Raw genomic sequence first — 62011 nt, 5'->3', positions numbered from 1 at the left:
CTCTTGAGAGTCCCTTGGACTGCAAGGAGTTCCAACCAGTACATTCTGAAGGAAATCAGTCCTGAATATTCATTGGAAGGACGGATACTGAAGCTGAAACTCAGTACTTTGGCCACCTGATCTGAAGAACTGATTCATTTGAAAAGACCCTGATGCTGGGAAAGATTAAAGGCAGGAGAAGGGATCACTGACTCAAGGGACATGAGTTTAAGTAAACTCTGGGAGTTGGTGATGGACAGGGATACCTGGCATGCTGCAGTCCATGGGATTGCAAAGAGTTGGACATGACTGAGCAACTGAACTGAACTGACTTGGAGATTATGCAAATATCCCGTTTCTAACTAAGTTTTACTTGGGCTGTTTTTTCAACTCACACTTGCATTGTCTTCATAAGACTGATAACTTCTGATGGTAAGCATGAGCTCTGCAGGGCAACTCAACTGAGAAAGTACACTATGTGTTCTTTCCTTTTGTCCACTGCCCACAAGTACAAAGAAGCCAAGCTGTCCTCACCTGGTGCTGCGTGGGTGTCTGCCCCTCACCAAAGGCTGGAGTATCACTGAGGATACTCCAAAGCTCTAGAAAGACAGGCAGCTGGAAACAGAATATATAAAATATGATAAGGACCCGGAAGTAGCTTTAAATATAAAGACGGCCTGAAGAAGTTAGTCTTCTGTATCTCAGATAAGTGAAAGCTGGGAGGAGGAGAGGATGTATACTAGGGTACATGTGAGCTTTTTTGTTTCCTTAAAACGTAGATAAACTGAGGCATAGGGTGGAGAAAGGAGAGCTTGCACCTTGAAGGAGCTCATATGAAAAATCAAAGTAAGGAAGCTGGACTCTGTACCCTGAAATCTGTCACTCAAGAGGCCATAGGTTTGAAATACACATGTTTGAAGGCTACGTTTACATTTTTTTTTACTTGAAGGATAATTACTTTACAATATTGTGGTTGAGTTTCCCCGGTGGCTCAGCAGTAAAGAATCCGCCTGCGATGCAGAAGATGCAGGAGGCCCAGGGTTTGATCCCTGGGTGGGGACGATCCCCTGGAGAAGGGCATGGTCATCCATTCTACTATCCTTGCCTGGAGAATCCCATAGACAGAGGAGCCTAGCAGGCTACAGTGCATAGGGTCACAAAGAGTCAAACACTACAGAAGCGACTGAACATGCATGTACGCATTGTGTTGGTTTCTGCCATATATCAGCATGAATCAGCCATCCGTATACATATGCCCCCTCCCTCTTAAACCTCCCTCCCACCTCCCTTCGCATCCCACCTCTCTAGGTTGGATGGGCCCCAGTTGGAAAGGCTAACATCCCACAATCCTGGTAACCACACTGTCCAGCAGCTAGTGGGGCATGGTACACATATGTGTGTCTTGGATGGCCTCAGGGTCCAAGCCAGACCAGCAGTGCTCAGTTTTCCATATGAAGAAAATTGAGACCTTGTCAGCCTTCCAGATTTGGGAATCCACCTTTCATCCTTCTTGAGCCCTGTAGGGGAGATATCCAGGCCACCAACACATGCTTCCTGGGTCTCCACCCTGTTTGTCCAGCCATAATGTATTCTCCCGCTACCCATGAGTCTCTGTCACACGGCCCACACCTTAGGGCTATTTTTAATTTTTATAGAGCAGAATTAAATTAAGGTTTCTCCTAGCAAGAAAATAATTCAATTCCAGGGTGATATTCAGTCCTGAATTCTGGTTCTTGTTATTAGCTACTGACTGATCCTGAACTTTTAGGTAACAGCTTGCAAGGACCACCAAGAGCTAGTGGCACATCTCAGTTCTGCTCTGATCTCTGTAATTATGTCGGGTCCTGGTCCCCGGCCTTTAGGACTGTTGGTGACCATGGAAACCATGAATTCCATGGTTTGTTTTTGTTCTACCTTGTGGGGTAGACGCCATTGAGATGATTCTTACAAAGTGCTTAAAAAGTGGGGTGGAGGGAGAGAGGATACATACTAGGGACTCACTAAGTTCTATATGTCTTTAGAAGTCATCTTTGAGAGTTCATCCTTAAGTTTATTTCTTCTGCCTTCCCAACCATTCTGTATGCTATTTATCATACTGACATCATTTCCTTTCTGTTTACCCCAGTTAGAAGGACTTTATTTTCTGCAACTGAGCCCTGACAGATGCAGGTCAAAGAGAGAAATGACCAGTAAGTTAAGGAAAGGGATCTAATTATACAAAAAGATATTCTTGAAATGAGTAACACATACAAACTATGTTAATCAATGTGAAAACACTGATAAAACTTATAGCTTTTCAGAATATGTAAGGCGTTCAAATTCACAAAAAATAAAACAAAGAGACAAATAACAATGGAAAAACTGAAAATGTGATCTAGGAATTACCTAGGAATTATCTAGGAACTACCTAGGAATTATCTAGGACATGTACTAGATCCAGGTGATTTTATGAGAAAATGGTTTCTAAAATTGCAGGATATTTTATTTAACATTAAGTGATGTATTTTTTCATTAAAAGTAGCTCCTGATTTCTCCTACTGGCCCAGAAATGTAACATCCATCCTTCACCACTTTATGGGTAGAACAAGGAGGGTAGAACAAGAAGGTAGAATAGCTCAGCTTTGAGTTTCAGGACAGGTTTTACCTTACTGGAAAGACAGAGTCTGAATGCACGATTTTCAAGAATCAGCTATTTGAGAAAGAAGATACCTTCATTTTGCTTTATATTCAAGAAAACTTTATGAATCAATGAGCATAGATGAAACCATGGAGGACACAAAGTTTATGATCTCATATGGTCAAATGACTTTCAATAAGAATGCTAAGACAACTGAATGGGGGAAAGGACAGTCTTCTCAACAAATGGTGCTGGGAGAACTGGATATCCACGTGCAAAAGAATTGAAGTTTGACTCTTACTTAACACCATGTAGAAAAATTAACTAAAAGGGTATCAAAGATTTAAATGTAAGCTCAAAAGCTGCAAAACTCTTAAGAGAAAATTTAGGGGCAATTCTTCATGACATCGGATTTGGCAATGATTTCTTAGAAATGACACCAAAGACACAGAAAAATAAAGAAAAAATAGACAAAGTGAACTCCCTGGAAATTAAAAAAAAATTTTGTGCATCAAAGGGCACTATAAACAATAAAAAGACAACTCACAGAATGGGATAAAACATTTTCAAATCACAAATCTAATAAAGGATTCACATCCAGAAAATATAAAGAACTCCTATTCCTCAACAACAAACCTGATTCAAAAATGAGTAAAGGACTTAAGTAGACATTTCTCCATAGGAGATAAATCAGTGGCCACTAAGCACATGAAAAGATAGTTAACATCACTAGTGCATCAGAGAACTGCACATCAAAACTAGAATGAGATACCACCTCACACCATTTAGGATGGCTACTATCAAATAATCTGAAAGTAAGTGTTGGTGAAGATGTGGAGAAGCTGGAATCCTAGGGCACTGCTGGTGGGGACATAAAATGGTGCAGCCTTTTATAGAAAATAGTACAGGGTGCCTCAAAAAATTAAAAATAGAATTAACATTTGGTCCCACAATTCCACTTCTGGGTATATGCCCCAAAGAATTGAAAGCAAAACCTTGAAGAGATATTTGTATACTCATTATTCACAATAGGCAAAAGGTGGAAGCAATCCAGACAGTAAATGAATGGATGTCAACAGATAAATGGATGGACAACATACTACACAGATATATATTCTATCATATGATAGAACATCATTCAGCCTTAAAAAGGAAGGGAACTCAGACACATGCTACAGCACGAATGAATGTTGAAGAAATTATGCTAAGTGAAATAAACCAATCATGAAAGGATAAACACTGTATGAATCCACTCATATGAGGCACATAAAATAGTCAAATTCATTTAGACAGAAAGTAGAAAAGTGATTGCTGGGGGCTGCGGGTAGAGGAGAACGGGGAACAGAGGTTCCATTTTGCAAAGTGAAAAATGTTCTGGAGCTGGGTGATGATAATGGTTGCACAACAGTGTAAATGTACTCAATGCCACAGAGCTGTACACTGAAAACATGGCTAAGATGGCAAATTTTATGATACATTATTTTACTACAGTTTGAATTTTTTAAAATTTAAGATAACAAAAAAGCACATCAAGGTCAAGATAAAATAGGAAGCTCTCTCTAAAAAAGTAAGATCTATATTAATTCATAGATGTATAAGGAGAAAATGACAAAGTTTTAATATTGAAGAAATATTCCTTAAAGAAACTGGAATCAATGGAGAGATACCTATATATCTAGTTGAGACAGTTTAATATTTTAAAAATATCAATGATCTTCAAATGAATTTATAGGTCTAAAGCAATTCGAATAAAAATTTTTTCATTTTTAATGCAGGTTAAAAAGAATGTCTAAACTTCAGTTGGAAGAATCAGTGTAACTGAATAGGCCAGGAATTCTTGGGAAAGGAAAAGTTAATGGTGTATGGAGGGGAAAAGAGCATGTCCTATTTAATTTTTCCCGTAAAACTACTGTAAGTAAAACACTATGGTTCTGTCACAAGAATATGGCTCTGTCACAGTTCAGTGAAACAGAATTGGAAGTCCCGGAAAAAATTCAACTGTGAGTGAAGATTTAATATATGATAATTGGGATTTAAGTGAGGAAAGTACAGAGACTAGGACAGTTGACTATTCAGAAAAAAGAAACCCAGACAATTCAATTAGTTAAACATGAAATACAAAACTATAAAAGAATGAGAAAATAATATAAAATATTTATACAATACTAGGGAAAGGCCTTGCTAAGATTAAAAGCAAAGAAAAAATATTAATAAAAAACAAAAAATGCATATTTATTAAGAGATAAAAATCTGAAATTTTTGAATGCACAAGCACAAACATAAAACTATTAAATGCTAACAGACAAGATAAAAGTCAAGCAAAACACTAGGAAATAATATTTATAACAGGTGACAAAAGTCCAATATTCATAATTTATAAAGAGCCATTATAAATCAATATAAAAAGTATCATTCCACTGAAAAATGAGGAAAGATCCTGAACAAATAATTCACAAAATAAGAAATAAATATATGATTAAAACAATGTTCTATCTCATTAACAATTGAAGAATGGAAATTGAAACTAGGTACATTTTAATACACAAAAACTATCAAAGACTTAAAAATGTTTATGCAGTTTAAACCTGAAATTCTGCTAGGAATTTACCTTATGGAAATGCCCACATATTTGCTGTATTATTTCTAATAGTAATAGTCTGGAAATCATATAAGTCTAACAAGAGAGAATTAGATTTTTTTAAATGATAACATTTTATACAGTGGAAACTACCACTAAAATGTAGGCAGCACACTGTTAAAAATATTGTAAAAATGCTAACTGACATAGAAAGATGTACACAATCATAGCAGTCAGCATTCCTAGAGGAGCTTGATGGTACAATCAACCTGGGATAAACCTACAGGGAAGCAATAGAAGAGCTACTTACAAAGATGGGGGCAGGGTGTAGGGAAAAACATTGTTTCTTGTGGTTGCTAAGCCATGTCCGACTCTTTGCATCCCCATGGACTGTAACCTGCCAGGCTCTTCTGTCCATGGAATTTCCCAGCAAGAATACTAACTGCCATTTCCTTTTTCAGGGGATCTTCCTGACCCAGGAATCAAATCCACGTCTCCTGCATTGGCAGGTGGGTTCTTTACCACCGACTCACCAAGGAAGCCCAGGGAGAAACATTCAGTTCAGTTCAGTCGCTCAGTTGTGTCCAACTCTTTGAGACCCCATGAATCGCAGCACGCCAGGCCTCCCTGTCCATCACCAACTCCCAGAGTTTACTCAAACTCATGTCCATCGTGTCGGTGATGCCATCCAGCCATCTCATCCTCTGTCGTCCCCTTCTCTTCCTGCCCCCAATCCCTCCTGGCATCAGGGTCTTTTCCAATGAGTCAACACTTCGCATCAGGTGGCCAAAGTATTGTAGTTTCAGCTTCAGCATCAGTCCTTCCAGTGAACACCCAGGACTGATCTCCTTTAGGATGGACTGGTTGGATCTCCTTGCGGTCCAAGGGACTCTCAAGAGTCTTCACCAACACCACAGTTCAAAAGCATCAATTTTTCGGTGCTCAGCTTTCTTCACAGTCCAACTCTTACATCCATACATGACCACTGGAAAAACCATAGCCTTGACTAGACAGACCTTTGTTGGCAAAGTAATGTCTCTGCTTTTTAATATGCTGTCTAAGTTGGTCATAACTTTCCTTCCAAGGAGTAAGCGTCTTTTAATTTCATGGTTGCAATCACCATCTGCAGTGATTTTGGAGCCCAAAAAATAAAGTCTGACACTGCTTCCACTGTTTCCCCATCTATTTCCCATGAAGTGATGGGACCAGATGCCATGATCTTAGTTTTCTGAATGTTGAGCTTTAAGCCAACTTTTTCACTCTCCTCTTTCACTTTCATCAAGAGGCTCTTTAGTTCCCTTTCACTTTCTTCCGTAAGGGTGGTGTCATCTGCATATCTGAGGTTATTGCTATTTCTCCTGGCAATCTTGATTCCAGCTTGTGCTTCTTTCAGCCCAGCGTTTCTCATGGTGTACTCTGCATACAAGTTAAATAAGCAGAGTGACAATATACAGCCTTGATGTATTCCTTTTCCTATTTGGAACCAGTCTGTTGGTCTATGTCCAGTTCTAACTGTTGCTTCCTGATCTGCATATAGGTTTCTCAAGAGGCAGGTCAGGTGGCCTGGTATTCCCATCTCTGTCAGAATTTTCCACAGTTTCTTGTGATCCACACTGTCAAAGGCTTTGGCATAGTCAATAAAGCAGAAATAGATGTTTTTCTGGAACTCTCTTGCTTTTTCGATGATCCAGCGGATGTTGGCAACTTGATCTCTTGTTCCTCTGCCTTTTCTAAAACCAGCTTGAACATCTGGAAGTTCACGGTTCACGTATTGCTGAAGCCTGGCTTGGAGAATTTGGAGCATTACTTCACCAGCCCGTGTGAGATGAGTACAATTGTGTAGTAGTTTGAGCATTCTTTAGGATTGCCTTTCTTTGGCATTGGAATGAAAACGGACCTTTTCCAGTCCTGTGGCCACTGCTGAGTTTTCCAAATTTGCTGGCATATTGAGTGCAGCACTTTCATAGCATCATCTTTCAGGATTTGAAATAGCTCAACTGGAATTCCATCACCTCCACTAGCTTTGTTCGTAGTGATGATTTCTAAGGCCCACCTAACTTCACATTCCAGGATGGAGAAACATTACAGGTAGTGAAATAACCCAGAACTAAAGTCACAGCAAAATGTCTCTAAACTTCCAGGCATGCAGTACAGGCAGGGTAGAGACTAGAGTGAGATAAGGGAGGCACCTAGACTGAAAAACTTAAGGATCCATTCACTCAGGATTGTGCAAGTGAGAGTGAGTGCCTTTATATTTTTGCATCACAGGCACCTCCCTCGTCCCATCCTAGCCTTGGCCTTGGGGGAAGAAGCTACTAAAGGAACTTGGAAAGGGAGTCCTACAGAGAAAGCTGTCTGGAGATAGCAGTGATCTTCAATAGGGTACCAGAGGCAGCCCAAGGTGACCCCACAGAAAGACTATCTGAGATAAATGCTCTTAATTCTCTTCCCATCCTCTTATCTCCCACAAGGCTTCCTCTCACCAGACCTCTCTGGAAGCCAGAGGGCAAGGCTACTCCACAGTCAGCCTGTGGGCCAAACAGCAGGGCAGATAAAGGAAGTGTGAATTCGAAGGGCACAGATCAGACAGGCAGGTCCCAACCTTTAAAGAATGATATAGCCTGAGGATACGACATAAACTGATTAAAATCAACCAGATCCAAGATGGCAGACGAGTTGACTTCCTTCCAATGGACCTTGACCCTCAGTGTGTGTATGTGTGTTTGTGCTCCGTTGTGTCTGACTGCTTGCGGCCCCATGGACTATAGCCTGTCAGCCTCCTCTGTCCATGGAATTCTCCAGACAAAAATACTGGAGTGAATTGCCGTTTCCTTCTCCATGGGCTCTTCCTGACCCAGGGATCGACCTGAGTCCCCCTGTGTCTCAGAGGCTGAATGAAGCCTATTTCTTGCAAACAAGAAAACGGGAATGTGCAAAAGATTTGTACGTGGAGAGCACCACAGGGTCCTGCTCAGTTTCAGCCTTGTGACTATTATTGCAGGTTAAGAGTTCTGTTAGGGCTTCCCTGGTGACTTGGTGGTAAAGAATCCGCCTGTAATTCAGGAGTCGTGGGTTCAGCCCCTGGGTGGGGAAGATCCCCTGGAGAAGGAAATGGCAACCCACTCTAGTATTCTTGCCTGGAGAATCCCATGGACAGCGAGCATGGCAGGCTACAGTCCTTGGGGTCACAAAGACTTGGACATGACTGAAGTGACTTAGTGTCCACAGCCTCTGAGGTCTTCCCTAAATTCCAACAGACAGATACATACAGTTGCTAAACAGGGAAAGGAGGGCATGTAGAACAAAGGATAAAGCAAAGGATAAAGCAGTATCCTGGCTCCTCTGGAAGGAATACACATAACAATACCTTTGAGTTATTCTGCAGGAATTAAGGCCCCCACATTAATTAACAGGTTGTCATTGTTTAGTCACTAAGTTGTGTCTGACTCTTTTGTGACCTCATGGACTGTAGCCCCCCAGGCTCCTCTGTCCATGGGATTCTCCAGGCAAGAATACTGGAGTGGGTTGCCATTCCTTTCTCCAGGGGATCTTCCTGACCCAGGGATCGAACCCATGTCTCTTGTGTCTCCTGCATTGACAGGCGGATACTTTACCACTGAGCTACCAGTGAAGGATGGTAACTTCAGGTTGAGCACAAGATTCCTTGTTACCTCACCACAAACCAATCAGAGAAGATCTGCACAAAGAGGAAGACAAGAAAGACTCTGATCTCCTCCTCAAATGGTTTTCCCTTGAAAAACTTTTGTGATCAAGCATCTTAGGAGTTGGCTTTTGGACATGAGTTCTCCTCTCTAGGTTGCTGCCTTCTGAAAAAAGCAACTTTTCCTTTCCAACTAACATATCTCCTGAGTACTGGCTTTTTAGCAGAGAGCAACTGAACCTGAGTGTGGTAACAAAATAAGGCAGAAAAATATATGACTGAAATAAACAAAGTAGTGTCAACTACAAATTGGCACCTGCCAAAGGCATTTGCCGTCTGCTCCTGTGGAGAGTGCAGAGGGAGGCACTCTGTGCTCCAGGTAAGCTGGTGGGACAGGTCTTTAGATAGAGATTTTCAGGAACTGATTTCATGATCCCAATCCTTGCATCTCCTCATACCTAGAAAAACAGTAAATCCCTTCATGGTGACGTTAGCTCCTCATGACTAACAGAAAACCTTTTATAAAGTCAGTGCTTGATTGTGTTAAACTCTACCTTCACCAAAATCTTATATATGGACCTTCCCCCACTATCTCTTTGGAACAGTCTCTCAGAGTTATCTGAGGCGCTGTCTCCTGTGCTTCAGCCTTCATTTTGCCCCAAATAAAACTTAATTTCTACTCTCACGTTATGCATTTCTTTAATCAACAGTACAGACATGGAAGGGGACTTGGGAAAGTCAGTTCCCTGCAGGGCATCACAGCTGACTTCTAAGGGTCTTGTTTCAGCCTCATGACATTCTGCTCTCTGTTCTTTCCTTTGGAGGCCATGTGCTGACCTCCTAGTCACAATTCCTCATTCCCCAAGGGCTTTGAAACCCAGCTGCTGTCTTCTCTACTCAGGTCTTAACTTCCTTTAAGTCAATTTAGCATCGGAAGTCCGAGTGATCCAACAAGATGATTTCTCAATTCCTTGACTATTTTATCTTCTAAGAGCTTTCAGTCCATTTTGTTTTTGCTGCCTTCTCCCCAGGACACACTGCTTCACTGCTTTTTCTTTTTTCTTCTCCTTTTTAAAGAGTTTATTTATTTGTTTTTGACTGCACTCAGTCTTCATTACTGTGTGCAGGCTTTCTCTAGTTACGTGATCAGGGGCTACTCTCTCTCGAGTCGTGGTATGTGAACTTCTCATTGAAATGGCTCCTCTCATGGCAGTGCACAGGCTCCAGGTATGTGGGCTTCAGCAGTTGCAGCTCCCAGGCTCTAGAACGCAGGCTCAGTAGTTGTGGCTCACCAGCTTTGTTGCCCTGTGGCGTGTGGAATTCTCCTGCACCAGGGATCAAAGCCGTGTCCTCTGCGTTGGCAGGCAAACCCCCAACCACTGACCACCAGGGAACTCTGCTCCACTTCTGCTATCAGAGATCTCACATCCCTTTTCAGCCCCAAGCTTCCAGCTCTCTCATTCATTGACTTCCTCCGCTTAAAACTATTTCTCAACCACATGAAACCCATCAGTCCCATATAATGATTTTACAGGAAAGCAAACAACAGCCAAAAAAGCTATGAGACAAAGACCACCTGAATTCCTCTGCTTGCATGTCAACATAATGGGAAAGGTGTTTCTCCCTAAATCAAAGGCTCATCCCTCTTTCTAGACTTCAGTCTTCTTCCTCTTACCCGCACCCAGCCCATCAGTTGTTCCTTTCCCATTTCTTTAATACCTCCCCTTCAACTTGATTCTTCCTCCCAGCACCTAAACATGCTTATGTTTCTTCCATCCTTAAAAGATCTCTCTGTAATAGATGCTGTTATGCATAACCCAGATTCCCCTCCTGGACTGAGACATTCATTCTTCCAGCTGCCAGGTGTATTGGCTACTGATAGCTCAAAGCTCAAACCCCCTCTGAGAACTGCCACAGGATACAGTCTTGCCCAAGGTGACACCCATTCTCCAGGGCAGGCTACATCCTATGGCTGATTGGTGCTGGGGTATTTTAAGGGCACTTGGGATTTGTTTTAAGCAGGTATACTCAGACAAGGCTTTCCAGGTGGCTCAGATGGTAAAGAATATGACTGCAATTCGGGAGACCTGGGCTCAATCCCTGGGTCGGGAAGATCCTCTGGAGAAGGGAATGGCAACCCACTCCAGTACTCTTGCCTAGAGAATCCCATGGACAGAGGAGCCTGGCAGGCTACAGTCCATGGGGCTGCAAAGAGTCAGACACAACTGAGCAACTACACTACTATTACCACTTAGACACGCAGACCCAGAGATGATTGTCATGAAGCAAGAGGTCTGTGCTCATCAATCCTTAGAAACAGGAGGTATGGCACGCCCTGTACGGACACACCAGGAAGCGCGAGCATTGGTCAGGAGGCAGAGGGAGTGAAGGGAAAATAGAGGAACGTGTGAAAACCATTAATATAATTTCCATGAGGAAGGCTGTGTAAGCAGGTTTAGGACTGGCCAGTCAGAGTAATTTCATGGGTGCTAGAGTATGTGGCTCTGGTGCCTGACACTTGGATGATTGGGGCAGGTGGATAGTGATCCAGGTGAAAGATCCTGATAAAGGAGATGGCTGGTGGGGGGTGGGGTGGGGGCTGGGAGTGAATGGACTCTGATTTCCTATTCTAATTTGCATAGGAAAGTCATGCTTGCAGAGGAGTCATTTTCTGTCTCTAGAATTAGCTAGTCCTGATAGGGGCAGACTCTCCAGAATCAGCAAGGCTCCAGATGTCAAAACATCAGAAAATACAGAAGATAAAATGGCATTAATACATGGGGTAAAGGGCCAAGCCCCTTAACGTGATTCTGGGAGAATTCAGAAAGGCCATCCTAGCTCTGCATTGCCCAGAGGGCTCTGCCAAGCCTGGATCCTTGCATCACAGTCCAACCTCTCCCTCTGCTCCTTCACATGGTGTCCCCCTACCCTCAGGAGTGCTCCCCAAGACACTTCCTGCCTGCAAACCTCCGTCTCAGAATCTGTTTCCCAGGGTCCTGACCCAAGACACTCTGCTAGCCCCACTAACCATCACCCATCACTCTCCTTGCCTTCATAGCCAGACTTCCTAAAAGAGTAACCTCTCCTCACTCTCTCCACTGCTGCAAAAAGACTTGCACACCTTTGTCTCCACTGTTCTCTAACTTCAGGGTGACTCACAATCATGTGAATGTCTTTGTTAAACCACAGATGGAGGGCCTCCAGCTCTGAGCTCCTGATTCTGTAGATCTGAGGCAAGGCCCAACAACCCGCTTTCCAAACTTGCCCACACATTAAAGAACCCTTGTTTTCACAGTCTCCAGTTCTGTTCGGATGAGACTTCCTTTTAGGAGCCTCATCTCCCCTTGTACTTTTTTTTTTTTCTTTTGGCTGTTATTTATTTTTTCTTTTGGCTATGCCATGCAGTTTGCAGGATCTTAGTTCTCTGATCAGGGATTGAACCCATACCCCCTGAAGTGGAAGCATGGAGTTTTGACCACTGGACCACCAGGGAAGTCCCCCCTTATGCGTTTCTGAATCTGCCATCCAGTGGCTCTGTGGTTTCTCATGGAAACAGGCTCTCCTCTCACCTGCAGGCCTTTGCACGTATTTCGTTTGTGCCTGGACACCCCGCACATCTTTCCCTTGCTTAAGCAGTGACCTTTTAACCTGCTGTGTCTTCTCAATTCATTTCTTCAAGAAGTCTTGATCTTCTCCCTGCCTCCCTTCACAGGCAGCTCCAATATGAGAATGGGGAAGTGAACAATGGGGGAGACGGCTCTCTAATCATAGAAACCCCTCCTCTTGGCTGCAGCAAAATAGCAAAGGAGGAGGCCCTGATGGGGTCGACTGGGCACCCTGGCGGCTCATGTGGACAGAGGTGAAGAGGATGTGTCTACAGAAGGAGTGGCTCTTCCTGGGGCTCTGAACCCACGAGAGCGGCCACCCCCCGGGGCCGGCAGTCTCATCCTGCTCCCCCCAGCCCAGGAAGCAGCCCCCCCCACCTCTCTGTCCCTCCCCCACGTCACAGCAGGGGTCAGATGATCCCCACACGCTGCACCAGCTCTCCCAGGGGAGTCACCTCCCCACTCCTGGTGAGGTCACATGATCGCTTTGGTATGCGTGACAAGCTCCCCCAGAGTGATGCTTTGAGGGGTGACCTTGTCATCCGGGACACAGTCAGCTCCTTTGGAATTTGCCGATGTACAGCTGGGCTGCTTCCTGGGCCTGAAGGGGTCGGGGGATGGGAAAGGCAGGGGCAGGGGCACCCCGGCTTTTTCTCCGGAGCCATTTGGCCCCGATTTCCAAGCCCAGGTTACGTAACACCTGAGGAGAACCACGCTCTGCTCTCACCCACGCCTTTCCCTTTCTGTGGAGCCTTTCACAAGTGCAGCTGCTTCTCCGAGAAGGTCTATTTTGGGAGCTGTTTCCATTTGACCTATATTAAGCACAGTCACAAGGCAGAGGCGCGTCGTGAGTGCAGGGTGGCCTGCTTGCTGTTTGTATTTTTTTAGTGTCACGGGTGAGGGGAGCAGACACACCAGTGCCTTCGGCCTGGGAGCTGAACTCAAGTGGCCCATGGGCCTCCCCGGGGCAGCAAGCTGCAGAAAGCTCCAGACTCGAGTGTTCACCTGTGACTAGCACCGCCCCACTTCACAGTTCTGATTTGCCTCCCTCTGGAGACCCTGCTAACAGAGTTCCTGAGACACCACAGCTCTAGTCATGGAGGAACTTAAGTTCCCTGCAGACCTCGAATCTTCCAGGCCAGGCCAGGCTGAGTCCCTGGCCTGGGCCTGTGAAATGCAGTTAGTAGAGTTTTAACTGGCCGTCAATCGCCTCCATAGGGAATTCTGTTTCCTGAGACATTAGTTAAATCACATGACCAGCAGGGGGAGAGGAAGGGCTGCTGGGAGCCACTGGCCCAGGGTGTTGTTCAGTCGCTCAGTTGGATCTGGCTTGTGACCTCATGGATTGTAGCCCCCAAGGCTCCTTGTCCATGGGACTTCCCAGGCAAGAATACTGGCATGGGTTGCCATCTCCTCCAGGGAATCTTTCCAACCTAGTGATCAAACCTAAGTACCCTGCTTTGGCAGGTGGGTTCTTTACCACTGAACCACCTGGGAAGCTCCCCCACTGGCCCAGGTACTGTGCATAAACAAATACTATCCGGACTTCTTACCACTTAGAGGGCCTGTGGAGAAAATGACAATAGGAGTGATTCACCCATTAAGCACCCCATTTGACCCTCTTAAGTGGGAGTATCTCTAGGATCCGGCTTCCCAGGTGGCTCGGTGGTAAAGGAATCTGTCTGCCAATGCAGGAGACATGGGTTCAATCCCTGGTCCGGGAATATCCACTGGAGGTGGAAATGGCAACCCACTGCAGTATTCTTGCCTGGAGAATCCCGTGGACAGAGGAGCCTGGTGGGCTACCGTCTATGGGGTCACAAAGAGTCAGACATGACTGGATATGCACTCACGCACACACACACACCCCAAGACACTGGGTTTGTCCTGCATATCTGACTCCCATCAGAGCTGGCTGGAAGCATCTGGGAGGGGTCTTCCCTGGGAGCACTGATGCTGTTGTGTTGGTGAGGAGAGGGAAGGGTGGATAGAGCTGAGCGTGAGCAAAGAGCGGAAGTGAGAGGAGATTTAAAAAACTTGAATTTGGCCTTGAGGAGTGGTTGGAGGAGAGGATGGGTAATGCATTCTAGGCAGGGACACAGCCCTAAGAAAGAACAGAGCAGAGTAAGGCAAAGTACAGCTGCCACGCAGTACTACGGTGAGGACTGGGTTAGGAAAAAAAGACGGAGCCAGCTTACGGTGGTCCTTCCAGCATGGTGGCCCCCTTCCCTTCCTTGTTTCCTGTCCTTCCCACTCTTCACTGTCATGAGTCCTGGCTGCCCATCACCCTGTGGGGACTCTGGGGGTGAGGGTGTGGAAGCTGTGAAACACTTGAGACAGTGTAGACAGGGCTGCAGACAAGACTGTGGGTCTCCCAGTCGACCAGCAAACCCTAGTCTCCAGGTCCACCTTCTCCCCACTCCCCCAGCCCCCGCAGTAAACACTGCGAAAGGCCACCTCCACTCCAGGGGCAGAACTGCTCTGGGAGTGAGGACGCTGCGACCAGAGGATTGAAGGAAAGGACCACAGAAGCATAGCAAATAGAGGTAACTGAGGGACCTGGGAAGAAAAACCCACTTGATCATTAAGCAATGAAGAAAAGACCATATTGTTTTTCGTTAAAAGAAATACCAAAACAGAAAACAGTTAAAAGAAAAAAAAAGGGAGAAATTGCAAAAGAGTGGATATTGTCATTTCCAGTTGGAGTAAATGACCAAAGCATTGTTTCTGTTGATACATCATGATGGGTAGAACACATTTTGAAGGGGATTGGGGAAGGGAATGACAATACCCATATTAAGATGCAAACTCCCACTGTTTGACTCAGTTTCCCTCTGCCTTTTCTGCTAATTTAGAAATGTTCCAGTAAGAGAAAAGTCTCCTTGTCCACTGATCATATGCTACCCAAAGGCAGGAAAATTACTTTCAACCCATCATTCTGATAGGGACAAAGACTTCCCAGGTGGCGCTATGGTAAAGAACCTGCTTGCCAATGCAGGAGACCAGGGTTCAATCCCTGGGTCAGGAAGACCCCCTGGAGGAGGGCATGGAAATCCACTCCAGTATTCTTGCCTGGAAAATCCCATGGACAGAGGAGCCTGGCAGGCTATAGTCCATCGGGTCACAAAGAGTTAGACATGACTGAAGCAACTTAGCACCCACACATGCAAAGGGACATAGTATGTGATTAAATAATTAATCCCACTATGGGACTGCAACTAAAGAAAAATGTAATGGAGATCCCTATAAGTTAATAATCATTCAAAAAAAAGCAGGTTTGCTTAACCACAAAGCCAAGTAGCCCTGTTTAGCAGCAAAGGTTAAGGTTAAGGTTAGCTGTCACTCCGTCGTGTCCAACTCTTTGCGACCCCATAGACTGTTGCCTACCAGGTTCCTCCGTCCATGGGATTCTCCAGGCAAGAATACTGGAGTGGGTTGCCATTTTCTTCTCCCGGAGATCTTCCCAACCCAGGGATTGAACCCGGGTCTCCTGCATTGTAGGCAGATGCTTTACCATTTGAGCCACTAGGGAAGTTACTTAGCAACAGAACCACTCAACAAAAGCATGAGACATGCCTCCAAACAAGAAAAGAACGGTGGCCTGAGGCCACATCCTACCCGGTGAGTTCAGTAAGTTCATGACTCCTAGGACATGCTCTCATACACATAAAAAAACAACCATTTATGCAAAGGTGACATTTCAAAGTAAAGATCCTCTTGAACCGAGACCTGAAATAATTTTTCCATAGTGCCATGACAGTCTTAGCCTGAACATGTAGGGATAAGAAAACTCTCTGCCCAACCCATAGGAGGAGCTGATGATGGATGTTTGATGTGTGCTTAAGAATGAGGATGAAAGTGGTCTTTTTCTCCCTCCCCACTTTTCCTTTGATTATAAAACTGTACCTCACTAAGTTCTCAGGAATTGGCACCCTCTGGCCCACCCAAGTTTTAGCCTTCAAGCATCCTATTTTAACAAATCACTTCTTACCTATCACTTTGCCTCTTACTGAATTCTTTCTGTGCTGAGACAAGAGACCAGAGTTCCTAGAGTTCCCCAAGGTGCCACTTTGTGATTTTAATTTCGGCATTTAGCACTTTGCTGTAACATGGTAGGTGCTCAATAAGTGAGTGAAGTGAAAATCGTTCAGTCGTGTCCGACTCTTTGCGACCCCATGCATTATACAGTCCATGGAATTCTCTAAGCCAGAATACTGGAGTGGGTAGCCTTTTCTTTCTGCAGGGGATCTAGGAATCGAGCCCAGGTCTCCCGCATTGCTGGCAGATTCTTTACCAGCCACAAGGGAAGTCGATAGGTGCTCAGTGAACACTTGTTCGAAGAACAACTTTGCAAAGCAAGAAGCTCCTTGATAATTGTGGTTCAACTCTAGAAGAAATGGTGAATTTCATCCTGTGATGGTAATATTAGGCAACTGTTCAAAGATCTGAATAAGAAAATAGGTATAAAAGATATTGGAAACAATTTGGGAAATATGATAACAACTAGGTAGTACGTGATGTTAGGAAACTTTTATTAAATTTACTTAAGGGTGATGATGCTTTTGTGGTTGTGAAAAAGAATGTCCTTCTTGAGAGAATGCATTTTAAATTATTTAGGAGTAAAAAGTCATGGCATCTACAAGTAATTTTGAAAACTTTTAGTGGAAAAGAAAGGCATATAAGAAAAAATGTTAACAATTATTAAGTCTAGATAATGAGACTATGAGTATCATTGCACTATTTTTAAAAACTTTTCTGTGTGTTTGCAAGTATTTATATGTTGCAAGTATTTGTTTAAAAGTTTAAAAACATAATAGATACCATACAACATGAGGCTAGAAGATAAGAAAATGTAATATCTTTTATGATTGGTAAATAAAAAAGCAGAAAATGTATAAAAATGTATAACATGGAGATAGAAGAACTGAAAATAATTGCCAGTCTGATGTTGAAATCTTGGAAGATATCATTTACTTAACTTTCTGTTATGTTTTCTTATCTTTGAAAAGATAGTTTAAAAGCTATTTACAATAAGCCATTCACTGCTTAACTTTGTATATCTCTTGTGTATTGTTGTGATATATACATATATGTATATATGTTTACCTTATTACTTTTATGCCAAATTATTTAACATAGTAAATTTCAACTCTATGTTTCAACTTGAGTTACATTACATTTTCTTTTATCACTGACCTATGGGATGCAATAAAACAATTAGAATACTAATTGTACCTTAAGAAAAAAAATTCACTCAAATTTATTACTTTAGTGACATTTTAAAATGGAAAAAAAGACCTGGCAGAACATTTCTTTTCTTTTTTCTTTCCTTCCTTTAAAATTAATTATTATCTTGGTAAATAATTACCTTTTGTGCTTCTCTTCCCTCCATCCCCCACCAAAAGATATCACACAATTATGTTAAAAATCTGGAAGGTATTAAAATATACAGAAAGAAAACTTTAAGACCTTTATTTTCAACATCTAGAACAAAACAGCTTACATTTTGTGATATTTCTTTTAATCTTTTATCTCATGTATGAGTTTTTCTTAATTGAGATCATACTGATAAGCAACCATGTATTATGTGTGTGTGTGTGAGAGAAGGAGAGAGAGCGGGAGGGCGTGCCACACACGTGCCATCTTACAGATACACCTTCATGTATCTAAACCTTCTCCTATTGTTCAACACTTGGTGCAAGAGACTGTGTTTGTCTTCCTACCAAATTCATGTTGAAACCTAATCCCCAATGTGATGGTGTGTGAAGGTGGGGTGTTTGGACGGTGATTAGGTCATGAGGGTGGAGCCCCCTTGAACGAGACTAGTACCCTTGTAGAAGAGACCCCAGAGGTCTCTGTTCCTCCTTTCGCCTTATAAGGACACTAGGAGAAGACAGCTGGCTATAAACTAGGATATAGGCTCTCACCAGGTATTAAATATGCCAGTACCTTGATCTCTCAGCCTCTAGACTGTCAGAAATATTTTTCTGCTCTTTATAAGCCATCTAGTAAACTAGGTAATATAAATGATGTTCTGTTATAGCAATCTGATTAGACAAAGATACTTAGTCTTTTTTCCTTCATTTTCCCCCTATTTCCAGAGTTGTGAACATCCTATATGTATATCTTTTCCTAACACTTTTTGCCCTTATATTTTCTTGGATCAAAGTATATGAATTCTTCTTTCCTCTTAGTATATATGTAGGTTCATTAAATGGTAAAAGTTAAAGGGTTATGTACCTAACTTAGTAGGGGAAAGGGAGAGAGGAGTTAAATGTTTCTATGGGAAGAATAAATAGGTTTCTTCTGGGTAGGATAAATAGATTTTCAGAACAAACAAGAGATAAAGTTTGTGATGATATTTGTCTATACAGGTAGATGAAAATTCAATTAACTATCAAGAAGGAAAAAAAGTAATTTTATTCGAGCCATACTGAGGATTAGAACCCAGGGAGCAGATTTTCAGAAAGCTCTGAGAACTGTTGTGCCTGTCAGAAGTCAAAGGTATGGTCGTATATATTTTTGAGACAAAGGATCATACATCAAAATGACATACCGGTATTTTACCTAAAGTTCACCAAGGATAGGTAAACAGGTACCAAGCGAACAGTAAGTCACCATGATCCCCTACAGAGCCCAAAAAGAACAGTCTTTTTTCCCTAATTGGGATATAATTGCTTTACAATGTTGTGTTACTTTCTGCTGTACATCATGAAACAGCCATATGTGGACACATACCCCCTCCTTCCTGACCCTCCCCACCCCCCCCCAGGTCCTCACAGGGCACTCAGCTGAGCTCCCCATGCTAAAAAAGCAAGTTCTCATTAGCAACTATTCTACACACGCTGGTGTAAGTATGTCAATGCTACTCTCTTAAGAAGTTCCATTGGTAGCCTCAGAAGAAAGAAAAAAAATGATCCTTACGGTTGAGCAGGCACTCCCATCTTCGAGGAGCCCTGGTTAATGTGTAATGCAGGTGCCTTAGGGAGAGAAAGAGGAGGCCCAAACGCACATGCAGAGAGAATTTTATGTTCAGTGTTTCTTGTCCTGCCTTAAAATATAAATTTTATTTCATCAGATGCATTTCTGTTTCCTTCAAGGCCGTACAGATTCCCCAGAAAAGGGATTTGGGGTAAATTTTACTCTTTGATCTCTTTGGGGAATAGGTTTACCTTGAAGAAATAATTTATGATAGGCTTATTTCCCAGAAATCTCTGCTTTTAGTCAGATCAGGGATCTCCGAGAGGCTTCTTTCTATATCTGTTGCATTTCAAATGTCTTCAGCTTAAAATAATTTTTATATTAACTCCTGGATTCTGAGGGTCCTCACGTGTATTATCTGATTCTTGTCCAGAACTCTTTTACTAACTTATGCTTTTACGAAGCAAACAGAGTCAAGTATTAAAAATTTTTAGAAATCATTACTGATTTGATAAATTAAAATTGGTCTAATTTTCAATGTTTTAAAATCACTGAGCTTAAATCTTTGAAAAAATTGTTTGTTTCCCTATTTATTTCCTTTTTGAATTATATTTGCATGCTCTTTTACCTACTTTTATTTGCTAAAAAATTTACTAGTTTCATTAAAATCCTTCAGATCTTAAATACTCAATTGTGACATTAGAATATCTATGCGAGCAGACTGAAAAAATTGTGTGTTTAACTTACCAGCATGAAGAGAAATAAGAATTCATTTAATCATCAAATTCCTTAATAATTTTGAAAAACAGAAGGGTCAGGTTATTTAATCAGGACAGTTTTGATTGTTATCCTAGATATCTTCAAAGTGAAAGTTAGGACCAAAATCCAACACCAAGTTTTTTTAAAAAACAAACTCTGTGGATATTTGAAATTAATGCTCCAAATTCCATGGAGGCTAATCTTTCAATGACTTTGTGTGGTGTCTCAAATACCTCAGCAATCCCAAATTACAACTTTGTGTTTTCCATTGATTACATTAAGTGCACTTCACACCATAGCTATGACTCCAAAATAATGTTTTTTAATTTGCTCAAATCTCCTATATTTAACTTTCCTGTTTAGCCATAGCCAATCAAAAGAAAACACTGTATTGCTCTAAGCTGCTTCTTTCAAGGGTGATCCATTGTCTGTTTGCAGAGATTAAAGCAAAAGAACTTAGTCACAATTTTTCCAATTCTAAACCACTTACCAACCTTCCTCTGAGATTTATAAATGAATTTTCTGGAATTCCACTGCAGTATCTATAAAAGCAGCCCAGCTTGTCAGAATATATTTTTTCCTTACAATCTCATTTCCTATCTTAAAAGCAAATTGTCAGTGCCTGGCACAGTGCCTGCTATAACTAGTTCCATAAATGTTTGATCATGTTGACTTGAACTGACTCAACCATTGGTAAAAGTAAAATGTCTCTGTAACATGGTTGGCGGAGATGATTATTTTCAAAATTATGCTGAATTATATCACTGACAGAAACAAAGGGATCTTTGGACAAATCCGGTGGAGCTGCCTGCTTCCTTCCCCATGACATCCTCCTGAGCTGTGATGGCCAGTCTTCCCCCACCTTCACTCCTTACTTCACTGGAGCATGAGATGCTCTCCTCCTAGGTCTGACCCCTTGAGATGGCTCCATGCAGGCTAGGACTTCCCAGGTGGCGCTAGTGGTAGAGAACCCACCAGCCAATGCAGGAAACTTAAGAGACTCAGGTTTGATCCCTGGGTTGGGAAGATCCCCTGGAGGAAGGCAGGGCAACCCACTCCAGTATTCTTGCCTGGAGAATCCGCATGAACAGAGGAGCCTGGCAGGCTGCAGTCCATAGGGTCACAAAGAGTCAGACACGACTAAAGCAACTCAGATTTAGTCTGGTTCTGAAATCTGAGCTTTGTGAATAAGCTGCCACATCCCTGCCAGGAATTCACAAAGCAGGTTCTTCCTCTCGAATTGGGGTGGGGGTGAGGGGTCATAAGGGTGAAAGGTGACAGAAGAGATGTATCCTCTGCAGACCTTTCCTCCTCCTCCTGCCCCTGAAGCAACACCATCTGTTCCCCAAGGGGTGCAGAATGAGCAGTGAGCCCCTCTAGCTGGAATGTTCTTAAGGGCAGTGCTGGCTTCTGCAGGGGAGTGTAGAGCCTAAACTTGGCCCCCAGCCCAGTCAGCTGAGCTCCACTGCAGCGGCACCATGCTGCTCAGCCCTGGAGGCCCCAGAGCCAGACCACTTCACACTCAGGTGCAGCTAGCCCCTTCCCCCACACCCCAACCCCAAGCCTCCCCACTGGGATCTCAGACCCCAGTCTACAAAAGGTGATGTCTGTCTCTTGGCTAGAGCACCAGGATCTGCCCAGACATTTCTGCAGCAGAACTAGAAGAAAGAAACCTTCCACTGCCCCCAGCTCTGTCCTTTCACGGTCCCACCCAATCTACCTGCAGGAAAAATGTGAGGCCACAGCCTGGAGGCAGACTGTTTCCATCATGTAGGCCTAGGACGGGTTTCCCTGGTGGCTCAGCGGTAAAGAACCTGCCTTTAATGCAGGAGATCCAGGTTTGCTGCCTGGATTGGGAAGATCCCCTGGAGGAGGGAGTGGCAACCCACTCCAGTATTCTTGCCTGGGAAATTCCATGGACAGCGGAGCCTGGTGGGCTGCAGTCCATGGGGTGGCAAAGAGTCAGACACAAATGAAGGGACTAGGCAGAGGCATCAGCAGCAGCAGGTCTAGAGCAACATCTGGACAAAATGGCGAGCTCGGTTTGGAACAACCCCCGTCTCCTGGCCTTGCCATCTGCCAGGGAGGGCTCTGCTCTCCTCTGAGCCGTCTGCCGCTTCCTCCTTCGGCTCTCTCATTCCTGAGTCTTTCCAGTGTACCAAAGTGGAGCTACCTAGGAAACCAGACTTCAGATTTTGGGGCCAAGTACAACCCATCATTAAAGGTAGTCTTTCTTGTGGATTGCAAGGCACTTTCCAGCTTCACAGTGGGTACATGGTTGATTAGCTGCTCTGCCTGCCACAAGCCTAAGTGGGAATAAAAGTGACACATAGCATGTTTGCACCATTATGGACACTACTTTGTATACCAGTCAAGTTCAAAGGGCTAAAAATGGCTGAAAGTCCAAGGTTGAGACTTTGGCCATAATAGAGCATGAGTAAAATGTGGTGGTGGGAAAAATACTTGGCTTTGGGGGTGTTGATCATAATCCATGTTTTTATTTTCTATCTTAAGGAGAAAGAAATGTTTTTGGTAGAGGCCTAACTTATTTATCCTTTAAATAACTGATTTCACATACTTTGGATGGTTTCATTAACTATTCAAAAGTACAATTTGTTTTTGTGGAATTTGAGTGGGCCCATTTCAAATTATGTTGGGTTGCTGATGGTCCCCCTCACAATATGCTTGTTCCAGGGGATGCACATGAGTCTCTTCCTGATGAAGGATGAGACTATAAAGTCTGTTCATGTGGGGGTGATGGCCATGATCTGGAATCTTCTCACCAGTGGAGAACTCTGCTGCTGAATAACCAGTTGGGATGTTGAGAGGCACATCAAATACTTTCAAAGTGGTGGAAACACATACTATTTTTCCTTTATTTACTTTCTACTTTCTAAATGAACCTATATGATTAGAAAACATAAGACATTAAAAAATAATATAATGCTATATACCTAGAGGTATACTTTCTATAGTTATATCTACTGGGAGTGAAAATTTTGGTAGCTTTACATTTTTCATACTTTCCAAGTTTTCTGAAATTATTATGTATTCATGAGCATTTGTTAATTATAGAACCAGGAATTTTTTAATAAAATTTCTTTCTTAACAAAACAAGCAAAAAAATCCATTTGACAAAAATGAATTACAGATGGATATGCAAAAAGGAAAGGAAGTTTAACACGTTTGAGAAAAAAAATACAGAAAACTTTATTCATTACCTTAAGCTAGGGAAGTGCTTCTAAATCAAGACATAACATATACTAGCTGTGAAAGAAAGCTTGATAACTTCCACAGAAATGTAATTAAGAATGCATGTTCATCCAAAGCCACCACAAAGAGACTCATAGAATAAGAAATATTTCTGGAAAAAATTATTGCCACATATACAGCTGAAAAAGTTGTTAGAAATATTTTTCCTACATTGAAGATGTATAATAATGTATGATATATAATATTTATATTACTAAAATATTAACTCCAGAATCTATAAACAACTTAAATCACTCATGATAAAAAAATGACGGTGGGGGCTTCCCTGGTGGCTCAGTGGTAAAGAGTCTGCCTGCTAACGCAGGGGACTCTGGTTAGATTCCTGGTCCATACAGGAAGATCCCACATGCCTAACAGCAACCAAGCTCGTGTTCCACAACTATTAAGCCTGTGCTCTAAAGCCTGGAAGCTGCAACAACTGAAGCCTAACAGCCTAGAGCCTGTGATCCACAAGAGGAGAGACCACTGTAATGAGAAGTCCAAGCGCCGCAGCTAGAGAAGAGCCCATGCAGCAACAAAGACCCAGCACAGTCCAAAAAATAAACAAAAAAAATTTTTTTAAATGATGGTGTCCCCAAAATGGTCAAAAGACATGATTTGGCACCTCAGAGAAGAAGAAACATAAACGTACCAAAATGTATGAAGATAACTGCTCAACTTGGTTAGTAATCAGAGTAACACAGAGATACCATTATACATCCAACAAAGAAGAGCCAAAGGTCAAGTCTGAAATGGCAAGTGGTGATGAGAACGTGAGTTACTAAGAACTCTCCCACACTGCTGGTGTTTCAGCCACTTGGGAAAACACTGTGGTGTGATCTTGTCAAGTTCAGCGTATGCATATACTATAGCCCAGCAATTCCAATTCTACGTATCTACCTGATGAGAAGTGCTTGAACGTTGTACAGGATAAGTGCAAGAATACTCAAAGAGGTTGTTTTCATAATAGCAAGAAATTAGACAGCAGAAAAATATGCTGTAGCCCTGGAAATGATGCTGCAGTGAAAACGATGGAACCCAGCTACACACAAACCAGTATGCCTGTGACTTAGTAACATAAGGCTGAGAAAAACACTAGTCCAACATGACAATATATGTACAATATAACACCACTTCCCAAAGTTTTGAAACAAGCAAACCTGAGCAGCATATTATTTAGGGATGCCCACATAATACAATAGAAAATTTTTTAAATCATCCAGAAAATGACAAACACAAAATGGATATTAGGGGTACTCGGTTAAAAAGACAGGTAGTGGGATTGGGGAGTTACACAATTTGTAGTTTCAACCATGCAATGTATTGGTTGTATTATAGTTTTTAAATTCGATAAAGGGTTCACAGTTGTCTTGGTCCTTACTACATCTTATAACTTGGCCATATGTAACATTTTGTTCTGTTATTGTTGTTTAGTCACTATGTCATGTCTGACTCTTTTGTGACCCCAAGGACTGTAGCCTGCCATGCTCACTGTCCATGGGATTCTCTGGGTAAGAATACTGGAGTGGGTTGCCATTTCCTACTCCAGGGGATCTTCCCCACACAGGAGTCAAACGTGTGTCTCCTGCATTGTCAGGCAGGTTCTTTACCACTGAACCACCAGGGAAGCCATGCAACATTTCAATATACTATATATTACATCATTTAAATATATCACAACTATAGAAGGAAACATGTAGCATGTCCAAAGCCTGTAAGTGGAACTCCTTTGATATGAACTTAGTTTTGACTCGGGATTCCAAGCTTTTTTTTCAGCTGTGCTGGGTCTTTATTGTGGTGCACAAGCTCTTAGTTGCTGCAAGTGGGCTTTCTCCAGTTGTGGCGCTTTAGTTGTGGAGCTCAGGCTTCCCTTATTGCAGAGTATGGGCTTTAGAGTCACCAGGCTCAGCAGTTAGGGCTTGCGGGCTTAGTTGCCAAGTGGGATTTTAGTTCCCCAACCAAGGATTTAACCTGCATCCCCTGCCTCTTGGAAGATGCATTCTCAACCACTGGACCACCAGGGGAATTCCCTGGGATTATAAACTCTTAGATCCATCTGGTCATGATGTATTGTTGTCATATTAAAGGTGTTTTTAATTTGGAAAAAAAAATCCTGATTATAATTAGCGGTATGGGGATTGAGGCACAGATTCATTTCCTTATTCCCTCTCTCCGCTCTGTAGCATCTTCCCAAATGATCGTGTCCCTGAGGGTGGCTAAGAGGAAGGAGGTGGAATGAGAGTTGATGGCCTGCTTTTTTAGGGTCCCCTGCAGACCAGAGCTACCCTACCAGAGTAGGGTATTGGACAGACCTTTGGGCATCCCAGCTGTCACTACTGGTAAAAAAAACAAAAACAAAAAACCCTCCTGCTAGTGCAGGAGACTTAAGAGACATGGGTTCAATCCCTGAGTGGGGAAGATCCCCTGGAGGAGGAGATGGCAACCTACTCCAGTATTTTTGCCTGGAGAATCACACAGAGGAGCCTGGTGGGCTGCAGTCCACGGGTTGCACAGGGTATCATCTTCACTGACAGGGCAGCCCTCTTGACCAGAAGTCATTCTTTGGGGTAAACACAGGGTGAGAGCTTTGTTTCCCGAGTATACTGAGGACACCCTCTGGCCTTGCACTCCTCCCAGGGGTCAGGGTATCAGACGGACACGCAGTCCTTTACTTCTCAGCAGAACTGCTGGAAGGGCCAGGGTGGCACTGTGATTCCTGGGGCAGTGAGGGGAGATCGGAGGTCAGGGGCAGTCTAGTGAGGGGATGGGGAAAGCAACTGCCTCATGGAGGAGTGGAGGTAAGAGAGATACACAAAATCAAGGAGCCGCTGAGAGCTCCTGCGGCACACAGGAGGGGCTCCCAGAAGGGGAGTGGCGTCACCGTGGGAACCCTCTCCTTTTTCCCTCATGAGGCACCTAATGGGCTGACAGCTGACCAGGAAATGAATCCAGGTCTTCAGTCTCCAGCCTAGGGCACTGTCATAACAACCTTTGCTTTTCTTCTCTGCAATCCCACCCACAGACACAAAGTGGGGGAGGTAATGGAGTTCAAGCTGTCGGGAGTCATATGGACCTTCCATCAAAGAAGTAACCAGGCTGTTGTGCTTAGCATTTAAAGTCAGGGGCTGTCAAACCTTTGTGGCAGCAGTTTAGTTGCTCAGTCGTGTCCAATGCTTTGAGATTCCATGAATGGTAACCGGCCAGTCTCCTCTGTCCATGGGATTTTCCAGGCAAGAATACTGGAGTGGGTTGCCATTTCCTTCTCCAGGGGATCTTTCCGACCCAGGGATCGAACCCATGGCTCCTGCATTTCCTTCATTGCACGCGGATTCTTTACCGCTAAGCCACCAGAGAAGCTCAAACCTTTAAGTCACGAAAGTGTAAACTGAGATCCAGAAATCCAAAAGGGCTTCCCAGGTGGCGCTAGTGGGTAAAGAACCCATCTGCTAATGCTCAATCCCTGGGTTGGGAAGATCCCCTGGAGGAGAGCATGGCAACCCACTCCAGTATTCTTGCCTAGAGAATCCCATGTAGCCTGGTGGGCTACAGTCCATGGGGTCTCACAGAGTCAGAGACTACTGAAGCAACTTCGCATGTATGCAGAAATCTAAAAAGCACAGAGGTCAGTCCAGGTTTTAAACTATCTTGCTCCATCTTCTTGAGATTCCTGGCTGCCCAGCTGGGTATGTCTGAACATGACAAGCCCATAGCTTTCCTGCAGTTTGTGTTCTACCTGTGTGCAGATGAGCAGAAACAGGAAGAAAGCCTTTCTGTTTAGCAGCAACACCGCCCACCCCCCTCCCCACCCCCCAAATCTCCCCTTCCCCACCCTTCTTCTCCAGCCTGGCTTCCCTCACCACAAAGTCTATATAGCCTTCAGCTCAAGGAGCCAACATTAATCGCTGGTGGGGTTGGAGCAATAGTGTTGTTCCTTGGCTCCAAGCCAGACTCCCAGGATGTGCGTCAGAAAAAGGCAGTGAGTGAAATTCCAAAGCAGTGTGAGTCACCGTGGGGGAGGAGGAGAGACCAGAAGAGAAATCAGAATGAGAGTCTGAGGGCAGACCCACACAGAGCCCTGGGGTCAGGGGCTGGGTGAGGGATCTGGAATGCTCACCTGCCCAAAGATGGGATCATGCATTCCTGGCCAGGTAGCTTCTCTCTGAGGTCTGGGCAGGGCGGGAACTGACCAGGAGGCCTGCCAGTAGGTCCCACCCCTGGATACAGTGACCATGCCCCTCACCTGGCTCCCCATAGGCTGGCCTTTGGATCCCAGCCCCAAAAAATCCCTCTGGTTGTTTCTTCACTCATTCCCTCCCTCCCACTGACCTGGCCCAGGACACTGCTTCCAGACGGGGAATAGTGACAAGCCAGCCGGGCCCCAGAGGAGAGGCAGCAGGTAAGTCCACCACTCACGACTCACTGGCCCCGAGACCACCCTGGGCATCTTTCTCTGTGCTCGGGGGAAAAGACAGGAGTTGTGTGAAGCCCCATCTTTCCCTATCTGTGCTCACCTGTCCCAACACTCAGTACAATGTGGAGTTCTCACGATGTGATCTTGCGGAAGCAGGGAGACGTGAAAGCAGCTCTAAGGGCAGGTGGGTTAGGAATCTTACCCATCAAGATGCAGTAGCCCCTTGACTGTGTGTGGCCCAGAAACCCGAGGCAGCCAAAGTCAGGGCAGGAAGTGGGGGGAATGTCTACAGGTGGCCTGGATCCTACTCTCTCCTTGTGAACCTAGCCAGGAGGGAAGGAGAATCGGGGAAGGCAAGGCCCCCCCAACAGCCCATGTCATGCTTATCAATCAAAGCGGCTACTGGCCATGATGGAGCACAGTAACAGCCTGTGATTCTGGGGCCACCATGGCCCTCAGGCTTACTCTGTCTCTGCCTCTGTCCTACCCGAAGCGTCGCTGCTGATACCAGAAATGCCTCCAGTTACCCTGAGCCAGGCCTTTCCTTCCATCTCAGCGCAATCCCTCTGTGTCCCCTTGAGGGCCTCCTCCCCACTCCAGGAGCACCTCAGTTTTTTAGGGTAAAACAAACCGAGCACATCCCTAACCCCATTTTCATCCTCTCAGACTTCTAGCTCACCCAGTTTGGCTTTTTTGTTCTAGTTGCCCATAAGTAAGAAATCTCAGGCTTGCTCTAGGAATTCCTTCAGGGCAGCAGAGATCCCTGGGGTAACCTGCTGTTACTTCCTTGCAAAGGAGCAGAAGAGTGAGGGAGACCTTTTGTCTTAGGAACCAGCCTAAGGCCATGGGTGTGTGTCCCTGCTGGGCTGTGGTGACTCAGGCAAGGGGCTAGGTCTCCCATGGGTGCCATGAGCCTTGGTAAGCTGGAAGGGTGGAGGTGAGCACAGCTTGGGTTTCCCTGCTGGCTTAGCAGTAAAGAACCTGCCTGCCGATGAAGGAGATGCAGGTTCCATCCCTGGGTTGGGAGGATCCCCTGGAGAAAGAAATGGCAACCCACTCCAGAATTTTTGCCTGAGAAATCCCATGTACAGAGGAGACTGGCAGGCTACAGTCCAAGGGGTCACAAAGAGTCAGACTCGACTGAACACGTATGAGCACAGCTTGGCGAAGAGGAGTTATATGAAGTCACCATTCAAGGATCCAGCTGATCATCTTTGGAGTTAACCTTTGTCCAAGGTTCTAAGGCATAGTAATTTTAGGTCTTCTCTGTGTTACCAGACCTTTAGGCTTCAGGGCATATTTACTCATCTCTAGCTATTAAAACCTGTCAGTTCTGCTGTTGGAGATTATATACATATATGTATTTACATATACACATGTGCATCCCATCAGCTGAGTTAAAAACCCAAGCCCTGAGGCATGAAATTGTCTCCATACTGTTGACACCCTATAGGGCAATCTGGGCTAAGTATGGGCTGGAGGAGGACTTTGAGACAAGTTTCAGCTGGTTCATTCCTGCTTCTCTGCTTTCTATCTCCCTAAAAACATCATGTGATAACAACACACATGGTTTCCAAACTGGGAAACCTCATCTCACAGCCCCAACTAGTCTCCCCCACAGGAGGAGACTGAAGCCCATAGATGAAAGCATGGTGCAGGGGCCAGAGCCTGGTGTGGCCACAAGCTCCCTGGGTGACTTTCCTGGGCTGTTTTCTGCTCTGGGCCTCAGTTTTCACATCTGTAAGTGAGGAGGATTATTTGTAAGTGAATGAAGAATGTGTTAATGCTCTAATATCAGGGAATGAGGGGACTAGCCCGGTGGTCCAGTGGCTAAGACTTTGTGATCCCAATGCAGGGGGGCCTGGGTTCGATCTCTGGTCAGGGAACTAGATCCCGCATGCCACAACAAAGACCTGGTATGGCCAAATAAATAAATATGAAAGTAAAATAAAATCAGGGCATGGGGCTGTAAGGGGCTCAGGGGCTGTGCCATCTCCTCTCAGAGGCCCCCAGCTAGCTGCCAGAATAGAATTTTTGCTCTGTGCCGCCCTGACAATTCACATCACTCCTTGATGCTTCAATGTCCTCATCTACCAAGTGGGGATAATATTAGCACCTCCTTACAGGATGGTTTTGAAGTTTAAATGAAGTAGCACATGTAGCCCAATAGTGGGAATGCAATAAACTCTCCATAAATTATCATTGGGACTTCCCTGGTGACCCAGTGGTTAGGAGTCCCAGCTTGGTTCAATCCCTGGTCGAGAAACTAAGATCCTTTATGCTGTGTGGTGTGGCCAATAAACAAAATTTTTAAAATAAATTATTATTATTAATCATTATAATTAAACTTAAATCCCTTGATGGCATCACTATCATTTTATAATCCTCACAGTCTCTAGCAATTTCTGGCACTATGCGTGAGTGCTCAATTGCTCTGACTCTGTAGCCCTCCAGGCTCCTCTGGCCATGGAATTTTCCAGGCAAGAACACTGGAGTGGGTTGCCATTTCCTTCTCCAGGGGATCTTCCTGATCCGGAATTGAACCCTCATCTCCTGCATTGCAGGTGGACCTTCCACCACTGAGCCACCAGAAGCCCAAAGGCATGGGAATCCAGCTTTGGCCTCCACGCGATTCTCTTTCTTGCCTTGTTGGAGTCCAAGCACCAAGAAGACTCCAGAGCCTAGGCAAAGGATGCAGGGTGCCTCTGGAGGAAACTCAGGGTGTAAAGGAGGACTAGGTCAGTCCCTTCCTGAATAGCCCCGCACAATCCTTTAACCTGGGTCAGAGCAGCTTCAACCCCAGACTCAAGTCTGGCTACCAACATGAAGCAATGCCCAAGGCAGATTCCAAGTTTAGGCTAAGCTGACCTTGAGGAGAAGAAGGGGACGACAGAGGATGAGATGGTTGGATGGCATCACTGACTCAATGGACATGAGTTTGAGTAAACTCCGGGAGTTGGTGATGGACAGGCAGGCCTGACTCACTGCAGTCCATGGGGTCACAAAGAGTCAGACACGACTGAGCGACTGAAATGAACTGAACTGACCTTGAGGAGAACACCGAGCCCTCAGAGTGTTTACTAAACAAACACTACTCCGAGTGTGTGTTAGCTGCTCAGTCGTGTCCGACTCTGTGGACAGACACGGGCTACCCTGTGAACTGTAGCACACCAGGTTCCTCATGGGAATCTTAGGCAAGAACACTGGAGTGGGCTGCCATTCCCTTCTCCAAAGGTGCCCTGAGTAGGGCAGCCAAATTTAACCCAGCTTTATCGCCACGTGACTATGTTTTCAAGATGCTCCATTCTGTGCCATGTGTTCCTTTATCTGGAGGCAGGAAACAATAATACACACTTACAGTCTGAGGGGCAGGAGAAAACGTTCCCATTGCTACCATCAGTTATTATCTTTGTAAGCTCTAGCACAACAAGATACCGAGGGAGAAAACTGGGTCAGAAGACAGGAGATTGGGGCCCTCTGGATACACACTTTCCCTGCCCTCTCTCCCTGCCCTCTCTCAAATACCGCAGCCACATGGAAACTCATGGGGAACAGTTGGGGCTTTTTATAATTTTATTTGTTAACAGTTGGGGCTATTTTTTATGTGTGTGCTGCAATGCCTCATGAAAAAGTTGTGAAAAAAAACAAGTCTATTTTGGGGTGATCAGCCTCCTCAGAGCTTCTCACTTGCAGCTCCACAGGCTCCAAGAATGGGCCTGCCCTCTCTCAGAAGTACTGTAGCTTGCCTAAAGTGTGGGATTCTGGGCCCAGATGCACTGACTAGGGGATGCATTTTTATATGTGTGTGTGTGTGCGCGCGTGCTAAGTCACTTCAGTCATGTCCGACTCTTTGCAACACTATGGACTGCAGCTTACCAGGCTCCTCTGTCCATGGGGATTCTCCAGGCAAGAATACTGGAGTGGGTTGCGATTTCCTCCTCCAGGGGACCTTCCTGACTCAGGGATCAAACCTGTGTCTCTTATGTCTCATGCACTGGCAGGCAGCTTCTTTACCACTAATGCCACATGGTAAGCCCCGTATTTATATTTACATGCATATGTTTATATATTTATTTTTGGCTGCGGTGGGTTTCATCCTTGCAGGATGCAGGATCTTTCATTGTGATGCTCAGGTTCCACAGTATATGGGCTCAGTAGCTGCCCCATGGCACATGGGATCCTAATTCCCTGAGCAAGGATTGAACGTGCATTCCCTGCATTGGAAGGTGGATTCTTAACCACTGGACCATCAAGGCAGTCCATAGGGGATGCAACTTTGTACCCTTCTTGTCACTTTTTTGCCTAGGAAGCAGGGCAGAAGTAACACCATCTAGTTTCCTTCTGCTTCTGGCTGTTCTAGTAGTGAGTTCCAGTACACTGTCCTGAGAAATGAACATCCCAGGAGACTCGAGGTAGATCACGGCATTCATGCTGACGGTCCTTGTAGCTCTTTAAAAACTTAAGCCTATGAGTGTTCAAGTTTCCCTACTGAATGAAGAGCCATTTCAAAGCTGCAGTATATGGTTTATGGTGGCCTCAGCCAGCTGTGGTTGCCCAGGAAGCAGGATTCAGGTAGGGGGCTTGGGTGGATGGGCAGAGAGGTCTGCATGCTCAGATGTCCACCAACAATGCTGTAGCCTAGCCTGACCCAGATGGGAGGGGACTGCAGTTCCTGCTGGAAGCAGCCCTGCCACCCCACAGTGTGGCTATAAGAAAGCTGTAAACGCTGGCTGGGCTTGGAGGATCTCAGGCAGAATTCACTGCTCACCTGCTTTGTTCATTTTCTCTTGATCTTCCTGCGCATCCCCCCAATCCCCACTTCCCCCAACTCCCATGGGCCACCAGGCACTGAGCTAAGGTAGGCCTGAAATTTTCCAACCCTGGTAGGTCAGATTGTCAGAATTCCAGTCCCCAACCCCAACCCTGCCACCCCCGCCCATCCAAACCTCATGCTCCTGTGCTGTCTGCACTCTGCAGGCAGCCCGGGGCATATCGGTGCACGTGGGACTGCTCCTCCTTCCCAGCATAGGGCCATGGTGGGGAGCAGGCAGAAGTGGAGGAAGAGTTAGAAGGGTCACACAGTCTCTGATCTCAGCCCGGGAAGATGAAAGCATCTAGCCACCCCTTGACTTTGGGCAAGAAATACTGTTGTCCTCGATGGGAGATCAGAGAGATGAAGTTCCTTGCTCAAAGTCACACAGCCATGATGGAGGGGCTGCTAGAACTGAATTCAGCTCCTCCTCTGTTTTGTTTTCATTCACTCTGGGCTCTTGGGGCTGCTGTGGTCCACATCTCTGCCCTCAGTGGGCTTTGTGTGGGGGGTCCTCCTTCTCCCTTGGCTTCCTTCTGTCTTCCCCCTACCCCTGGGGAATGGTCCCAGAGATGCCCTTCCATTATCCTTTAAAGACACAGCACCACCGGCTTCCAGAGGTCTTTGGCTGGCCTCTCCAAACCACCTCCTCCCCACCCCTGACTTTTTTTCTTTTCTTTTTAAAACTTTTAACTTATTTATTTATTTTTGGCTGTGTTGGGTCTTCATTGCTTTTGCATGGGCGTTCTCCAGTTGTGGCGAGCAGGGACTACTCTAGTTGTGGAGCATGGGCTTCTCACTGCAGTAGCTTCTCTTGTTGCTGAGCACCAGCTCTAGGGTGCTCAGGCTTCAGTAGCTGGTGGCTCCTGGGCTCCAGAGCACAGGCTCAGTAGTTGTGGTGCATGGGCTTAGTTGCCCTGCAGCATGTGAGATCCGCCCAGACCAGGGATTGAATCCATGTCTCCTGCATTGGCAGGCAGATCCTTTACTGCTGAGCCACCCGGGAAGCCCTCCAAGCCCTTTTCTCAATCATTCCCTATTTCTCCAGAAGTTCTCAAATTTTCTTGGCGGAACTGGCCCCCAAATGATGACAGCTCATTTAAAGGAAGCTGCAAGTGGGGATGATGGCACAATGGGGTTCTCTCTCTGCCTCTTACCCTGTGTCTAATCCCTCTGCCCTCCTCTCCAAAAAGCTTCCTTCCACACTCGGCCTTGGCAGCCATCAGCTGCTATTTTACTGAGTCCCAATTTGGGTCAGGAGCTGCTCCAGTGAAAAGAACAGCTAATAAAATATAGGCCGTCCATGCTAGGAACTCATATCAGATGTAAGTACTGGAATGAGTGTCGAAGGTCACCTGAGCCAACCCCTGTACAGAGGAAGCTGAATCTCAGAGAGGTCCGGGAATTGTCTGTCACACAGCTGCGTAAGAACAGATTCCAGGCCTCCTGATGGCCAATGGATCCCTCTTTCCAAATTACCAAACTAGAATGTGCAGATGCCCACAGCATGGGATGGCCCCTGACCCCAGTACTTGCCCTGCAAGTAGCCCCTTGACTCTGAGATGGCCTCTCTCCTGGCCCTGGTGCTGAGTGTCTCAGCCTATTGGGCTTGGGCAGCAGAAGCCACGCCGTGACCCTGAGAAGGACCCTCTGTTTGGGCTGACTGACCTGGAAGTACCTCTTTGCTTTCCTCACTGTGTGCTCATTCCTCTTCCCTCTTTCCCCCTTCCCTGCCCCATTCCCTCCCATTCAGCCCAACTGTGAGCCTGGAGCGAGCACCAAGCAATGGCAGCTGGAAGAAAAGGCCAGTATGACCTGCGGAGGTCCTCGATGGACAGCCTGTGAGTAGCCACTGGGTGATGTCAACTCCTTCCCCATTGTTTTCCTCACCCCAAGCATTTATTTACCTGTCAAGGATTTATAGAAAGTCTCTTGAGTGTCTGTTGCCTGATGCTAGATGAGCATGAAGGGTCCTCTTTTGAATAAGCACAGTTAAAGACCCTGATGCTGGGAAAGATTGAGGGCAGGAGGAGAAGGGGGTGACAGAGGGTGAGATGGTTGGATGGCGTCACCAACTCAATGGACATGGGTTTGAGCAGGCTCTGGGGATGGTGATGGACAGGGAGGCCTAGCATGCTGCAGCCCATGAGGTCGCGAAGAGTCGGACACGACTGAGAGGCAGAGCAGCAATCACTTCCCATAAGAGTCCTTAGTGCTGTGAGGGACACAGAGGACCAGTGATACAGCAGGACTGATATTATTAGGGGGGTCTAGAGGAAGGGTTGGGAATGTAGATTTTGTAGCGGATACTCACTGAAGACTTCCTGGAGGAAGTGACATCAAAGCTGAGACTGGAAGGAAGAGTAAGTAATATCCAAACGAAGAGGGCGGAAAGAGAAAGAGTGTTCAGGCTTAGGGAGTTCCTTGAGCAAAGGCCCAGAAGATCCCTGTTTCCCAGTGGGGACCTGGAAGTGCCTCCTGAGCCCTGGGCAAGAAGACTGAGAGACTCCAGGCCTCCAGATTCAGCGCCTTCACCCTGCAGGGGCTCTGCATCTTGAGAAGCCTGCTTTTGCTCTCCTACAGGGTGGCAACGCCACAGGCCCACTGCACACGGCTGGGGAGAGAGTCATACTTGTGCTTAGAAGCTTCAGTCGTGTCCGACTCTTTGCAACCCCATGGACTGCAGCCTACCAGGCTCCTCTGTCCATGAGATTTTCCAGGCGAGAGTACTGGAGTGGGCTGCATTTCCTTCTCCAAGAGATCTTCCTAACCCAGGGATCGAACCCAGGTCTTCCACATTGCAGACAGGCGCTTTACCATCTGAGCTACCAGGAAAGCCCCAAGAATACTGGAGTGAGTTGCAATTCCCTTCTCCAGGGGATCTTCCTGACCCAGGGATCAAACCCACCTCTCTTATGTCTCCTGCATTGGGAAGCAGGTTCTTTACCACTTGCTTCACTTGGGAAGCCCAGGGAGAGAGTCATCCCAAGTCAAAAAGTCTGTGAGGTGGGCTTCACAGAGGCTTGAGTGTTCCAGGCGAGGGCTGAAGAGAAGCAAGGCTAGTAGCCTGCAAATAGTTGAAGGGCTGAAGCTGCCTGGGAAGCAAATGGAATATGCAGGCTGGAGAAGGGCATAGTGGGTGGGGTCTGCCTAGCTTGGGCTGGCACTGGGGAGGGACCTTCAGAGCCAAAGGGAAAGGAAGGTTTGGTGGCTGAGAGTCTGCTTTAGGGGTGCCTTCCTGAGAAGTGTAGAATTCTCTCCCCAGATCAGCCTCCTGCTCCTGGGCTTCAGGAAAACAGCAGCACAGGGTGTCCTGGAGGAGGGTGGTTAAGGAGATAGATGGTGGAGGGTGACTCTGGGGGACAAGTTCAAGGGGTTTATGTCATGAGGCAGAAGGAGTCACAAGGGGGCTCTGGTGAGGGAAGAGAGGATGGGGAGGCAGGAAGCTAGAATGGAACCTGCCTCCAAGCTGCTAGCAACCCCTCAGGCTGCAGCCAGGTGCTGTCCCCACAGGATGAGTAAGTCCAGTGATGCAGGTCCTTGCTTGGGCCACCAGCGGAAAGGCAGTGCAGAACCCAGCCAGCCAGTGACGTGGGGCAGTCAACAGCCCGTTCTCTAGTGCTCTCAAGAGACAAACAGTGGTTCCAAGCTGCAGGAACTGGGCAGAGGGGATCAGCATGTATGTGTAACAGAAGAAAGGAAAAGGCAGAGAGAAAAAGAGGCCGGGAAGCTTAGCTTCCCGGGAACTTCCCACCCAGGCTTGACTTGAGAAGTACCACTGACCCTTTAACAATAAGAGCTTCAACCGTGCAGGTCCACTTAAGGGCAGATTTTTTTCCCCCAATAAATATGTATACACTTGGGGCTCCCTATTCAAGAGTTTCTGCATCCGTGTGCATGCATGCATGCTAAGTCGCTTTAGTCATGTTAGACTCTTTGCAACTGTATGAACTGTAGCCCACCAGGCTCCTCTGTCCATGGAATTCCCCAGGCAAGAGCACTGCAGGGAAACCTGAGAACAGGGAGGACCAACTGTATTCATTGAACTTCATCATTTTATATAAGAGACTTGAGCATCTGAGGGTTTTACTATTCCAGGGGGGCTCCCAAAACCAATCTCTGGTGGATCCAAAGAAATGATTGTAATCCAAAGTCAGGAAAATGGTCTCTCCAGGGCTAGGGTGGGCGGGATGCAAAGGGAGGTGGAGGGGGAGGTGGACTGTGTATGAAATGCTGCCAAGGGCTAGGAGCTGGGGCCTGGGACAGGGCTCAAAGTGGGCCACCAACAACTCTTTGGTTGCTGGCGAGGGGACCCAGCCACAGGGAATGGCTCTGTTTTCCAGGATTCTGGCACTGGCAGACTGGGTGAAGATGAAGCAAACGTGGTAGCCAGATCCTTGGCTTGGGAACCAAAATCTCGAGGCTGTCTTGAGTAGCTGGGAGGTGTGAACTGAGGGCCAGGGTTGGGTGGGAATATCTGGCATTGGCCACAGTTGAGGCAGAGGCTGAAGGCCAGGACTTGGTAGTGACCTGCCTCTCAAGCTGAGAAGTCTTCAACTGCCCATCAAGAAGCTGGGATCTGGTGCCTCTTTCTCCAAAAAGGGAAAGGGTGTTGGTTCTGTAGCTGCAGGCCCTGTAGCACCCTGACTTTGAGTAGAAGTCAGTTCTGTTTTCCTGCTCTCTGCTGCATGGGGGCTGTCCCTGCTGCCGGGATGTGTGAGACATGAAGCCAACAGGCTGGTGCTCTGAAATGTGTCCTCTGAAAGGGACTAGGGTGTCAGATACCCTCTTCCCACCCCCCACATGGCACCCATACAGAGATCCCATGCTGTGCTCTTTTGTCATGCAGTGACCTCTGACACAGCACCCTTGATAATCCTTAATCTCTAATCCAGCTCTAAGTGAAAGTCGTTCAGTTGTGTCCGACTCTTTGAGACCCCATGGACTCTACAGTCCATGAAATTCTCCAGGCAAGAATACTGGAGTGGGTAGCCTTTCCCCTCTCCAGGGGATCTTCCCAACCCAGGGATTGAACCCAAGTCTCCTGCATTGCAGGCAGATTCTTTACCAGATGAGCCATAAGGGTAATTCAGCTCTAGGGAGATTCAGAGGAGGGGTAGATTAATGCACTTACTGAACATGGACCAGGCCAGAAAGCAGGAACATCTTGGTGGGCACCTTCTAACTATAAGCATTCACGGATGGGAAGCATGCTTCAGGCAATAAAAAATCAATTTTTTCTTTGCCTTTATTTTTGGCAATTCTATGTTGCAGAAACTATTATTAAAGCATATTTGCATTTTCAGAGGATAAGTTGGAGGTGTGATGGAGTGGGATTAAGGGGGAGACACGTCGGTCTGGGCTTTTAAAAACTTGTCCAAAGGTAATCCATAAGATGGATAAAACCAGATTGAGTTGACTACTGTAATTACTCACAGTCAAGATCCTCATAATTAAGGATGAGGATCCTTGAACACGGGAAACTTCCTTTGAGAACCACTCATATTACAGATGTCATCCCTTGTAATCTGTTATTTTCCAGAATTTTGAGAAGAGGGCCCAAAGGTGCCATAGATAATGTTACCACGGCTAGTGTCGTCGTGGCATTTAAGAGGGCAGAAGATATGAAGAGGTGAACGCCAGGTGGCAATAGATTGAATATGGGATGGAAGAGGAACCTGCTGGACAAAAGGGAGTGGGGAGAAGGCCGACATGGTAAACAGGTGCGGGTGCTACAGGGACCCACCCTGAAACTCATTAAGGGCCACGGAAATTGGAGACAGAAGTCTGTAGCTGCAGGGGCGGTGATGGAGGGAGGAAGGCCCTCAAACACCAGAAAAAAACGTCCCTTTTGGCAGAGGAAACGCTGTCTTCCTCTTCCCTTGGGCAAGCGGTGGAGGCCTGGGGCTAAGGGACAGGCAAAAATGTCAAAATCCCCTTCCCTAACTCGCATCCCTTCCAGGGCTGACTAGCACGCTGTAGGCGTTCTTTCTCAGCCTCCCGGAGGAAGCGGGGGCGGAGGGGGACCCTGAGTGAGTTTAGTGAGGTTTGGAGCTTCGCCAGGTAGAGGGGCGCAACCCCGGCCCCCGCAGGGGAGCCTAGAGCCTCTACTCGGCGTCCCTCGGGGTGAAGGCGAGGTAAGCGAAAGTGAAGAGGAAGCTAGCGGCGTCGCGAGGCGGGGCCTCCGGGACGTCCAATCCCCTTCTTTCCCCGCCCCCGCCCCGCCCCCTCAACTGATTTCGACCAACGGGGCGCCGCGAAGGGCGGTACCTGTCACGGCTGGCGTTCTGGGTGAGATTTTGCCCCCACCTTTTTCCCCTCCCTCCCTTCTTTTTTTTTTTTTTAATACCCTTTCTCTTTTTTTGTGAATGAAAAAAGGAGGTCGCGAGCGGTCCCTGGGACTGCAGCGCTAGGCGTCCTGGTGGCCGCGCCTTCAGAGCGGGCCCAGGCGCGTAGCAGCGGCGGCCTCGGCCTTCTCGCCCACTCCTGCCCGCCGCCTCCGGCCTCCGCAGCCAGAGAGGACCGTTGGCGGCGGCGCGGCCCAGCCGCGGAGGTCTGAGCGGCCGTCCGCTGCCCGGCTCCGGCGCGCCTCCGTGACATTGGGCGCTGGGAGATGCTGATCCGGAAGAGGCAGTGGCCGCAGTGCCGCGCGCGCGGCCGCTCCCGGCCCGCCGTCCGGCCTGGGCTGCTCTGTCAGAGTTTCTGATGTAACGCGACCCGGTCCCGGAGCCTGAGCGGCAGCAGCGCGGCGGCACCGGCATCTTCCTAACTTGCACCCGCGGAGTGACCCCAGCAATTTCACTAAAATGAGCGTGCTTAGCAGGAAGAGATGTGTTCCTTACACTAGAAATCACCCCGTCACATGTAGCGGTGTAAGTAAATGATTAATTTCTATTATGGCCGGGTTGCGAGCAGCCTCTGGAAACGCGCCGCTTCCCCGTTCTGCGTCCACCCGGGGGCCCTATCTGCGCCCGTCCTGATTTCCCTCGGGCGTCCTCTCGTCCCTGGACTTGAGCTTCGGCTGCTGGGGTCTTAGCGGGCGGGGGACTAACCTTTTCTGGGTTTATCTAGGGAAGGCAAAATAACTTGATTGCCATGGCATGCAGTGGCCTTCTCCTTCCCCCATTTAAATAAAAAAATAATAATTTTGTATGTGTGTGCAGAACAGCGTGTCAAGAAAAAAAGGTCCAGAGTAGTGGAAATGTTTCCGTTAAAAACCTTTAATGGAATGTGGGGGTTTGTTTGTTTGTTTTCGCCATTCTGAGTATGTTACTTTCAACCCATTCCCTTGCGGTCTGTGCATCTGAGTTCTGGCAAACTACGGGGAGAAATCCTTACGGTTGTTTGTTGATGTTTGAAGAGGCTTATTCTGTGTTTAGGCTTGCATTTTTATTTAACATGACTATTCAACATCTTTTTGGGCCTTGCTGCCCATCGGATCTGTGGGGGGATTCATCTCTCTGCTCTGCTCCCCCCTACCCCCACCCAGTGTTACAGTGTCAGCGACCCCGGTGGGAGCCTCCTTTAATTGGAAGGCCACCCTCGCTGGTCTTCTCTTCCTCATCCTGTCCATCCTCCTTGATCTTTACCTTCATTTTCAAGATATTCTTCCCTTTTGTATTTTGTAAGATGCGGGATGTGGGATTTGGTTGCTAGGAGACAAAGCAGGCTCCCAGGGAGATTCTGTTGTTTCCTTGACAACCAGACTAGGGCAGCTACAGATGAACAAGCTTCCTATCGGCTGTGGGAGGGAAATGGGGGGCTTTTCTGGGCCCTGCAAAGATTGTGTGTAGGGGTGTGGAGGTGGAACTGTTAGCCTGTAAGGGTTGTAGCTAATTTGAGCACACGCCTTTTGTTCTGACCTGGCCTGCGTGCAAAGAGCTGGGACGTTGGAGGGCAGGAGGCTGTCTTTGGACAAGGGAACAGGGATTGTGGGATGGGGTGTGAAAGGAGCGTCTTGGTGACTCTGGAATCACTGAGGAAGAGGAGTGGTCTGGGGGTCATGACAGCCAGTGCAAGGTGTCAAGGAAACCATAGTGTATGGAAGTTAATCAGGAGGCTCAGAAGGAATGGGGATGAGGCAATTGTGTGGAAAAGTCTAGAGTCACTGAAGGTGAGAGTGCCAGAAGGAAAGGGGAAGTTGAGAAGCTTATTGAGTGGGCTGTGCCATTGTATACCAGCACTGTTACTGTAAAGTAGAAATATTCTAGAGCAAAAATTACATTACTGTTGACAGTGGCATCATATCTCCAGGACAGGATCCTTCTAAAGACAGGCCTGATTAGACTAAGAGTTCTGCTCGCTTAATTGGGCCAGTGTGTATCTTAAAAGAGAGGTATAATTACACATAGAGATATGTAATCTGGCATTATATAATACCACATTACATAAGAAGGCAAATACCTCCTTTTGGCACAGGCTCTCTTGGCACAGATTCATCAAGATTCAAGACTGCTTCTGATGCCCTCATACCCATTTTCCAGAAGGGTAGACCATGGCACAGAGAAGTGAAGTGATTTGCCCTTTCCCAGATCAGACAATGAATGAAGTTTGCCAGTCAGGCAGTTGGGATGGGGGTGGACTGGGTGAGAATGATCAAAATTGGGAGGAAGTCAAAAGACAATTAAAAGAAGGCTGCAGGGGTGCTGGGGAAATGGATGGGGAGGGGCCACTCAGCCAGAGGAACACCCAACAGTTCTGCTGTCTAAACTCCCAGCACAGTGTCGCTCTTCTGCTTGTTGGTTGGCTGTCCCCTGCTTAACCCTAGAGGTGCATAGGGTGCGTGTGAGTGTTTGAATTGTAGACTCATCAATCTGGGACCAGCACTGAACCACTCTGCTGGTGTCCTGACATCCTGCTCACCATCCAGCTGCTCCTGGGTGTGAGAGCCGATGTGTCTCCTCGATTTCTCATCCCCTCTTCTGTCTACACACCTCCATGCCACTAGGACCTCAATTTAAGAAAGAAGCTCTGTTGGCTAGTAGGTTTCTCTTTTTCTCCTACATCTGTGTATATTTGTATTGTGGATTCTATCTGTTTTGTTCCTCAACTAATAAAACAGAAATCACAACCCAGATGACTTCCAGAGCCAACACATCCTTCCTGCTGTCTGCCTTGACATGAGGAACTGTCAAAGTGGGGTTCCTGCTTTTCATCAGGAGAGTGAATTTGGGGGGAGACAAGATGGTGGGCAGAATAATGGTTGCTTGCTGGAGAGGATTAGAAGGGGCGGAGGAAGGAGAAGGAATGAGGCAGACGATTGCGCTGGAGGCTAGGGAGGGACCTGCACAGAGACCCCTGGTTGTTTAGATCCTGTAAAATTCCAGAAAAGAGGCAGTGCGTGTCTCATTGGAAAGTCCTGGCTGTACTTTTTGCTAAGGTGGCTGAGATGCATCCACTCGAGCAAAATCCCAGTTGCCATCGTTGCATATTTCAGGTCTGCATTCCTGCATGCTGGCATCTAGTTACAGCCCTGCAAGAGCCAAGCTCCTCTGTTGCTGCTGGTGGCCTGGCTCTTGGGCTGGATGGCTCAGCAGTGAGAGCTCCTGGGCAGCCTCCAGGGCTCCTCTGGGCTCAGCCTTCCTTGGCCTAGGAAGGAGTCCTTCAAATTGCTGCAACCCCCAGCTGACTTCAGGCACCCAGGGAATGTGAGCAGGGGCAGGTCAGTGACCCTGGTGAAACCAAGCTTGCTAATAACGCCTGCAGTACCCCCACCTTCTCTCTTCAACCCTTCCAGCGGGGAGTGGATGCCAACTGGGAGGCTGTCAGCAAAAACCCCTAAAAGCCCAGGGCCCCCTTCTGGAGATAGATTTTTAAACACTGATGTGACATTTTGACTACAGAAGGGCCTTCAGTTTGTTCGTTTGAGCCATCCCTCTCTGTGGGTGGATGAGCCACTTCCTCTCTACCTAACACAGAAGGAAACTGAGGCAAACATTTGTTCAAAAATTCAGGCCCGAGTTTCTGACTCTCTGCTTTCCCATTACCCGTGCAGCCAATTTAATGAGCATCCTTCCAGGAGTGCTGATGTCTGAGGGCTTCCAGCCTGAGACTCTTCCTCCCCAGGAAGGAGAACTGTGGAAGGGAGTGTATCTCATTTTCCCTGAAACTGGATGTGGGATACCTGGAGGGCAGGCCTGGGTAGGGGATGGGAGGGCTCACTGGCCCATTAGGCATAGGGTGTGTTGTCCCAGATTTCCCAGGTGGCTCAGCGGTAAAGAGTCCACCTGTCACTGCAGGAGACGTGGGTTGGATCCCTGGGTTGGGAAGATCCCCTGCAACCCACCCCAGTATTCTTGCCTGGAGATGGACTACAGTCCACGGGGTCGCAAAGAACCGGACACGACAGAGTGACCGAGTGCGTGCACACACACTTACTGTGGTAGGCCACTGCTTACCCCCACTCCCACCATCTCAGTACTGAGTGAGCCCCCTAGGCAACAGAATGGTCCCAGGAGTGGAGAGGAGAGGCCTGTGGACTGCTCAGGTGCACCTGGAAGCTGCCTCAGCTTGGAGAATCTGGGACAAAAAACTTCAGCATCTCCGTAAGGGGGCTGGGGTTGAAGGATAGCCACAGGCTATCCTGTGGCCAGTAGGGCCGTTGCCCATTCTGACAAGTCCATTAAATCTTAATTTAATTTTTTCATTTAAATTTTTAAGTTTTAAGTTAATTCCATCTTAATTTTCTCAGCGGCCCTGCCCTCAGGCATGCTGGGAAGGAGGGGTGGGGACCTGGCCCTGGCTCCCCACATCTCACTGGTTGTTGTTCTGCTGCTGTTCTGCTGTTCAGCCCTGCGGGCTGGAGGAGGAGAGCAGATGATAAACGAGCTTCCTAGGCAGATACCTCTCTTCCCAGGAGAGTGGGGACCGGCCCCAAGCAGACTCCGCCTCGGGATCTCTCTCTGGCGTTCCCCAACCAGAAGCCCTGCTGCTGGAGGATGGAGGCAACAGGAGGCAGACCAGAGATTCACCCAGTGGAGCCGGGCTTCTCAGCCTGAAGCGGCTCCTGTCTCCTCGGGCCCCTGTGGAGCCTGTGCCCGGAAAGCTACCCACTCCCTTGTCTGCCTCTCTGCTCAGATGCTCAGAGAGGGGGCAGCCCCAGCAGAGAAGAGCTGCTGGCCCTGGCCCTCAGGGGCTGGTGTGCGAAGTTGTCTTGACTGCTTCTCTCCTCTCCCTCAGGTCCCAATTAATGGATTCTGACATGGATTATGAAAGGCCAAACGTAGAGACCATCAAGTGTGTGGTGGTGGGGGACAACGCTGTGGGCAAGACCAGGCTTATCTGTGCCCGGGCCTGCAATGCCACCCTCACCCAGTACCAACTGCTCGCCACCCACGTGCCCACAGTTTGGGCCATTGACCAGTATCGGGTATGCCAGGAGGTAAGGCTGCAAGTCTATGGCCTCGCTCATCTGGGCTTCTTCCCCAGGGATCTCTCCAGAGGGGGCCTATGCTGAGCTCATGGAAGCCCCCTAAAGGTTGAGTAGGGGCAGCTGAAGAGCACAGATCCCGGGGAGGGGCCTGAGGGGAGCCCACCCCAGGGGAGGGCTCCCCAGCCCTTTGTGTTTGTCTGAACTGGAGCCTGGGGCACCTTGTGTAATCATAGCCCCCAGTAATGGGAAGCCCTGGAGCTGGGAAAGGGGTGGTGCTTTGGAGAGATGAGAGCTGCCGGGAGAAAAGAAACTGCTGGTTATGATACCAGAAGACCCAAGGCTGGGAAACATCTGATTGGCAGGTACAGCTGGGAACAAGGATGGGCTCCTTGGGAGACTGCATCACTCCCATGACTGTCTGCCCTCTGGAGTTTCTTCTGTCCTGGCCAGCTCTTTTTAGGGGACTCAGGTGTTCTAGGACACAGAGGGAGACACTAGCTGTCCCTCCAGCCCCCAAGCTGTGGGACCCAGCAGTGAGCTGACCCCACCCCAAGTCAGCATGCAGGGCCCCCAGGAACCATTGCTTTTGCTTCCCTCCCCTCTCCCTGTCCCACCCTGCCCCCTCCCCACCCCCCACCAGGTGCTGGAACGTTCCCGAGATGTGGTAGATGATGTGAGCGTGTCTCTCCGCCTCTGGGACACCTTCGGAGACCACCACAAAGACCGTCGCTTTGCTTATGGGAGGTAGGGAAGGCCCCTGCTGCCTGCAGGGAGCCAAGTGGATGGGGTGTTTCCTGCTTTCCCCGAGGTATAAGGACACTCTGTGAAACTGGGAGGAAGGAGTGGAGAAAACAGCCCTGGGAGACCCTTGACGTGAGGGCAGCCTGGGCTGGGCAGGGAGCTGGCTTTGCAGTCGGGAGGCCTGGTTTCAGTTTTCCCCCATTAACCAGTAACACTGGGACTTTAAGCAGTTAGGAAGGCTGTTCTGAGATGAGTTTTCTCAGATGAGATGGTAAAAGTGATCATGTCTAAATCACAAGAGAGCTGTGGGTCGATCCAAGAGTCTTTGAAAGCTCTCAAGTGCTAACTTGGGGGTACAGAAATAGGAGGTGCTATGATTAAATGTTTTGGGTAAGATCACGTGAGCCAATCTATAAGACAGTTGTGGGACTGCAGTGTAGAGGTGCTGTTGCGTATGTGTTCTCCCTTGTTTCAGCAGCAGGGAACCTATCACTAGCTTTCTCTGCCTATAACCTCAGTCTCTCCCACCCCCAGGTCTGATGTTGTGGTTCTGTGCTTCTCCATTGCCAACCCCAACTCTCTCCACCATGTCAAGACCATGTGGTACCCAGAAATCAAGCACTTCTGCCCCCGAGCACCTGTCATCTTGGTGGGCTGCCAGCTGGACCTGCGTTATGCCGACCTGGATGCTGTCAATAGGGCCAGGAGACCCTTGGCTAGGTAGGGAGTCCTGGTGCCTAGGGAGGGGAAGGTGGCAGATGGGGAAGGGGGAGCGGGGGTGGGGGGAAGTTGTGTCTCTCAACTCCCTGCTCAGCCCTGAGAGAATGCACAGAGCCTCACTTCTCTCCCTCCATTTGAAGCAGACTCACATAGGGGCCAGTAAGAATGTTCATTCTTTCATCCATCCATCCATACATCCATACATTACATACTGAGTGGGCAGTACTGGGCTAAGCATCATGAGGAGAGAAGGAGAGGTAATCTTTGTGTGAAAGGAGCTTGTAATCTTGCTGGGAGATGAACTGGATAGGAGAACATGTTAAAAACCAGCATGCTAATTGCCAGAGAGGTAGTCAGCCTCCTACTACTTTGAGCCAGGAAGATCACCCAGGCCTACCATAGATAATGGAGGGCTGGGATTAGAAGTGAGCCTTGAAAGAATGGTAGGATCTGGCCAAACAGAGGAGTGGAAATGAGCAGGGCAGGAATGGGGCTTAGACCCAGATCCTCAGCAGGGACTCCCCCAGTCAGGTGGAAAACACACAGGATTGGGGGAATGCATCTCCCCACCCCCCACCCCTCCAGCACCAACATGAATTTGGCTTCCCTTCTTGAACGTGCCAGGCCCATCAAGCCCAATGAGATCCTTCCCCCGGAAAAGGGCCGAGAGGTGGCCAAGGAGCTGGGCCTCCCCTACTACGAGACGAGCGTGGTGGCACAGTTCGGTGTCAAGGATGTCTTCGACAACGCCATCCGGGCAGCGCTCATCTCCCGCCGGCACCTGCAGTTCTGGAAGTCCCACCTCCGCAACGTGCAGCGGCCCCTGCTGCAGGCGCCTTTCCTGCCCCCCAAGCCGCCGCCCCCACTCATCGTGGTGCCCGATCCCCCCTCCAGCAGCGAGGAGTGCCCTGCCCACCTCCTGGAGGACCCGCTGTGTGCAGACGTCATCCTTGTGCTTCAGGAGCGGGTGCGCATCTTCGCCCACAAGATCTACCTCTCCACGTCCTCCTCCAAGTTCTACGACCTGTTCCTCATGGACCTGAGTGAGGGGGAGCTGGGGGGACCCTCAGGGTCAGGGGGCCCCCGCTCAGAGGACCACCGGGGTCACCCTGATCAACACCACCATCACCACCACCACCACCACGGCCGGGACTTCTTGCTCCGGGCAGCCAGCTTTGACGTGTGTGAGAGTGTGGAGGAGGGCGGGGGCTCTGGGCCTGTTGGGCTCCGGGCATCCACCAGCGATGGGATCTTACGGGGCAATGGGACAGGGTACCTGCCTGGGCGGGGTCGAGTGCTATCTTCCTGGAGCCGAGCTTTTGTGAGCATCCAGGAAGAGATGACAGAAGACCCACTGACTTACAAATCCCGGCTGATGGTGGTGGTGAAAATGGACAACTCCATCCAGCCAGGACCCTTCCGGGCTGTTCTCAAGTACCTATACACAGGGGAGCTAGATGAGAATGAGCGAGACCTCATGCACATCGCCCACATCGCTGAGCTGCTTGAGGTCTTTGATCTGCGCATGATGGTGGCCAACATCCTCAACAACGAGGCCTTCATGAACCAGGAGATCACCAAGGCCTTCCATGTCCGCCGGACCAACCGGGTTAAGGAGTGCTTGGCCAAAGGCACCTTCTCAGGTATGAAACAGGCTTAGGAGCTGGTGTCCCAGAGGCAAGGGAATTCCCTCCAGAGCCTTCTGCAGAATCTGGGTTGGTCCGGGTAGCATTCTGAGTCATCTCAGCCACCAGTGTCCTGGAGATACCGTGGCTCTGCTCCTGAAACCTAGAGCCCCCAGCCTGAGATTGTGGTCATGTGGTGCTCACAGACTGTGTCTTCAGGAGGAAGCAGTCGTCTGGGAGCAGTGTCGACCCATGGGGTTGGTTGTCCCATATTCTTTCACCCCATCCTCACCTGATGCACCTTCTCTCACCTGACAGATGTGACCTTCATCCTGGATGATGGCACCATCAGCGCCCACAAGCCCCTGTTGATTTCTAGCTGTGACTGGATGGCTGCCATGTTCGGGGGGCCATTTGTGGAGAGTTCCACCAGGGAGGTAAGGCTAGGGTGGAGACGGTTGGGAAGGAGAGAGGTTTGCTCCCTTTCCATCTGAGGCATCTGTCACTTCACAGTACTTCCTTCAGCCTCGACTCTGTACAAACCAAGTGATGGGCCCAAGAGAAGTTTATGAGATGGTTCCTATAGCCAAGGACTTTGCAATATACCAAGATGGGGAATTATGGTCACATCCTAGCTCTATAGTTTAGAAAAAACTTTTTTCTTAAAGCAGTAAGAACAGATTTTTATTTAGAAACTATTGCAATAGGGGAAAAGAGATCTCAGTATAGAACTGGTTTTAATTCTTATTTATTTATTTATTTATTAAAAAAAATTTTTTTTATTTTCTTTTTTTTTTTTAATTTCTTCTGAGAACTGGTTTTAATTCTTAATTGAGCTTGATCAAGTGGAGATTTATAGTCAAGGTGTAGGGTGGGAGTCAGTGGGTAGAAAATTACTAAGAGGAAACATCAGGAGTCAGTGGGAGTTATAGCCAAATCAAGACTTGAGTTCAAGTCTGACCTCCTTTCTACCCTTCTCTGAACTGTGACACTGACTGTCCATCCCTCAGCCTTGTAGTTAACAGTGTCCTCCTTTGTGAATCTACGTAAAGTTCCAAGGGTCCACACCCAGTTTCTCCAGCTGATCTGAGGTTTCCCTTGAGCATAGGGATGAGGTCTTTTATTTCTGCTGAGTACCCTTCTCAGCTCTGGTCTCTTAGTCAGTAATCAGCAAACACTTGAATGAAAAGCTGAGCAAAGAATGTTAGAGCATAGTGTCCTGTAACCCGGAGAAGGGATTTCCTAAGATTTCTGGGTCAGGAAGATCCTTTGGAGGAGGGAAGGGCACCCCTTTCCAGTATTCTTACTAGGAGCCTGGCAGGCTACAGTCCACAGGGTCGCACAGAGTCAGACGTGACTGAAGCGACTTAGCGCACACTGGAAAGGGAGTCCTTCTCGGAGGTGAAGGGGAGAGTTTGAGATTTGAGTTGTCTCTGCTCCCTGAAGCATGAGTGGGTTGAGATGTGCAAAGTGTGAGATGGGAACTCTCCAGAGCCACGGAAGCAGCTGTAAAGTTCCAGCCAATTCCCAGTGCAGCCTGGAGAGGCTGGCAGCTGATGAGAAAGCAGTTTTCGTCTTGGTCCTGCTCTGGAGAGATCCCAGAGGCCCAGAGCTGTAGCTTGGAGCAGCCCAGGGAGACCAGCTGGTGTTCGCTCCGTTCATCCACATCCCACTTGCGCTGCTCCCCGAAGGATAGAGTGGGGCCGGGTGCAGGTGACTGGAAGGACTCCTTCATGCTTCCTCCAAACCAGAAGGATGCTAACGCGAGTCCAGGTCCTTTTAAAAGCAGGTCCAGGGACCGCAGAGGGATGGCGGCCTGTCTACAGGAGACCAACTGTCCAGGCCAGAGCCTTCTGAGTTTTCAGAACTGCTGCGCTCTCCCTAAAGCCGGACCCTGCCGCAGCCCCCTCCATTGCTTCCCACCCACAGGTGGTGTTTCCTTACACAAGCAAGAGCTGCATGCGGGCCGTGCTGGAGTACCTATACACCGGCATGTTCACCCCCAGCCCTGACCTGGACGACATGAAACTCATCATCCTGGCCAACCGCCTCTGCCTGCCGCACTTGGTCGCCCTCACAGGTAGCTAAGCCCAGGGGAGGGACCTCCAGGGAGGAGGAGGAGTCAGGGGACCCCCTGGGAGTCGTGATTTCTTCTCTCACCTGTCTCCTCCTAGGGGACAGGCCGCCAGCACCAAGGGGATACGTTTACATAGCGTGAGATATGTCGGTGCGTATTGGGGTTGCGGTGAGGATGTGGATGTAAAGAAATGTCTGAGAGGGATGCTCGGTGGGTTCACCTTATAGGTCTCTCTAGAGGTTATTGCGGCGCAGTAAGTGGGCAGCCAGGGCTCGAGGTTCTCAGCTTGGCCACACTCAGGCAAGCTTAAGAAATCAAAAAGAACAGAACACCATTCCTCATTCCTACCCTTTCATCTCCTCCTTCTTCCTTTCCTTTTTCTTCCCCTTTCTCATTTCCTTCTCTTCCACCTTCACTTTCTCTTTCTTCTTCTAGAAACACAGTAAACATTGACCTAATTGTTGGTCAGTCCTAATTCTTTGATTCCTGGAAGATCCTGCGAGCTAGAGCTCAGGTTTCAGGATGTACCAACCCCAGAGGCTTGGGTGGAGCAGGGACTGGGACAGGAGGGAGACCAAGGAGCAGCACTTGGGGTCCCAGGGCAGGAGGAGAGATGGTGCAGTCCAGATGAGAAGTCGTCTGGAGCCCGTGGTGCCCGCCAACAGGTGGCGCTCCTGAGCTGGAGTCAGCATGTGCGTTCCATTGATGTTGGCGTTGGTACCTGTACTGGCATTGATGTCCAGGTAAATGTCCTTGTGTGGCTCGGCGGCAGAGAGCAAAACCTCAGATACTGAGCTGAGGTTCAGGGAAGGACCTGGTGTTAGAGCTGCTGTGGCCCTCGGCAGATGATCAAGATTGGGACTTGGCTGTGAGGGAAGCAGTGATCCTATGATGAGAAATGAGTTGAAAGGTGGGGCTTGGTCCCTGAAAGAAGGCGGAAATGATTGACCAGAATCACATGTTAAGAGCTGAGCCTGCACAGGCAGGCCAGGGGACAGTGAGGGCTTTAGGGCCGGGAGTAAGAGGCTTCTAAAGATTTCCACTGCAGAATTCCCTGGTGTTAAAGTGGTTAAGGCTGCACGTCCACTGCAGGGGGCATGGGTTCGATTCCTGGTCAGGGAACTAAGATCCCACGTGCTGAGCAGTGCGACCAATAAATAAATAAAAAATAAATAAGATCACAGCTGCAACAATTTGAAAAAGTGGTGCAGCATTCCCAGAACACAGACAACAGTCCAAACTCTTAGACTAAATAACTTTTGAAAGACTTGCTACAAAGAAATGGCCCAAGTGAAGAAAAAATGTATTTAGGTGTTTCTTTAAGTTTGTTTCATCATAGCAAGCAATCAGAAACAAGTCAAACAGGCACACTGGTTAAGCACACATGGGTGGATTTTGCAAGGTAGCCATTAAAAATGTTACCTCTCACTGCTGCATGGGAAGGCTTATAGAGAATAATATTGAAGGACCTTTCCTGTGAAATGCTTCATACTCGCTAAAAAACACATTTAAAAAATATGTTTCTATGTACCTTGTCAAGGAACAGTGGAAAATGCCAAGTGTGGTATAATAAGTGACATGTTTTGTGATATAAGCTTACTATGAAGTTATTAATTTAAGCTTAATTTTTAAAATGTTAAATATCACACAAAAACATGTAATAGGTATTCATCTTAATAAATTATTACAAACCAAAGTGGCTCTTGCTTGCCACACCAGAGCCCCCAGTCTGTCCCTCTCAACCATAGGCCCTCCCCACCCCAAAAGTAACCATTCTGCCTATTGCTCTAAGATATTATTTATGATCTCTCTTCCTTACTATTCTTCATAGTTTTATCATCCAAGTGTACATCCTGAAACACTATAGCATGATTTTATTTTTTATATATCTTTTAAGGTTTTTTTAATCTGTAAGTACCTTGTCTGTTTAAAAAAAAAACAACACACTTTTGATTTGTTGGAAAAACCCTCTGATCTAGCTAACCGATATTTTTTTCACTGATTGCCTTTCTGTAGTACACCATGTTTCCTTCCTATCAACTGGCCTTCAGGTCTAGTGGCTAGATTAGATCTAGTCTTCTTTTGGTGAGACTACATTTTATAGGTTGTTTCTGCTTTTCATCAAGAAGCATAGATCATCTGTTTTTCTCTCTTTTTGTGGTGTTAGCAGTCATTGAGTTTTATTGCCTGGATCCATTCATTTATTAAGTGTTGTGAAATGGTAGTATTCCAGTTCGGTCTTTTTTGTTTTTTTAATCTGTTGGAATACTTTCAAAAGGAGAGAAACTTTCCCTCATCTATGATTTGTTTTCCCAGTAGAATAGTTCATGTAGGAAAGGCAGGTGAATATGTATTTTAATTTACCAGTTGTTTTTCTTTTCTCTTATATTTATGTACTTATTTGGCTGCAATGGAGTCTTAGTGGTGGCATGAAGGATCTTTAGTTGCGGCATGTGGGATCTAGCTCCCTTACCAGGAGTTGAACCTGGGTCCCCTGCATTGGGACTACAGAGTTTTAGCCACTGGACCACCAGGGAAGTCCCAGTTTACCAGTTCTCAAGATACACATTTGTTTCCTATCATCCTTGGAGAGTGACCAGTTGGTTTTTTGTTATAAATATTACATGTGATTTCATAATCACATGAAATCACATGTTCTTGGACTTGAACATACCCTTGGTTTTTAGTTCAGTTCATTTGGTCAGTCGTGTCTGACTCTTTGTGATCGCATGGACTGCAGCATGCCAGGCATCCCTGTCCATCACCAACTCCTGGAGCCTACTCAAACTCATGTCCATTGAGTTGGTGATGCCATCCAACCATCTCATCCTCTGTTGTCCCCTTCTCCTCCCACCTTCAATCTTTCCCAGCATCAGGATCTTTTCAAAGGAGTTGATTCTTCACATCAAGTGGCCAAAGTATTGGAATCTCAGCTTCAGCATCCATCTTTCCAATGAATATTCAGGACTTATTTCCTTTAGGATGGACTGGTTTGATCTCCTTGCAGTCCAAGGGACTCTCGAGAGTCTTTTCCAACACCACAGTTCAAAAGCATCAATTCTTTGGCATTCAGCCTTCTTTATAGTCCAACTCTCACATCCATACACAACTACTGGAAAAACCATAGCTTTGACTAGATGGACCTTTGTTGGTAAAGTAATGTCTCTGCTTTTTAATATGCTGTCTAGTTTGGTCATAGCTTTTCTTCCAAGGAGCAAGAATCTTAATTTCATGGCTTCAGTCACCATCTGCAGTGATTTTGGAGCCCCCCAAATAAAGTCTCTCAGTATTTCCATTGTTTCCCCATCTATTTGCCATGAAGTGATGGGACCGGATGCCATGATCTTAGTTTTCTGAATGTTGAGTTTTAAGCCAACTTTTCCCCTCTCCTCTTTCACTTTCATTAAGACATTCTTTAGTTCTTCACTTTCTGCCAGAAGGGTGGTATCCTCTGCATATCTGAGGTTATTGATGTTTCTCCTGGCAATCTTGATTCCAGCTATCGGTTTTAAATAATTGTAATTAACTTGATGGAAACTCAGATACTCCACTGTTCCTTTAGCCTGTAGAAGTCTCTTCAAGTTGGCTGCAGAGTCTCTAGAGGAGCTTTCTGATGGTCTGGAATGACAAGATGTTCCAGGTTCATCTTGTACATTTCCTGCCCCATACCTGGAATCAGCCATTTCTCTAAGAAGTCTTGGCTTCCTGTAGTTGGAAATGGGATTTCAAGGCTACAATATTTGCATTAGCACTGCTTTTGCTATTGGGATGGCTGTTGTTTCTAGGTCTTTTTCCATGGACTGAGCTGAGATATATTACTTTTAAAGATAAAATGCTTTATCAGTTTATACTGATACAGTTAAAATTCAGAACTAAAAGTGTTTACTTCTTCCCTAGAAATGTCTTAACATGAAATGCAAGGTTATTACACAATTTGTTACAAAATTTAAATTAATATGAACAACTTGATTTAATCCTTAGCTCTGATTCATAGTTCTCAGCAAATTTGAGATTTACTATCCTCTCCCATCAGTATCAATGGCTGATTCTCGGGGTGGGGGCTTTCACCCAACCGGTATAAGTTCTTGCTGCAACATAAGTAGCTTAAAAAACCTTCATAGGTTATTCTAGTCTCCTCCTTCACTTCCCGCCTCCACTCCAGTGGGAAAGTCTTGCTCTAACCCTGGTTTCCTTACTGGTGGGAGGAGACTTAAATCTCCTGTGGCCTTTCCTAGTCTATTGGGACCCCTCTTTGCCCTGCTGTGGGCCCCTGCTGGGGTGGGGGGGATAAACAAGGGCCTGTCCACTCCCGTGGTTCTTCAGCCCATGCCTGGCTATGTGTGTCACAGAGCAGTACACGGTGACTGGGCTGATGGAAGCCACTCAGATGATGGTGGACATCGATGGGGACGTCCTCGTGTTCCTGGAACTGGCTCAGGTAGGATGACAGGGAAGGAATCTCTCCAACATTCTCAACTCTGGGCTCTGTCTGCCTGTTGGCAGCAAATGGCGAGGGTTCGGGAGGTGGTGGGTAGGAAGGGAACCCATTGACAGACTTGGTTCCCCCAGCGGGCAGACCCATCTTATCCTCCAGGCCAGAGGATTCACCTCGATATGCCAAGAGGAGAGGCTGGCTGTGGCAGGAAGGGACGGAGACTTCAGGCAACCATTGGGCAGGGGAGGGAAACCCAGAGTCCTGTATAGATGCGGTTGCTGCCTGCTGAGGTCATTTACGGCACATTGGGCACTCTCCATCTAAGATGAACTTCCCACCTCCATTTTCCCAAGTGATAGTGTTAGTTGCTCAGTCATGTCTGGCTCTCTGCAACCCCATGTACTATAGCCTGCCAGGCTCTTCTGTCTATGGGATTCTCCAGGCAAGAATACTGAAGTGGGTTGCCATTTCCTCCTCAAAGGAATCCTGCTGACCCAGGAATTGAACCCAGGTGCCCTGCATTGGCGGGCAGATTCTTTACTGTCTGAGCCACCCAAAGCAGGCAAGCAAAATCTCCCCTACCAGCTCACAGGGTGCCACGAATTCTAAAGATTAGTTTACGAAGTTAAAATATGGCAGACACGCCTGGGAGGTCAGCTCTCTAAGCCTGGCTGTCAGCACCTTAGTGCAGGCTGCTTTGGTCCAGCATGGAGGACGAGGGGTCAGATCTGAGGAGGGCAGACCCAGGAAGAGGCTACCGCATAGGACTGTGGGTTTCTGGGGCTGCTGGGGGCAGGTCACGGGTGAGGTGGTGGTGGTGATGGTGCCAAGGAGCAAATCCATGTCATTCCATCATGGTTTTGTGTGGCCTTGCCTCTTGAGGTGGGTTCTTTGTGACTCAGGGCCTTTGCCCACCTGCACCAAAGCTCTGACTCTGAAGGCAAAAGTAGACATCTGTGTGCAGACCTTGGCCCAGGGGTCCCAGCACAGACATGCTCCTGTCTGTTCCCAGTTCCACTGTGCGTACCAGTTGGCTGACTGGTGTCTTCACCACATCTGCACCAACTACAACAATGTGTGTCGCAAGTTCCCCCGAGACATGAAGGCCATGTCCCCAGGTGAGCATCCCCGGTGGCATTTGTCGCCTCCCTCTCCTTGGGTCCAAACCTCTGACCTGACCCCAAGGTGCCCAGAGGCTGCCAAAGACCCCTGTGGGTGGGGAGTAGCCTGCAAACATGCACCCAGCCCAGCGGAGGGGGTCCTGGAAAAAGCTTTGGTGTGGAGGGCGGCCCCCCCTGCCCCGGCCCGCCAGAGACCTTGGGCAATTCATTCTGCCCCTCTGAGATTCTGCTTTTCACAGGTACAGTCAGACTGGAGGTGGTATTTTTTAGATGTTTGTGGACCAAACTCCACAATAAGAAATACATTTTTGTTTGTTTGTTAATTTTTACAATGTTGGTTGGTTTCTGCCAAACAACAATGCAAATCAGCCATAATTATACATCCCTCCCTCTTGAGCCTCCCTCTCATCCCCACACCCCACCCCTCTAGGTTATCAAGAATTACATTTTATCTTGTGACCTAGTACACGTATTGAAAAATACATCAGTTGTCTTTAATACTATTCATGACTCATGACATTAATTTCATAACCTAGGAATGGGCACAAGTCATAGCTTGGACAACACAGATCTGGGTATCCTCTGGTGTCCCTGCAGCTTGGTCCCTGCTTAATTGATGTCTCAGGTCCTGGGGCCTGACAGGAATCCAGGGATCCAGGATTCATGGGATCCAGGGAGAGGTGTGGCTGGCCTCCCCCAGTTCCTGCCACTCCGTCTTGAGGTCTTCACTGGGCACTGTCTGCTTTGCTGTGACCCTTCTCCCCACTAGTGTTCTACCAGTTCTCCCACTCCTGCTCTCTCCTCGTCACCCTCTGGCATCTTCTTTCTAAAGCACAGCTCTTATTGCATCACTTCCCAACGTCCATGGAGCCCCCACGCCTTCTAGAATAAGTCCAAATCCCTCAGCCTAGCCTTCCCTCCCATCTGACCTCCTGCGTACCCCCACCCCCTGTAACCTCCCCTCTCAGAGCCTCAGCTCTGCCAGCTGCATCTGCTGTCACCCCAGCCAGGCCAAGCATCTTCTTGCCCACAGCTCTTCTCGCCATTTCTCCCTCATCCCTTGCCTCAGCCTGCTTTATTCTCTGAGCCTTGATAGGATCTTCCCTCTGCCTTTGAAGAAAAATGCAAGTGGAAATGCCTTTCCCCAGTGTGGACTGTTGGCTCCACTCCCTGGGCAACTGACTCTCTTTGGGGGCTCAGTGAAGGCAGGGCTTCCGCTTGTGGTCCTAGGAGGACCAGAGGCATATCCTATGGCAGCGGGGCAGGGGTGGGAGTCCCTCTGCCCCTCCTCTTGCGTCTTTCTCACCCAGCCCTACTGCCGTTCTGCCCCAGAAAACCAGCAGTATTTCGAGAAACACCGGTGGCCACCCGTATGGTACCTGAAGGAGGAAGACCACTACCAGCGGGCCCGGAAGGAGCGCGAGAAGGAGGACTATCTGCACCTGAAGCGGCAGCCCAAGCGGCGCTGGCTGTTCTGGAATAGTCCGTCCTCGGCGTCCTCTTCGGCCGCCTCCTCGGCGTCCCCATCCTCCTCCTCGGCTGTGGTCTGAGATGCTGCCGCCCTCTTCTGGCCCTGCTGCTGCTGTCCCCACGTGTCTCTGCCCCTCTGCTCCTCCGCATCGCCCCCTCCACCTCCCAGGGACAGAGGACTCGCATAACCAGGACCCTGTGGGTGGAGCTGCTCCCACCAGCCAACATAGCTCAGCACAGAGAGGAGGGAGCCTGGCCTCGTGGACCAGAGCAGTGGCCCTGTACGGAGGTCCTGATTCCATGGCCGCCCTGGGACAACTCCTGGGAGGCGGGCATTGGGGAGAGAGCTGAGGACCGTGGCATCTTGTCTGTGGGTCAGAGGACCCGAGCATCAAAGGGGAAACTCTCCTGCTGGGAAGCTGTGTGTCCTGGTCTGCGCAGGCAGCCCCCTCCCAGGGAGCAGCAGTGGGCAGGCAGGGTCCTACCTCTGTTGGCCCCACGTCTCCATCAATGGACTTAAAGGGTTGCAGAGGCTTTGTGGGCCTTTCCACGTGGAGCCTACTCAAATCCTCACTGGAGAAGTCAGGGTAGAAATTAAGCCTTCAGAGCCCAACTCCAGGCTTCCACCCCTGTGGTGCAGCTGCCAGAAGCCGCAAGTGGAAGGCTTGCCCTCTGCCGGCATTGCTTCCGGGGCTGTGGGCATCCAGGCCTGAGAAGGTGGCAGAGGTTGTTCAGAGCTGCAGCCCTGGAAGCAGCGCTTCTTGGTGCAATGAGAAACTTCTCTTTCCCCCCATCCTTTACCGCTCAGGTTTGGAGATGGAAATCCAAGGAAACGCTGGAACAGGGGGAGAGAAAGTAGAGGGTGATGGGACCTGAGTACAGCAATCCCATGCTCCTTTGGGCTCCTCCCCCCCGCTGCTGGCCAGCACAGCTTCTTATGGGGAGAGGGTAAATTTTGCAAAAAAGTGCATACAATAATGAACAAAATCACCACCGACAAAAACATTGTGGCCTCTGTCCCCTCAAAGGAAGAAAAGCAGAAAAAGACCCTGGATGGCTCTCATTTTTATAAAGCCAAGCAGGGGTCCCCATGTGGACGAGGCATTGGTCGAGGTGGTAGAATTGACTCCGATGCTTTTCAGGAAAGCAGTGTCACCGGCTGTGACCGAGGACGTCCTAGCCCCGCTGACTGACTCTGGAGGGCACGGTGCACACCTTCAGCATGCTGGGGATGAGGTTGCAGGGGTGGGGAGGGTGGGCTCGGGAATCACCATGGTGTTGGACCCATCACGAGAATCAGACTGTTCTCAAATTCAGCAAGTAACTCCATAGGATATGACCGTGTTGAAGGGGTGGGATGTGGTAGGAGTCAAAGGTCAGGGAAAAGGGCACTGACATGGAGAATAGGAGTCCTTGTAAAGAAGGATTGTAATGAAGCATGTGACCTTACTCAGTGCTGGTTGGTGATAACAGGGAAGAATGGGGGAATTGAACAGGAGCAAAACCAAGGTGAGTCCAGAGAAGAGGAGGGAGGAGACTGGAGGATGGTGGAGGATTAAGACAGTATCTTGCAGCCCCATGGGGGAAAGCTGGGCCACAACTGACCCTCTTCCCCTTTTCTAATTCTGATTTATATCTCACTCCACACACCCTTGTTAGATTCAGAACACAGAGTCCCTCTGATGAAGGTGGAGCCAGAGAGACTGAGCTCCTGTCCTCAGCACTCAGGAGTCATCTTATCTAAGAAAGATGCTTTAGGGAGAGGAACTGGGTTTTGGTCCCAGGGCCCGGTGTAGGGGGCTCCACCCCCAATAATCTGGCATAGAGCAACCCCCCCACCCCAAATGGAACCTCTGCATCAATTTTGTGGTGCCAAGACCTAGAGATTTGAGGTCAAGGCCTTGTCAAGAGAAGGAGCAGGAGGTGGCAGGTCAAGTGCGTCTTGAGTGGCTGTGACCCATGGTGTCCGAGCCCTAGACTTCAAGGCCATGGCTGCCTCCCCTCCAAGTCCTCCAGGTGGCAGGCTTGGAAACAAGACATGTGCTGCCCTCTACTGGCTGATCAGCTCACTTCTGCTGCGTTCAGGGTGAGGCTGAGATGAAGGGGACAGAAGGGGAGCCTCCGAGGAGGGGTGTGCTGCTCTGCACCGGCACCTTCACTCTGGGAAGGGTGTAGGAGGCCATGGGGGCCTCCCAAGAACTCCAGGGGGATGGGAGAGCCAGGACCTGAAGTCCAACGGCAGGGGAACTAGGTCTCCATGAAGTTGCAGGCCTGAGTCATCTAGCCCACTGATGAGGATGCAGAAGGGCCAGCAGGGACCGAAAGGGAAGGTGGCTCAGGAGTGGTGGGAGGCTCACCAGTGAGAGGCCACAGAGGGATCCCAGCAAGCAGGGTCTCACCACCCCTTCCCAACTGCTCTGTCAGAGCCAGCCCGTACCTCCAGGGAGCCCAGCAAGCCCAGGTGGGATAAAGAGATACCAGCTGGGGAGGCTGTGGGGGACCTGGGCCAGCCCAGTCAGGGGAAGGGCAGGGAGGAGAGGGATAGAGGAGGGGCTGAATTTCAGTCCCCCAGGAACCTGGTGCCCAGAAGTCTAGAGAGTCAGAGCAGGAGACACACCCATGCAGGATGAGCCTGAGGCATAAAGGACAGAAGGAAGGAGTGGGTCACACAGCAAGAACACACACTCCTGCACCCGTGTCACTCAGAACTACTCTAGAGGAGAACGGGAGGATGGGGGAGAAAAAACACACACGCCTCTTTTTATATAAAATTGCGTATTTAATTTGGTCATGAATTCATAAACACACGAGTATTTTGTACCTAATGGCCTTTCTTGTACTGTTTGATATTTCCAACAAACTCTTCTAAGATGAGAACTTCCAATGGAGAGAAGAATGAAAAGATAAACAACCACTAGTGAAACAATTAAGTGCCTATCATGGGTCAGGTGCTCTTTGGATTGGATATAAAACAAGGCAACTTCATGCTCTCATCAAGCTTACCTTAAATAAACGTGACGAATACTGACAAGGCTAATAAACTTTAGGGGCACTAAGGAAGTCCTCTGAGAAAGGGATAAGTGACCTGACACTTGATTGACAAGAATTCATTTCTGTCTTCCTCTGAAGATGAAGGCAGAGTGTCCTCCACAAAAGGAACAGCAAAAGCAAGAAACCCGTGACTTCTGGGGAACGGAGGGGCAGCAGGGCAGGACCTCTGAAAGGGGAGAGGAAAGGGCTATTGCACCAAGGCCACTGAGGTAGGACCCCTATCAAACTCCACTGGAACACCATACCCTGAATGTCCCTAAATAGTTCTAGTTTGGGTCCAGCCATGCCAGGTTTGGGCACACAAAGTTTTGAGATGGAGAAGATAAACTGAGGAGTGCTATTTTCATAACATCATCCTGCCATGACTGGAATACTATAGAGATAGGTATGGTGGAAGGAGGGCTGAAGTGCTTACGAGGTATTTTTAAAAGTAAGAGGAAGTGATCTGCCCTCCCTGGACTGAGGGTGCTGCAGTGCATCTTCCACACCAAGAGTGGTCAAGCAAGAAAACCTCCCGCTAAGAACTGGGAAGGGCAAATGGAGGAGGGGCCAGAGAAGGGGAGGAGACACCAGGAGAGGCCCCCTTGCATGTCTTTATTCTGAAAGCAAGATCACAATACAGAGACTGGGCAAGATGGCAGAGCAGAAAGACCCTGAGCTTGGGTCTTCTCATGGGCAGCCCAAATTACAACTATTTGCAGAACAAGCACTAATAAAAAAGACAGGAACCTACCAGCATACAGTTGTATGTCTATAACTAAAGACATAAAGCAGGAACCGCACTGAGATGGCTGGAGTGGGCAGACAAACTATCAAAGTACCATACTCCTGGGTGGACAACCCACAAAGTAGAGAATTCTATTGCAGGGTTTTTCCACAGGAGAGTTCTGAGCCCCAGTTGGGCTCTCTAGCCCAGGCATCCTGCATCAGCAAGATGAACCCCCAGAGCATTTGGCTTTGAAGGCAAGCAGGGTCCTAATTTTGCGTGTCCCACAGGACCAGAGGAAAGAGACTTCAGTCTTAAACAGCACACACATGCACTGGACCTAGGGCAAAAGTGGTCACGTGATGGAAACCTGGGTTAGCGCTACCTGCTGGTCTTAAAGAGTGTCCCAGAGAGGCAATGGGTGGGTGCGGCTCAGGCTGTGAGTATAGACACTGGTAACAGCTATACTTTTCACACTGTCCATGGGATTCTCATGGCAAAGAATACCATTTCCTTTTCCAGTGAATCATGTTTTGTCAGAACTCTTCACCATGACCCACCCATCTTGGGTGGCACTGCACAGTATAGCTTGTAGCTTCATTGAATTACGGAAGCCCCTTTGCCCGCGACAAGACTGCGATCCATAACGGGGATTGACAGAGGAGGCTGGCAGGCTAGTCTATGGGGTCACAAAGAGTTGGATACAACTTAGCGACTGAACAAGAACAGTCATACTTGGAAGCTGCTTCTATTGGTGGACATGGGTGCTGATAGGCACTATTGTGTGATCTTCCCTGTAGCTCATTAGCCCCAATAGCTAAAGAGTTGGGTGGGGTTGATCAGCCCCACCCAACAGCCTGTAGGCACCAGTGCTGGGATGTTGTTATTGTTGTTCAGTCACTAAGTCACGTCTAACGCTTTGCAGCTTGCAAATGGACTGCAGCATGCCAGGCTTCCCTGTCCTTCACTATCTCCCAGAATTTGTTCAAACTCATGTCCATTGAGTCAGTGATGCCATCCAACCCATTTCACTCTCTGTTGCCCCCTTCTCCTCCTGCAGTCAATCTTTCCTAGCATCAGGGTCTTTTCCAATAAGTCAGCTCTTTGCATCAGGTCGCCAAAGTACTGGAGCTTCAGCTTCAGCATCAGTCTTTCCAATGAATATTCAGGGTTGATTTCCTTTAGGATTGACTGGTTTGATCTCCTTGCTGTCCAATGGACTCTCAAGAGTCTTCTCCAGCACCACAGTTCAAAAGCATCAATTCTCAGCCTTCTTTTTGGTCCAACTCCCACATCTGTTCATGATTACTAGAAAAATTATAGCTTTGACTATACAGACCTTTGTCGGAAAGTAATGTCTCTTCTATTTAACACACTGTCTAGGTTTGTCACAGCTTTTCTTCCAAAAAGCAAGTGTCTTTTAATTTCATGATTGCAATCACTGTCCACAGTGCTGGGATGCTTCAGGCCAAACAACTAACAGCCCCACCCATCAGCAGACAGCTGAGTAAAAACTTCCTGAACCCACTGCCACCTCTAGGCATGCCTCTAGACATGGCACTGCCCACCAGTGGGCCAAGACCCAGTTCCACCCACCAGTGGGCAGGCAAGGGCCCTGACCTCCAGGAAAACTTCACTAGCCTCTGGACAGCCTCACCCACCAGGGGGCAGAATGCAAGATAACCACAGTCCTGCAGACTGGACGCAACCTGTACATAGCAGGTGACACCCTGTCCTAGGACCAACTGGGCCCCAACCCTGCCTATTAGCAGGCCAATACAAGCTTCAGGACACGCCAGACTCGATCCCCAACTGTGTCAGGAACTACCCCCCTACCCTACCCTGCACCAGTGATCTGACACCAATTCGGAATACCTGGGCCCTGCGGCCAGACTCCAGGGCATGGCTCTGCCTGCTGGTCATCTGGCACTAACTCCAGGACCTGGCTTCACCCCCCAGTGGGTGGGCAACAGCCTTGGAGTTCTCTGGACCCTGGCCATGCCCACCAGTGAGCCAGCACTAGCTCCGGGTCCCCTGGGGTTCCGCAGCCAGCTTCCTGTGACCAGGTCCCACTAGTGAAGAGCTGGCAGTCTCCACACAG

General features: G+C 47.9%; 1 protein-coding gene across 2 annotated transcripts; it reads left to right on the top strand.

Moving 5' to 3' along the window:
* Window positions 1-38937: 38937 nt before the first annotated feature.
* RHOBTB2 (Rho related BTB domain containing 2) lies at window positions 38938-58978 on the top strand. 2 transcript variants are annotated; one of them, XM_020895244.2, is made up of 10 exons: window positions 38938-39465; window positions 43772-43973; window positions 44605-44708; window positions 45240-45425; window positions 46050-47068; window positions 47369-47487; window positions 48980-49130; window positions 53477-53565; window positions 54575-54680; window positions 56016-58978. In XM_020895244.2, the coding sequence occupies exons 2-10, from the start codon at window positions 43782-43784 to the stop codon at window positions 56231-56233; spliced, it is 2184 nt and encodes a 727-aa protein (XP_020750903.1). In that variant the 5' UTR covers window positions 38938-39465; window positions 43772-43781; the 3' UTR covers window positions 56234-58978. The 2 variants fall into 2 exon arrangements, with proteins under 2 accessions (XP_020750903.1, XP_070315754.1); XM_070459653.1 differs by lacking the exons at window positions 54575-54680; window positions 56016-58978 and adding an exon at window positions 49225-49277 and having other exon boundaries at window positions 53477-53543.
* Window positions 58979-62011: the final 3033 nt, after the last annotated feature.

Source organism: Odocoileus virginianus, chromosome 31 (assembly GCF_023699985.2).
Source record: "Odocoileus virginianus isolate 20LAN1187 ecotype Illinois chromosome 31, Ovbor_1.2, whole genome shotgun sequence".
NCBI classification, from domain to species: domain Eukaryota; kingdom Metazoa; phylum Chordata; class Mammalia; order Artiodactyla; family Cervidae; genus Odocoileus; species Odocoileus virginianus.
Note: the sequence above shows the minus strand (reverse complement) of the source record. Positions and strands in the feature narration are given on the sequence as shown.

Coding starts and splice junctions, on each gene's coding strand:
- RHOBTB2 (XM_020895244.2), top strand. CDS start 43,782: ATGGATTCTGACATGGATTATGAAAGGCCAAACGTAGAGACCATCAAG. Junction 47,488..48,979: donor TGGAGAGTTCCACCAGGGAG/GTAAGGCTAGGG, acceptor TCCCACCCACAG/GTGGTGTTTCCTTACACAAG. Junction 54,681..56,015: donor CATGAAGGCCATGTCCCCAG/GTGAGCATCCCC, acceptor GTTCTGCCCCAG/AAAACCAGCAGTATTTCGAG.